At 45.4% G+C, this 72089-nt stretch overlaps 2 protein-coding genes across 2 annotated transcripts; both read left to right on the top strand.

The window, feature by feature from the left end:
• Positions 1–43158: 43158 nt before the first annotated feature.
• Positions 43159–45875, top strand: LOC123449408 (pentatricopeptide repeat-containing protein At2g16880-like). Its single transcript, XM_045126623.1, has one exon. It carries the CDS (start codon positions 43174–43176, stop codon positions 45541–45543), a length of 2370 nt encoding a protein of 789 aa, XP_044982558.1. The 5' UTR covers positions 43159–43173; the 3' UTR covers positions 45544–45875.
• A 2763-nt stretch (positions 45876–48638) lies between these two features.
• On the top strand, positions 48639–52416 carry LOC123446887 (endo-1,4-beta-xylanase 5-like). Its single transcript, XM_045123429.1, has 5 exons — positions 48639–49137; positions 49304–49397; positions 49581–49627; positions 50498–50890; positions 51015–52416. Exons 2-5 carry the CDS (start codon positions 49346–49348, stop codon positions 52236–52238), a joined length of 1716 nt encoding a protein of 571 aa, XP_044979364.1. The 5' UTR covers positions 48639–49137; positions 49304–49345; the 3' UTR covers positions 52239–52416.
• The last annotated feature ends 19673 nt before the right edge of the window (positions 52417–72089 follow it).

Genomic DNA, 72089 nt, shown 5'->3' with positions numbered 1-72089 from the left:
TGACAAATCACATTCTCGGTTCGTACCAACCCAACAGACTCTTTCAGAGATACCTGTAGTGCACCTTTATAATCACCCAGTTATGTTGTGACGTTTGATACACCCAAAGCATACTACGGTATCCGGGAGTTGCATAATCTCATGGTCTAAGGAAATGATACTTGACATTACAAAAGCTCTAGCACACGAACTACACGATCTTGTGCTATGCTTAGGATTGGGTCTCGTCCATCACATAATTCTCCTAATGATGTGATCCCGTTATCAATGACATCCAATGTCCTTGGTTAGGAAACCATGAACATCTATTGATCAACGAGCTTGTCAACTAGAGGCTCACTAGGGACATGTTGTGGTCTATGCATTCACACAGGTATTACGGTTTCGGTTAATACAATTACAACATGAATAATAGACAATTATCATGAACAAGGAAATATAATGATAACCATTTTATTATTGCCTCTAGGGCATATTTCCAACAGTCTTCCACTTGCACTAGAGTCAATAATCTAGTTACATTGTGATGAATCAAACACCCATAGAGTTATGGTGTTGATTATGTTTCGCTCATGGAAGAGGTTTAGTCAACGGATATGCGACATTTAGATCCGTATGTACTTTACAAATATCTATATCTCCATCCTAGATGTATCCATGAATGGAGTTGAAACGGCGCTTGATGTGCTTTGTCTTCTTGTGAAACCTGGGCTCCTTGGCAATGGCAATAACTCCAGTGTTGTCACAGAAGAGAGTCATCGGGCCCGACGCACTGGGAATCACTCATAGGTCGGTGATGAATGATACGTCTCCAACGTATCTATAATTTTTGAAGGTTTCATGCTATTATCTTGTCAAACTTTGGATGTTTTGCATGCCTTTTATATATTTTTTGGGACTAACTTATTGACTCATTGCCAAGTGTCGGTTCCTGTTTTTCCATGTTTTTGACCCCTTTCGGAGGAGATTTTGAAACGGAGTCCAAACGGAAGAAAATCCCCAAAAAGATTTTTTTTCGTAACGGAAGAAGATCGGGAAGCTTGGGAGCCAAGGCAGTGGAGACTCAGGGGCCCCACAAGCCCCCACCCCGCGGCCAGGGGGTAGGCCGCGGCCCATAGGCTTGTGGGCCCCCTGGGTGCCCTTTGCCCTAGGGGTTGCCCCTATATATTCCCTAAAAATCCCAAAAAATCAGGAGATCATCGAAATCACTTTTCCGCCGCCCGAAGCTTCTGTCTCCGCAAGATCCCATCCGGGGCACGTTCTGGTGCCCTGTCGGAGGGGGATTCGGACACGGAGGGCTTCTTCATCAACACCATGACCTCTCCGATGATGTGTGAGTAGTTCACCATAGACCTACGGGTCCATAGTTAGTATCTAGATGGCTTCTTCTCTCTCTTGGATCTTCAATACAAAGTTCTCCATGATCTTCATGGAGATCTATCCAATGTAATCTTCTTTTGCGGTGTGTCTGTCGAGATCCGATGAATTGTGGATTTATGATCAGATTATCTATGAATCTTATTTGAGTTTCTTCTGATCTCTCTTATGCATGATTTCATATCCTTGTAATTCTCTTCGAGTTGTGGGTTTTGTTTGGTCAACTAGATCTATGATTCTTGCAATGGGAGAAGTGCTTGGTTTTGGGTTCATACCGTACGGTGACCTCACCCATTGATAGAAGGGGTACCGAGGCACGCATCGTGTTGTTGCCATCAAGGGTAAAAAGATGGGGTTTTCATCATTGGTTTGAGATTATCCTTATACATCATGTCATCTTGCTTAAGGTGTTACTCTGTTCGTCATGAACTCAATACACTAGATGCATGATGGATAGCGGTTGATGTGTGGAGTAATAGTAGTAGATGCAGAAAGTATCGGTCTACTTGTCTCGGACGTGATGCCTATATGTATGATCATTGCCTTAGATATCGTCATGACTTTGCACGTTTCTATCAGTTGCTCGACAGTAATTTATTTACCCACCGTGATATTTGCAATTTTGAGAGAAGCCTCTAGTGAACACTATGGCCCCCGGGTCTACTCCACACCATATTATCAGCCTTACACTTTTTACTTCGTTGCACTTTCCGCCTTTAGATCTCACTTTGGAAACAATCTTGAAGGGATTGACAACCCCTTTGAAGCGTCGGGTGCAAGCTCTTTTGTGTTTGCGCAGGTACTCTGGACTTGAGGAGACCCTCCTTCTGGATCGATACCTTGGTTCTCAAACTAAGGGAAATACTTACTGCTCCTGTGCTGCATCACCCTTTCCTCTTCAAGGAAAAAACCAATGCAAGCCCAGTCTCCGTCAACGTGTCAATTTTTGACGCTGTTGTTTGAGAAGTAGCAATGAACTCCTTCATCCAGACTCCTTCATGCGTTGCTTCCGAAGCAGCTATGTACTCCTCTTCACATGTATATGCCGCCATGATGCTTTGCTTGCAACTGCATCAGCTGACTACCCCACCATTCAAAATATACACTTATCCGGTTTGTGAATTGAGTCATCCGGATCTGTGTCGAAGCTAGCATCAACGTAACCCTTTACGACGAGCTCTTTGGCACCTCCATAGATGAGAAACATATCTTTAGTCCTTTTCAGTTACTTAAGGATATTCTTGACTGTTGTCCAGTGATCCATTCCTGGATCACTTTGGTACCTCCCTACCAAACTTATGGCAAGGTTCACATCAAGTCTGGTACACAGCATGCCATACATAATAGAGCCTATGGCTGAAGAATAGGGGATGGTACTCATCTTTTCTCTATCTTCTGCCGTGGTCGGGCATTGAGCTGTGCTCAATCTCACACCTTGCAATACAGGCAAGAACCCCTTCTTGGACTTATCCATATTTAACTTCTTCAATATCTTGTCAAGGTATGTGCTTTGTGAAAGACCAATGAGGCATCTAGATCTATCTCTATAGATCTTGATGCCTAATATGTAAGCAGCTTCTCCAAGGTCCTTCATTGAAAAACACTTATTCAAATAGGCCTTTATGCTTTCCAAAAGTTCTATATCATTTCCCATCAACAATATATCATCCACATATAATATGAGAAATGTTACAGAGCTCCCACTCACTTTCTTTTAAATACAGGCTTCTCCATAAGTCTGTATAAACCCAAACGCTTTGATCACCTCATCAAAGCAAATGTTCCAACTCCGAGATGCTTGCACCAGCCCATAAATGGAGCGTTCGAGCTTGCATACCTTGTCAACATTTTTAGGATCAACAATACCTTCCGGCTGTATCATATACAATTCTTCCTTCAGAAAACCGTTAAGGAATGTTGTTTTGACGTCCATTTGCCAGATCTCATAATCATAAAATGCGACAACTGCTAACATGTTTCGGACGGACTTCAGCATCGCTACGAGTGAGAAAGTCTCATCGTAGTCAATTCCTTGAACTTGTCGATAACCCTTAGCGACAGGTCGAGCCTTATAGATGGTCACATTACCATCCGCGTCAATCTTATTCTTAAAGATCCATTTATTTTCTATGGCTCACCGATCATCGGGCATGTCCACCAAAGTCCATACTTTGTTCTCATACATGGATTCTATCTCGGATTTCATGGCTTCAAGCTATTTGTTGGAATCCGGGCCCGCCATCGCTTCTTCATAGTTCGAAGGTTCACTTTTATCTAACAACATGATTTCCATGACAGGGTTGCCGTACCACTCTGGTGCGAAACGTGTCGTTGTGGACCTACGAATTTCAGTAGCAACTTGATCCGAAGTTTCATGATCATCATCATTAACTTCCTCTCTAGCCAGTGCAGGCACTCGAGAAACATTTTCTTGTGTTGCGCTACTCTGCGGTTCGAGAGGGGGTACAATTACCTCATCAAGTTCTACTTTCCTCCCACTCACTTCTTTCAAGAGAAACTCTTTCTCTAGAAAGGATCCATTCTTGGCAATAATGATTTTGCCTTCGGATCTGAGATAGAAGGTATACCCAATAGTTTCCTTAGGGTATCCTATGAAGACGCACCTTTTCTATTCGGGTTCTAGCTTTTCAGGTTGAAGTTTCTTGACATAAGCATCGCATCCCCAAACTTTCAGAAACGACAACTTAGGTTTCTTGCCAAACCATAATTAATACGGTGTCGTCTCAACGGATTTAGACGGTGCCCTACTTAAAGTGAATGCGGTAGTCTCCAATGCATATCCCCAAAATGATTGCGGTAGATTAGTAAGAGACATCATAGATCGCACCATATCCAATAGAGTGCGATTACGATGTTCAGACACACCGTTACGCTGAGGTGTGCCAGGCGGTGTGATTTGTGAAACAATTCCACATTTCCTTAAGTGCATGCCAAACTCGTGACTCAAATATTCTCCTCCACGATCAGATCGTAAGAACTTTATTTTCTTGTCACGTTGATTCTCTACCTCACTCTGAAATTCCTTGAACCATTCAAAGGTTTCAGACTTGTGTTTCATTAAGTAGACATACCCATATCTGCTTAAGTCATCAGTGAGGGTGAGAACGTAACGATAGCCACCGCGAGCATCAACGTTCATTGGACCGCATACATCGGTATGTATTATTTCCAACAAGTTGGTCACTCGCTCCATTGTTCCGGAGAACGGAGTCTTAGTCATCTTTCCCATGAGGCATGGTTCGCACATGTCAAATGATTCAAAATCAAGAGACTCCAAAAGTCCATATGTATGGAGTTTCTTCATCAGTTTGACACCGATATGACCAAGGCTGCAGCGCCACAAGTATGTGGGATTATCATTATCAACCTTACATCTTTTGGTACTCACACTATGAATATGTGTAACATCACGTTCGAGATTCATTAAGAATAAACCATTGACCAAAGGGGCATGACCATAAAACATATCTCTCATATAATAGAACAACCATTATTCTCATATTTAAATGAGTAGCCATCTCGCATCAAACGAGATCCCGATACAATGTTCATGCTCAAAGCTGGCACTAAATAACAATTATTAAGGTTTAAAACTACTCCCGAAGGTAGATGTAGAGGTAGTGTGCCTACCACGATCACATCAACTTTGGAACCATTCCCGACGTGCATAGTCACCTCGTCCTTCGCCAATCTCCGCTTATTCCGCAGCTCATGTTTTGAGTTACAAATGTGAGAAAATGCGCCGGTATCAAATACCCACGAGCTACTACGAGCGCTGGTAAGGTACACATCAATAACATGTATATCATATATGTTGGAAATATGCCCTAGAGGCAATAATAAAATGGTTATTATCATATTTCCTTGTTCATGATAATCGTCTATTGTTCATGCTATAATTGTATTAACAGGAAACAGTAATACATGTGTGAATAAATAGATCATAATGTGTCCCTAGCAAGCCTCTAGTTGGCTAGCTTGTTGATCAATAGATGATCATGGTTTCCTGATCATGGACATTGGATGTCATTGATAACGGGATCACATCATTAGGAGAATGATGTGATGGACAAGACCCAATCCTAAGCATAGCACTAGATCGTGTTGTTCGTATGCTAAAGATCTTCTAATGTCAAGTATCTTTTCCTTCGACCGTGAGATTGTGCAACTCCCGGATACCGTAGGAGTGCTTTGGGTGTATCAAATCAAAAAGTGACTGGATGACTATAAAGGTGCACTACGGGTATCTCTGAAAGTATCTGTTGGTTTGGTACGAATCGAGATCGGGATTTGTCACTCCGTGTGACGTAGAGGTATCTTTGGGCCCACTCGGTAGAACATCATCATAATGAGCTCAATGTTACTAAGGAGTTAGTCATGGGATGATGTACTACGGAACGAGTAAAGAGACTTGCAGGTAACGAGATTGAACAAGGTATAGGGATACCGACGATCGAATCTCGGGCAAGTTCTATACCGATAGACAAAGGGAATTGTATATGGGATTGATTGAATCCTTGACATCGTGGTTCATCCGATGAGATCATCATGGAACATGTGGGAGCCACCATGGGTATCCAGACCCCGCTGATGGTTATTGTCCGGAGAGGTGTCTCGGTCATGTCTGCATGCATCCCGGACCCGTAGGGTCTACACACTTAAGGTTCGATGACGCTAGGATTATAGGGAATTGTTGTACGAGGTTACCGAAGGTTGTTCGGAATCCCAGATGAGATCCCGGGCGTCACGAGGAACTCCTGAATGATCCGAAGGTAAAGATTGATATATAGGATTGATGGGTTTGGACGCCGGAAATGTTTTGGGCACCACCGGCAACGTGCGAGGACCACCGGAAGGGTTCCGGAGGCCCACCGGGAGGAGCCACCAGCCCCGGTAGGCTACATGTGCCAAGTGTGAGAGGGAACCAGCCCCTGGGTAGGCTAGTGTGCCCCCCACACCCAGCCCAAGGCGCACCAGAGAGGGGAGGAGGGGGGGGAACCCTAGCGCTGGTGGGCCTAAGGCCCACCTAGGGGTGTGCCACCCCCCTCTCCTCCCCTGGCCACCGGCCGCCCCTCCCATCTAGGGCTGCCGCACCCTTTGGGGGTGGGAACCCTAAAGGGTGCGCCCCCTCCCCTTCCCCCTATATATAGTGGAGGTTTTGGCCATTGGAGACACGCAGTTCTCTCTCTCTCGGCGCAGCCCTGCTTCTCCTCTCCCTCCTCTCCCACGGTGCTTGGCGAAGCCCTGACGGGAGACCTCATAGCTCCATCGCCACCACGCCGTCGTGCTGCCGGAGCTCTTCCCCAACCTCTCCCTCCTCCTTGCTGGATCAAGGTGCGGGAGACATCACCGGGCTGCACGTGTGTTGAACACGGAGGTGCCGTGGTTCGGCACTAGATTGGAATCACACCGCGATCTGAATCGCAACGAGTATGACTCCATCAACCGCGTTCTTGCAACGCTTCCGATTAGCTATCTTCAAAGGTATGAAGATGCTCTCACCCCTCTCTCGTTGCTGGTTTCTCCATAGAAAGATCTATGTATGGCGTAGGAAAATTTTGAATTTCTGCTACGTTACCCAACAATATATACCTTTGACGTTGCTGGCCTTCTTACTCGCTAAGTACTTCGGGGCAGTTCCGCTTCCAGTAACCGTTTCCCTTGCAATAATAGCACTCACTCTCAGGCTTGGGTCCATTCTTTGACTTCTTCCCGGCAACTCGTTTACCGGGCGCGACAACTGCTTTGTCGTCCTTCTTGAAGTTCTTCTTACCCTTGCCTTTCTTGAATCTAGTGGTCTTATTTACCATCAACACTTGATGTTCCTTTTTGATTTCCACCTCTGATGATTTCATCATTGAATACAACTCGGGAATGGTCTTCTCCATCCCTTGCATGTTGTAGTTCATCACAAAGCTCTTGTAGCTAGGTGGAAGCGACTGGAGGATTCTGTCAATAACATAGTCATCCGGAAGGTTAACTCCCAGCTGAGACAAGCAGTTGTGCAACCTAGACATTCTGAGTATGTGCTCGCTAACAAATTAATTCTCCTCCTTCTTACAACTGAAGAACTTGTCGGGGACTTCATATCTCTCGACCCAGGCATGAGCTTGGAAAACCAGTTTCAGTTCTTGGAACATCTCATATGCTCCATGTTGCTCAAATCGCTTTTGGATCCCCGGTTCTAAACTATAAAGCATGCCGCACTGAACCAGGGAGTAATCATCACTACGCTACTGCCAGGCATTCATAATGTCTTGAGCCGCTGGGAAATCGGGTGCTTCACCTAGTGGTGCATCAAGGACATATATTTTCTTGGAAGCTATGATGATGAGCCTCAAGTTACGGACCCAGTCCCTATAGTTGCCTCCATCATCTTTCAGCTTGGTTTTCTCTAGGAACGCATTGAAGTTCAATGGGACATTTCCGTGGGCCACTGGATCTACAATATAGATTGCAAAGACAATTTTAGACTAAGTTCATGATAATTAAGTTCATGTAATCAAATTATTTAATGAACTCCCACTCAGATAGACATCCCTCTAGTCATCTAAGTGATACATGATCCATATCGACTAGGCCGTGTCCGACCATCACGTGAGACGGACTAGTCATCAATGGTGAACATCTCCATGTTGATCGTATCCACCATACGACTCATGTTCAACCTTTCGGTCTCTCGTGTTCCGAGGCCATGTTTGTACATGCTAGGCTCGTCAAGTCAACCTAAGTGTTTTGCGTGTGTAAATCTGGCTTACACCCGCTGTATGCGAACGTTAGAATCTATCACACCTGATCATCACGTGGTGCTTCAAAACAACGATCCTTTGCAACGGTGCACACTTAGGGGGAACACATTTCTTGAAATTTTAGTGAGGGATCATCTTATTTACTACTGTCATTCTAAGCAAATAAGATGTAGAAACATGATAAACATCACATGCAAATCATAAAGTGACATGATATGGACAATATCATCTTGCGCCTTTGATCTCCATCTTCGGGGCGCGGCATGATCACCATTGTCACCAACATGACACCATGATGTCCATCATCATTATCTCCATCACCGTGTCTTCATGAAGTCGTCCCGCCAACTATTACTTCTACTACTATGGATAACTGTTAGTACTAAAGTAAAGCAATCACTTAGCGTCATACAATAAATTAAGACAACTCCTATGGCTCCCGTCGGTTGTCATACTCATCGACATGCAAGCCGTGAATCCTATTATAAGAACATGATCAATCTCATACATCACATATATAACATCACATCCTTTTGGCCATACCACATCACATAGCATACCCTGCAAAAACAAGTTAGACATCCTCTAATTGTTGTTGCAAGTTTTACGTGGCTGCTATGGGTTTTTAGCAACAACGTTTCTTACCTATGTCACAGCCACAACACTGATATGCCAATTGCTCTTTACCCTTCATAAGGACCCTCTTCATCGAATCTGATCTGACTAAAGTGGGAGAGACAAACACCCGCTAGCCACCTTATGCAACTAGTGCATGTCAGGCGGTGGAACCAGTCTCACGTAAGAGTACGTGTAAAGTCGGTCCGGGCCGCTTCATCCCACGATGCCGCCGAATCAAGATAAGACTAGTAACGGTAAGCAAATTGACCAAATCATCGCTGATACGCCCCGAACGTATCTATAAATTCTGCTTGCTCCATGATCTTTTGGGTGGCATATTTATATGCTTTGCTACACTTTCACATCTTTTACACATATTTGGACTAACCTACTAACTCAGTGCACCCAGTGCCAGTTTCTGTGTGCTGATGTCTTTTTTGCAGGGGATTTTATCCAAATTTCTAGAACCCAAAATATCCCGAGAAATATATATAAAAATCAGCGTGACGGAAACTTCAAGATCACCAAAGATGGGCCAGAGGGGAGCCAGGGGCTGCCCAGGCGGCCACCCTGCGTGGCCTGGCCCCTAGCCACGCCCACAGACCGCTGATACGTCTCCAACGTATCTATAATTTTTTATGGTTCCATGCTATTATCTTGTCAAACTCTGGATGTTTTGCATGCCTTTTATATATTTTTTGGGACTAACTTATTAACTTAGTGCCAAGTGCCAGTTCCTGTTTTCCATGTTTTGACCCCTTTCAGAGGAGGATTTTGAACGGAGTCCAAATGGAATGAAACTGCCAAAAAGATTTTTTCCAGAACAGAAAAATATCGAGAAGCCGGAGAATCAGGGCAGGGGCCACCAGGGACCCCACAAGCCCTCATGGCGCAGCCAGGGGGGCCACGCTCCCCTGGCTTGTGGGCTCCCTGAGCCTCCTTTGCCCTAGGTTTTGCGCCTATATATTCTCTAAAATTCCATATAAATCAAGAGATCATCGAAAGTACTTTTCAGCCGCCGCAAACTTCTGTCTCCGCAAGATCCCATCTGGGGCACGTTCTGGTGCCCTGCCGGAGGGGGGATTCGGATACGGAGGGCTTATTCATCAACACCATGACCTCTCCGATGATGCGCGAGTAGTTCACCATAGACCTGCGGGTCCATAGCTAGTAACTAGATGGCTTCTTCTCTCTCTTGGATCTTCAATACAAAGTTCTCCATGATCTTCATGGAGATCTATCCGATGTAATCTTCTTTTACGGTGTGTTTGTCGAGATCCGATGAATTGTGGATTTATGATCAAATTATCTATGAATCTTATTTGAGGTTCTTCTGATCTCTCTTATGCATGATTTCATATCCTTGTAATTCTCTTCGAGTTGTGGGTTTTGTTTGGCCAACTAGATCTATGATTCTTGCAATGGGAGAAGTGCTTGGTTTTGGGTTCATAACATGCGGTGACCTCACCCAGTGACAGAAGGGGTAGTGAGGCATGCATCATGTTGTTGCCATCAAGGGTAAAAAGATGGGGTTTTCATCATTGGTTTGAGTTTATCCCTCTACATCATGTCATCTTGCTTAAGGCGTTACTCTGTTCGTCATGAACTTAATACACTAGATGCATGCTGGATAGCGGTCGATGTGTGGAGTAATAGTAGTAGATGCAGAAAGTATCGGTCTACTTGTCTCGGACGTGATGCCTATATGTATGATCATTGCCTTAGATATCGTCATGACTTTGCGCGGTTCTATCAATTGACCGACAGTAATTTGTTCACCCACCGTGATATTTGCTATTTTGAGAGAAGCCTCTAGTGAACACTACGGCCCCCGGGTGTACTCCACACCATATTTTCAGCCTTACACTTTTTCTTCGTTGCACTTTCCGCCTTCAGATCTCACTTTGCAATCAATCTTGAAGGGATGGACAACCCCTTTATAGCATTGGGTGCAAGCTCTTTTGTGTTTGCGCAGGTACTCTGGACTTGACGAGATTCTCCTACTGGATTGATACCTTGGTTCTCAAACTGAGGGAAATATTTACTGCTTATGTGTTGCATCACCCTTTCCTCTTCAAAAGAAAAACCGAAGCAAGCAAGAGAAGTAGCAAGAAGAATTCCTGGCGTTGCCGGGGAAGGACTTTCGTTGCCGTAGCAGCCGCCTAGGTGGGCCCCACCTCCTCTGACGCCCTCATTTGGCATATATTTACCCCTCCGATCGGAAACCCTTCGAGCATATCCAGAATCGCGAATTTCTCCATCGTTCCGCCCCTTCAGCGTGATACGTCTCAAACGTATCTATAATTTTTGATGGTTTCATGCTGTTATCTTGTCATCTTTGGATGTTTTATGTACCTTTTATATCTTTTTTGGGACTAACTTATTAATTCAGTGCCAAGTGCCAATTCCTGTTTTTCTGTGTTTGTGGCTCTTTTCAGATCCGATTTTGGAACGGAGTCCAAACGGAATAAAATCCCCGAATTAAATTTTTCCCGAACGGAAGAAGATCAGGGGGCTTGTGGGCCAACCCAGGAGGGCTATAGGGAGCCCACAAGTAGGGCTGCAGGGCGAGCGGGACTGCCCGCTAAGCCGCAACGCCGTCCCGCAAAAAAAGCCTAGCACGCATCACTCACCTGGCCGCATCAGTACAAGCGGGATTAGACGGCAATGACCGCTTCGTCCGCCAGGTGTCCCGTATATCCCGCATATGTCATCGTAGGAAGGATCAGAGCTATGCCAATCCCAGTCCAGGTCCCTAACTCCGGTCACTATTCACGTGGATTGGATACGGGATTAATTACCTCTATTCCCTCGCCGACGGAGTTGACGACGTCCTCCCCTCGCCGCCGGCGCTGGAGCCACTGCGGCAGCTGCAACTGCTGCTGGTGGTCATGGCCACCGAGCGGTCCGACCCAGAGCGGTGGGCCGCAGGGCTCACGCGCGCTGCGCACGCGCTCAGGCTCGTGGCCCCGCCCGTGTTGTGGCTGGTCGTGGAGCCGGCGGCAGAGGCCCTGCCTACCGCGCGGCTGCTGTGCAGTGCCGGGGTGGCGTACCGGCACCTGACATACGGGAAGAACTTCACCGATGGCGAGGCGCAGGCCGAGCGGCACCACCAGCGGAACCTGGCGCTGGAGCACGTGGAGGAGCACCGCCTCGCCGGCGTCGTCCTCTTCGCCGGCCCCAGCGACGTCTACGACCTCCGCTTCTTCGACTAGCTCAGGCAGATCAGGTGCGTACGCGTCGTGACTCCTAAACTTTTAACTACTTCGTTCTATCGATGGGATCTTCGATCATCTTAGCACTGCCGCCATTACAAACCGCATTTCAACATAGTGAGTTAGCAGCTGGATGCAGGATGTTGATTAGGGAACGTTGTTTGTTATGCTAGTTATGCTAGTGAGTCTTCGCCGGTGTCAGTGAAGTTTGAGGATGCATTAGTGGATGGTTGACAAGCAGTTAATATGCACCAGACTGAAAGAGTAGGCCATGGTGACCATGGCGACCGATGAGCAGGAATCGGCATGATGGATGTCACAACACAACACTCGGCAGCACCAGCAGTACAATGCTGTCGTGCGACTGCACCCATGCATGCATGTGGGGATCATGCTCTGCTATGCGCATGTGGGTCGATGGCCGGTTCATGCGGGCTGCCGCATTGTCCGCCAAAAGTGAAGCGGCATGACGCGAGCTGCCTGCGGTGGCCGCTAAAAACGCAGCCTCCCGCTTCGTTGTTCGGCGGGCAGCTACATCCCGCCCCGCCTACAACCTGGGCCCCTCATCCGCCAACAGGGGGCGGCGGTGGGCAGGCTTGTGGCATCCCTGGCGCCCCCCTGACCTAGATCCTTCGCCTATATATTCCCTAAAATACAGCAAAAAATCAGGGGATCCATGAAAATACTTTTCCGTCGCCGCAAGCTTCCGTTTCCGCGAGATCTCATCTGGAGACCCTTCCCGGTGCCCTGCCGGTGGGGACTTTGGAGATGGAGGGCTTCTACATCAACATCATCGCCCCTCCAATGACTCGTGAGTAGTTCACTTCAGACCTACGGGTCCGTAGTTAGTAGCTAGATGGCTTCTTCTCTCTCTTGGATCTTCAATACAAAGTTCTCCATGATCTTCATGGAGATCTATCCGATGTAATCCTCTTTGGCGGTGTGTTTGTCGAGATCCGATGAATTGTGGATTTGTGATCAGATTATCTATGATATATATTTGAGTCTTTTCTGATTTCTTATTTGCATGATTTGATATCCTTGTAAGTCTCCCTGAGTCTTGGGTTTTGTTTGGCCAACTAGATCTATGATTCTTGCAATGGGAGAAGTGCTTGGTTTTGGGTTCTTACCGTGTGGTGACCTTTCCCAGTGACAGTAGGGGCAACAAGGCACATATCATGTAGTTGCCATCAAGGGTAACAATGTGGGCTTTGTCGTAGATATGAGATTGTACATCTACATCATGTCATCTTGCTTAAGGCGTTACTCTGTTCTTTCGGACTTAATACACTAGATGCATGCTGGATAGCGGTCGACGTGTGGAGTAATAGTAGTAGATGCAGAAAGTATCGGTCTACTTGTTTTGGACGTGATGCCTATAGATATAATCATTGCCATAGATGATGTCACGACTTTGCGCGGTTCTATCAATTGCTTGACAGTAATTTGTTCACCCACCGTCTACTTGCTTTCATGAGAGAAGCCACTAGTAAACACTACGGCCCCCGGGTCTATTCACACCTATCGTTTCCACTTTCGCTTTTACTTTGCTTTGTTACTTTGTTGCTTTCAGTTCTCACTTGGCGACCAATCTATAAGGGATTGACAACCCCTTCATAGTGTTGGGAGCAAGCTTTTTGTGTTTGTGCAGGCACTTGTGATAGTCCTTCACTGGATCGATACCTTGGTTCTCAAACTGAGGGAAAAACTTACCACCGTTGCGCTACATCACCCTTTCCGCTTCGAGGGTACACCAACGCAAGGCTCTAAGGCCATGGGGAAAATCCTTTGCATATTTGCCTAGGAAGTCCCTTAAGGCATAGCCGTAGCAGAAGGATTCCTGGTGTCGTTGCTGAGGAGTATCAAGACAAGTCAACACTCCTATTTCTGGCACCGTTGGAAGGTCTTTTGTTGTAGTAGCAGAAGTATTTCTGGCGCCATTTCCGGGGAAGGAGAGATCTATCCAAGTAGGTCTCACAAACTCATCTCTTGCATTTACTTTTTTGCGAGTTGCCTCTCGTTTTCCTCTCCCCCACTTCACATTTGCCGTTTTCTTTTGCCTTTCTCCTTTGCCTTTTTCGTTTGCCTTTTTCGTTTGCCTTTTTCGTTCGCCCTTTTCTCTCGCTTGTCTTTCCTTTGCTTGAGTGCTATGTGCCTTCAATATGCTTCCATCTTCGCTTGCTGAAAATCTATTGATATGGATCCTCATCCACTAGCTAATCTCTTTAAGAGACCCACTTATGTGGAACGAATTGCTAGTGAGTTGAGTGCACTTTACTATCTTTATGGAGTTTTGCTTGAGGTGCGTGAATCTCAAAATTGTGAGGAAGAAATTTATGAAGTGATTCACGAGGTCTCCTTGGATGAAAAGCATGATTGCAATGGTTTCACTATAAATTCTATTAGTGATAATCATTCTAAAATTATGCAAAACCCTAAGCTTGGGGATGCTAGTTTTGCTATGTCCACTACTTGTTGCAATAATCATGATTGGGGTGATGATCTTTCTTATGATCTTGAAAATTTGTTCAAATCTCATGATGAATATGATATTTGCAACAATATTGAAAGTGGGATTGGAGAAGTCATGACTTTATTTGATGATAATCCCACTATTTTTTAAGAGCGTCAACTTTGCATGCATGTGGATCATGAAAAGAATATCCTATAGGATAGCTATATTGTTGAATTTGAATATGATCCCACATGTAATTGCTATGAGAGAGGAAAATATTGTGGTAGAAACCTTCATGTTACCATATCACCTCTCGTTATGTTGAGATTGCTATTGTCTCTTTCTTCTTCCTTGCATATGGTAACTATTGGTTGTCTTGCCAATTTGTTCTTCTATAAAATGCCTATGCATCGGAAGTATGTTAGACTTAGATGTGATTTCCACATGCTTTATGATGCTCTCGTTGTGCTTCAATTTTGTCTTTTGTGACAGCATCATTGAATGCCTAGCTAAGGGCGTTAAACAAAAGCGCTTGTTGGGAGGCAACCCAACGAATCTATCCTTTTTATTTATGTTTTGTATTTTCCACACTTTCATAATTCTGTTATCATTGTGTTTTTTGTGTTCTTTTTGCGTTTGTGCCAAGCAAAACCGTTATGATTAGTCTTGGGGATGATCGTTTGGTCATGCTGGAAAAGACAGAAACTTTCTGCTCACGAAAAGAATTTTCATTTTTTGTCTGTAAGAGATTTTGAGTTGATTCTTTTTTCTGCTAATTGCTACACAAATTCGTCAGATTGTCGTAATGTTTCAGAATTTTTGAAGTACCAGAAATATACGAAATATACAGATTGCCACAGACTAGTCTGCTGTTAACAGATTCTGTTTTTTGTTGTGTTGGTTGCTTATTTTGATGAAACTATGGATAGTATTGGGGGGTATTAGCAATGGAAGATTGAAGATACAGTAACCCAACATCAGCATAAGTAGAATTTAAGTTTGCTACAGTACCTAAGAAGGAGGTGGTTTGCTTTCTCATACTAATGTTATCACGAGTTTCTGTTTAAGTTTCGTGTTGTGAAGTTTTCAAGTTTTGGGTGAAGTTCTTATGGACAAAGAGATAAAGAGTGGCAATAGCTCAAGCTTGGGGATGCCCAAGGCACCCCAAGAGATTCAAGGATGTCGTAAAATCCTAAGCTTGGGATGCCTCGGGAAGGCATCCCCTCTCTCGTCTTCAATCCATCGGTAACGTTACTTGGGGCTATATTTTTATTCACCACATGTTATGTGTTTTTGCTTGGAGCGTCTTGTATCGTAGGAGTCTTTTATTTTTGTTGTGTCACAATCATCCTTGCTGCACACCTAGAGAGAGAGAGAGACATGCACTCACCGTGATTTTGTTGAGCTTCACTTATATCTTTTGGTAGACAATTTAGGTCACATGTGCTTCACTTATATCTTTTGAGCTAGATACTTTTGCTCTATGTGCTTCACTTATATATTTTAGAGCACAGCGGTGCGTGGCTTGATAGTTGATCTATGCTTTTAAAGTAGTCTCAAAAGGGGTAGTTATCCAAAGGGATACGAAAACTTCCACCTTCATGTGCATTGAATAGTTAGAGAAGTTTGATTCATCTCAATTAGTTTTGAGTTGTGGTCTTGGTAATATTGAAGTCATGCTAGTAAGGTGTTGTGGATCTAGAAATACTTGTGTTGAAGTTAGTGATTCCCGTAGCATGCACGTATGGTGAACCTCTATGTGATGAAATCTGAGCATGATTAGTCTATTGATTGTCATCTTTTGCGTGGCGGTCGGGATCGCGCGATGGTTTATACCTACCAACCATTCCCCTAGGAGTATGCGTTGAATGCTTTGTTTCGATTACTAATAAAACTTTTGCAACAAGTATATGAGTTCTTCACGACTAATGTAGAGTCCATGGTTTAGATGCACTTTCACCTTCCACCATCACTATCCTCTTAGTGTCGTGCAACTTTCGCCGGTGCACAAAACCCACCATTAGCCTCCCTCAAAACAACCACCATACCGACCTACTATTGCTTTTTCAAAGTCATTCCGAGATATATTGCCATGCAACTACCACCATGACATGTGCCACCACATCTACATTGCCATTGCATGATCGTAAGATAGCTAGCATGGTGTTTTCATTAATGTCTATGCCATGCTAGATCATTGTCACGGTACACTACCGAAGGCATTCCATATAGAGTCATTGTTGCTCTAAGTTTTAAGTTGAAAGTGTGACGATCATCACTGATGGAGCATTGTCCCATGTGAGGAAATAAAAGAAGCCAAATATGCCCACAAAAAAAAAGAGGCCAAAGAGCCCACAAAAAAATATGAGAGAAAAAGAGAGAAGGGACAATGCTACCACCTTTCCACACTTGTGCATATTAAGCACCATGATCTTCATGATTGAGAGTCTCTCGTTTTGTCACCACCATATAGCTAGTGGGAAATTCTCATTATATAACTTGGCTTGTATATTCCAATGATAGGCTTCCTCAAAATTGCCTTAGGTCTTCGTGAGCAAGCAAGTTGGATGCACACCCACTAGTTTTCTTTAAGAGCTTTCACATACTCTTAGCTCTAGTGCATCATTTGTATGGCAATCCCTACTCATTCACATTGATATCTATTGATGAGCATCTCCACAGCTCATTGATATGCCTAGTTAATGTGACCATCTTCTCCTTGTTTTTTTTGTCTTGCAACCTCCACCACACTCCACACCACTTATAGTGCTAAAACCATGGCTGACGCTCATGTATTGCGTGAGATTTGAAAAGGTTTGAGAAAGTAAAGGTGTGAAACAATTACTTGGCCAATACCGGGGTTGTGCATGATTTAAATTCGTTGTGCAATGATGATAGAGCATAGCGAGACTATATGCTTTTGTAGGGATAACTTTCTTTTGGCCTTGTTATTTTGAAGGTTCATGATTACCTTGCTAGTTTGCTTGAATTATTATTGTTTCCACATCAATAGCAAACTATTGTTTTGAATCTAATGGATCTGAACATTCACGTCACATAAGAGGAGTTACAAAGGACATCTATGCTAGGTAGCATGAAAGCATCAAAAATTCATTCTTTATCACTGCCCTATTCAAGGATGAGCAGGAGTTAAGCTTGGGGATGCTTGATACGTCTCAAATGTATCTATAATTTTTGATGGTTTGATGCTGTTATCTTGTCATCTTTGGATGTTTTATGTACCTTTTATATCTTTTTTGGGACTAACTTAATAGTTCAGTGCCAAGTGCGAGTTCCTGATTTTTCTGTGTTTTTGGCTCTTTTCAGATCTGATTTTGGAATGGAGTCCAAACGGAATAAAATCCACGAATTAAATTTTTCCCGAACGGAAGATTAGGGGGCTTGTGGGCCAAGCCAGGAGGGCTACACGGAGCCCACAAGCCCCCCATCCGCCACCAGGGGGTGGCGGTGGGCAGGCTTGTGGCCTCCCTGGCGCCGTTGTTGAGGAGTATCAAGACAAGTCAACACTCCTATTTCTGGCGCCGTTGGAAGGTCTTTTGTTGCACTAGCACAGCGCTTCCGAGATCGGGAGAGTTAGGAGACCTCTTCCTGGCACCCTGCCGGAGGGAGGATTGACCTCTGGGAGCTTCTCCACCGCCATGTACGCTCACCGGACGTGCCGTGAGTAGTCCTCCTTGGACCATGAGTCCATGAGCAGTAGATATGTGATGTCTTCTCTCCAATCTTGTGCTTCCATGATTAGCCCTTGTGAGCTGCCCTACATGATCAAGTCATCTATGTAATTTTCCTGCTATTGCTATGCTCGGTTTGCTGGGATCCGATGGATTATGAGATTATGTTCAGATTGTTATGAGTTATATATTTGATTATCCTTTTATAGTATGTTCTTTAGTGATTCATGCATGTTCTCCGTTGCTCTTTATTGCTTTGGCCGAGTAGTAGATGTAACTCCAAGAGGGAGCGTTGTGCATGATTGTGGGTTCATGGCCCTTGATATCTAGCTTGAGTGACAGAAACATGAGACTAGGGGGTGTGTTGTTGCCACCAGGGAGAAAACAACGATGCTTGTGACCACGTTTGCAAGGATTGTTGTAACGACTAAGATGTGGCCCTTTCCTATTTTGGGGGCGATGCCCAAAAAGGGAAAGAGGCGCATCTAAACGTTTTGCAAGTGAGATAATCATAACATTACATAACTGAAGAAGGACAAGTAGGGAATACACTTGCCATCTGACATAGTATAACATAAGGTTTACAGCCACACAATTATTCAGAGCAAAGTTTAGTCCCGCTACGGACAACATGAAACAAGTAAAAGAACTATGACATCCCGCATGCTGGCCCACGATCACGACCACGGCCTCAATCCTTCGGATAGTTCACGTACAGTCGGTCAGACTCCTCATCGTACTACCACTTCAACTGGGTGCCATCAGGATCTCCTGCGTCGGGCAAACCTGTACCTGTTGGGGTGTTGTAATAAACTGTGAGCCACGGGGACTCAACAATCGGATGACCTTGGTATCGAATCTAGTCAAGTTATTAGGTGAGGAAGGTTTACTGTATAGGTTTGCAGCAACCTAGGCATATATGGTGGCTAACTTACGAAGAGCAGAGTAATTAAAATGGTGGTCTACGCGAGCGGTCGAAGACTAGATGATCACTAAGTGATCATGAAGACCTACTTACGTCAAACATAACCACATAACCCCACCGTGTTCCCGGTCGAAGAGAGGTCTTCGAAGGAGACAGTCACGGTTACGCACGCAGTTGGCAGTTTTATTAGAGTTATTTTAAGTTGTCTAGAACCGGATGTTAACAAATTATCCATGTTTACCACATAACCGCGGCACGACTTTTCGAAAGAATTAACCCTGCAGGGGTGCTCCAACTATTCCATCACAAACTTCCACGAGCCGCAAAGTAATGCTCTATCACAAATCTCGTGATCTCGTCGGATTCCTTAGAGGAAAACCTCAACTTTGAGGAGACCCAAAGTTTCACCGGGATTCCTATACGCAAGATATATCGCTAAGGTAAGACAAATCTAGCAGGACCTCCCATCATGTCGACGACCCTGATAAGAGCCGCGTATCTCAGTCTCAGGACACGACGGATGAGCGATGGTTACCACGCAAAAACACTGAGTTGCCCCGGGGAGCGTAATAAGCTGCTCTGGGTTGGACCAACACTCATGAGGAGCACTGGCCCGGTTTGTTGATTAAATCCTCGGGGTAGCTATTCCCTATGCAAATTATTATGAGGTGATTAGCAAATTTAAACCAATGTTGGGTCCTGTCGGACAAGCCTTAACACTACGCGATTTATCAAGGGGGCCCCGATAACAACCCCGAACGTGTTAGGAGCGATCAATTATGGAATCAAACACCGGTAACCGAAACTAAGGCGGAAATAACGGAACAAATCACCCGGTAGAAGGCTAGGCCTTCTGTCATTTACCAAGTATATAGGTGCATTAATCAAATAACAGTTAAACATAATGATATCAAAATACTCATGTTTACACATGAGACAGCTGGCACCTGCAACTAGCAAAGCTATTCATTAGAAGCTGAGCAAGCCTACTTAGCCAAACAACTTTTGCTAGGAGAGGGAGGTGTTTGGGTTTCATGGCATTAACAAGAGGCATTATTTAAAGTGGTAGGTGCTACTGCAACAAAAGACCTTCCAACGGCGCTAGAAATAGGCACGTCGACGGGAGAATACTTGGCTTGATATTTCTGCTACGGCTACGCCTTAAGGGACTTCCTAGGCAAGTATGCAAAGGATTTCCCCCGCGGCCTTGGAGCCTTGCATTGGTGTTCCCTCGAAGCGGAAAGGGTGATGTAGCGTAGCGGTGGTAAGTATTTCCCTCAGTTTGAGAACCAAGGTATTAATCCAGTGGAGGAGTATCTCAAGATCCTCCACAAACACAAAAAACTTGCTCCCAACACTATGAAGGGGTTGTCAATCCCTTATAGATTGTTTGCCAAGTGAGAACTGAAAGCAACAAAGTAACAAAGCAAAGTAAAAGTGGAGATGTAAACGATGGATGTGAATAGACCCGGGGGCCGTAGTGTTTACTTGTGGCTTCTCTCATGAAAGCAAGTAGACGGTGGGTGAACAAATTACTGTCGAGCAATTGATAGAACCGCGCAAAGTCATGACGATATCTATGCAATGATTATTTCTATAGGCATCACGTCCAAAACAAGTAGACCGATACTGTCTGCATCTACTAGTATTACTCCACACGTCGACCGCTATACAACATGCATCTAATGTATTAAGTCCATAAGAACAGAGTAACGCCTTAAGCAAGATGACATGATGTAGAGGGATAATCTGAAACCAATGATAAAAACCCCATCTTTTTACCCATGATGGCAACTACTTGATGTGTGCCTTGCTGCCCCTATTGTCACTGGGAAAGGTCACCACATGGCAGAACCCAAAACCAAGCACTTCTCCCATTGCAAGAATCATAGATCTAGTTGGCCAAACAAAACCCAAGACTCGGAGAGACTTACAAGGATATCAAATCATGCATATAAGAAATCAGCAAAGACTCAAATATATATCATATATAATCTGATCACAAATCCACAATTCATCGGATCTCGACAAACACACCGCCAAAGAAGATTACATCGGATAGATCTCCATGAAGATCATGGAGAACTTTGTATTGAAGATCCAAGAGAGAGAAGAAGCCATCTAGCTACTAACTACGGACCCGTAGGTCTGAAGTGAACTACTCACGAGTCATTGGAGGGGCGATGATGATGATGAAGAAGCCCTCCAACTCCAAAGTCCCCTCCGGCAGGGTGCCGGGAAGGGTCTCTACATGAGATCTCGCGGAAATGGAAGCTTGCGGCGGCGGAAAAGTATTTTCGAGGCTCCCCTGGTTTTTTGTGGAATATTTGGGAATTTATAGGCCAAAGATCTAGGTGAGGGGCGGCTAGGGAGGCCACAAGCCTACCCACCACCGCCTCCCCCCTGGTGGTGGAGTGGGGGCTTGTGGGCTCCCTGGAGCCCACCTAGCTTGGCCCAAAGGCCCCCTGATCTTCTTCCATTCGGGAAAAAATCATTTCGGGTTTTTTCTTCCGTTTGGACTCCGTTCCAAAATCAGATCTGAAAAGAGTCAAAAACACGGAAAAAACAGGAACTGGCACTTGGCACTGAATTAATAAGTTAGTCCCAAAAAAGATATAAAAGGTACATAAAACAACCAAAGAAGACAAGATAACAGCGTGAAACCATCAAAAATTATAGATACGTTTGAGAGTATCAGTAGGCAGCAGGCATATATCGAAGGAAACGTGATTCTAAGCATAACAAAGCTAGATACGGTATCAAGGTCACGATCATCTTGCCTGTGATGTCTTCAGCTTGGAACTGCTCGTGATCTTCCTGCACGTACTCTCCAGAATCCACGTACTCGCTCTCTGATCCCGATGCTACCCAAGATAAAAATAACAGATAATGAACACGAACACAACTTGATGCAACAAACAATATGATGCATGAGTGAAGAAGGAAGCATGCATCACTATTCTAGTCACTTTCATATGCATGAGATGAGTCAATAGAGTTCTGGACAGAACCTCATCTTAAGTGATCATGACATGCATGAATATGGCATGAGCATGTGCAACACGAGAAAACGAAGCAAAAACATATAAAGAACGTAGAGAACGGAGCTACGGATCAACCGGAAACTACAAAACAAGATATGGAGTCCTACGGTTCAAATCAACCACAAGCACACTCCAATGGCACTCCTCTGGTGTTACCAGGTTGCCACATGATCAAACAATCAAATACAAGTGGGGTGGTGCATGGAAACACACCACACCATCAACAATGCCCACACAAGCTTCAAAACAACTAAAACATGCAATCTGTTTTTAACAGCATCATAGCAGTTTGTCTACAACATTCAAAGTACCTACACCCACCCAAAAGATCCACACAAGATATGAGACAAAATCCATTGAAAAGCTCTACAATCCTGAGCAAGAAGTTACTGCAAAGGCATCACACATGAGAAGATCTATGGACACAGACTTGGACAAAAATAACAGATTCTCGGACTTAGTGAAAATCTCAGATTTTCACCAGGTGCTTATGCTCTGAAGCATTTTGGCAGCCTCCAAAATGATATCTACAGGAAGTGAATAAGCATGAAATTTAACAGGGAGCTAAACAAACACAAAATCTCACAAACCTTAGTTTGTTGCATGGGTTGATTCCCAACACATGAGCTTTTGCAACCAAAACAATAAGGGAAGAAAATAACAACTCATTCTCAGACTTGGTGAAAATCACAGTTTTTCACAAAGATGTCAGTTTCAGCCAAGTGTCAACTTTGACAAGGCACAACAAGTGCATATAAATTCCTATGAACAAAACAAAGACCCCATGTTGTAGAGGGGTTCACCCACTACTGCCACATCAAGGATTCATCCCCATAGGGTCAAAGCACTACATGGTACTAAGCTCTAAATATGGCATCAAGACAGAAAAATGACAGTTTATGAAGTTGCTCTAAAGTGAAATATGATTGCATCAGTCGATTCCTGGGATGATTCTACCCCAAAAGCATATATAACACAAGGGTACTTGCATGTAACATGTAGGCACAAAGCTAGCTCAAAAAACAACATATAATCCTATAGATCATATAAGACATTATCACATGTGAACAAAGCATATGTAGCAACACGTACACCTACACATGCACACACACAAGCCCATCTACCACCACATCACACCATAGTGACAAGCATGAGGGGTTAGCCCTCATGCACAAGTGCATATGTGCACTCATGCCCACACACACACAAGCATGAACACCTACACACAAATATATGTGCTCACACACACACACTACAAGAGGTGCATCTAGAGGGGCTGCCCTCTTGCACATATGCATGTGCCACCACATGCACACACACACACTCACATGCACATGTGTGCACATCTCACTCATGTGCACACACACACACTCATGCACACTCCACCTACACACACTAGTGCATAACAAGCACTTGCACACACACACACACACATGGTCCTAGGCAGTAAATAAATACTCCTAATACTCTAGCTAAAAGGAAAACAACCATGCTTGCTGCCCAAGAAAGAAATAGGACAAAAAACTAACAAAGGAACAAAAATAAAAAGGGGGGTTGCTGGATTCGAACCCAAGACCCCCTGGTCTACAGCACCACATCACCACCACTATGCTAGCGCTCGACTACTGCTCTAGAAGGAGCAGCAGAACAGGTAAGCTATCACATGTCGATGCTCCACTGAAATAAAAGAAACAACAAAAGGGGGGTCGTCGGGGATTCGAACCCACAACCTATGGCACCAAGCCCACACACACACACCAGTCGGGCTATGAACAAAGGCTTGACAGGGAGGGGGAAGGTGCTCTTTTGAGCATCCCCCTTTGCACTCCCTACAGGCGAGCGCGCCCAGAACAGGGAATCTCATCGGCGACACTACGGCGACCAGACAACGGCTAAACTCTACGGGGGAGAAGAGGGAACCACGGGGGTTCCATCCCCGTCTCGATCTCACCAGGAGGTGCACCACGACGGCGGCGCGAAGACACCTACCTACTGCAACTGCTGCTGCTGTCGTGCTCTGCTTCTACTGCAGCCGAACAAGGCAACCACGACGGCGAGCACTACCCTACGCCGCAGCTAGAGGCAGGAAGAGAGGGGAAGAGGCGCTGCTCACCTAGAGGGAGGAGAGGAGAGGATCTCGTGCGCTGAAGACGAAGCAGAGCGACGAGCCGGTCCGAAGGAGCTCTCCGGAGAGGAGAGTAAGGAGCCGTTCATCGTGGACGTCGGCGAAGGAGCAATCGGCGCCGGTTCTTCGCGAAAATGGATCCCCACCGAGGTCCTCTTGCTCCTGGCAGGGTCGGGGAGGAGGTGAGGGCGACGATTCGCCGGCGACGACCTCAACACGGGACTTCCATGGCGGAGGGGAGCTCGGGAGCGCCTCCTGACGGCACCAGGGAGAGAGATGAAGGAGGAGATGAGTTAGGGCTGCGAGGGAGGAGCTCCTGGCTGCTTATAAGACCTCGGCAGGCGCGCTAGGAACCACAAGATCAAAGGGGGAGGAAGATCAGTGGTGGAGGTGGTGTCGTACACAGTGATGACAGCGAGGAGGAAGAAGAGGGTCGCTGGGTGGGCCTGGCTCGGGGGGGGGGGAAGGAGGCGGACGAGGGAGAGAAAAGGAAGCCCACTCCTATCTAGCGCATGACAGGAAAAGAAATAAAACAAGGGTTTTTCCTATTTTAATTAAACCAAACAGAAAGCAAAAGCTCAGTGCTCCACAGCGTTTGGAAAAATAAAACTAAGGCACATAGGGCATAAGGGAATTATGCCCTATTTGCTAAAAATAAAAACCAGATTTTTAGAGCAAATGATTTAAATGCAAAAACAGAAAACCTATGTTGTTTTTGTATTTAAACTCCCAATCATTTAAGTTTTAAAAACCCCAAAACAGTACCCCTCAAACACCAGATAAAACTACAATGAACAACATTTTTAAAATAGGTTTTGAGCAAGTTAAACATCATCTCAAATAAATAAAGAAGAAGGGGTTTGAAACCTAACTTAAAAACTATCAAAGTTTGAAACCCAAGCTTTGCAATCACCACATCATCACACACACATATCACATGCACTCATCATGGATCCAACAATAACAACAACACAAAGGAGAAGACATGAATGCAATGAATGGCATGATGCAAAGGTGACCACATGAAATGACAACTCCATAGCATTGACATCAAGGTTCCAAATAGGAAAGGTTTCCAAATATGGCAAGGGTTACATCTGGGGCATTACAATTGTTTACCTTACACATAGTTTGTTAATGCAGTTGTCTATTGCTTTGAGTTTACACTTTGGGTGGGGCTTGCAACTTAATACCAGTGAGATGTTCTGGATAGATATCTCAAGGTGGATAATTAGTAAGTAGATGCTGATGAATAAACGGTCTACTTGTCTTGGCGTACTGCCCATTACTATTGAGCCTCTAACTTTCAAGTAGCATAATTAGCATTGCAGTGCGTTTATAATTCTGTCAATTGCCCAGTTGTAATTTGTTTACCCAAGCATAGTTGTTTATCGTCTTTTGGGAGAGAGACATCACTAGTGAACATCATGTGACTCAGGCCCATATCACCACCATTGCTTACACCTCCACCGTTTACTACTTTCATTTACTTTTCCGTTGCAATCACTGTCACTATTCCCGCTTGTGTTTTGATACTCTGCAAACTACAAGGCCGGAGAGATTGACAACCTCTTTGTACTCGTTGGGAGCAAAGTTATTTGTTGTGTGCGCAGGTCCACGTCTTCTGCTAGCGCCAGAGCAGCGGACACCTACTAATTGATCCTCGGAGTCCTCCTGGTTCGATAAACCTTACAGTCTCCGTGTAAGGGAAACTTAATGCTCACTACATCTCCACCTTCCACTTGGGGTAACCAACTAGGGGCAAGAAGTATATCCATCAACTCGTCATCAAGCAAGTTTCTGGCGCCGTTGCCGGGGACTCCAGTCTTCAAGATGGGGGAGTTTCACGCTATCTTTTACCTTTGCTTTTTAGTCATGTTAGTTTGCTTTCTAGTTTTTGCCTTAGAGTCTTATACCAAAAACCACAAAAAAATTAGTTACTTTGCTGTTAGTTGTTCTTTCTGCTTAGCCCAACATGTTAGGGTTTGATGCATTGAGGGAATCTGAGGTCCTAGATATCCATCAAAGGAATGGAGAAAATATGAAGGAGGCTTGGTATAGAATTTCTGAAGCACATAAAAGAATTGTGCCTTGGATACCTATTAAAATTGTGCTTAGTAATTTTTATCATGGTCTTTTTATTTGGTGTAAACACACTCTTGATATTATAGTTGGAGGAGATTTTTTAGAGTGTGAAGAGGCTAGAGCTCTTGATATTATACACGGTCTATCTAAATACCTTGTTTATGGTCGTGGATATGACACTATTATAGATGGACTTTCTACCATTGAAAGTAAAATAGATGCTCTAGACTTAAGAGAAAGAGAGAAACCCATGGCATAAGAAAAAGGTTTTGAAGATAGATGATGACTGGGAGCCTTTTGTTAGAATTAGCATCTCTAACCAAGATTTCCTTGCTTATTGTGATATTGGATCCATGGTTTCTACCATGCCAAAAGTTGTTTATGATTCTCTAAGCTTTTTATACATGGAAATATTTTCATCTTATCATGAACATGCTAATGGGGATATTTCTGAAATCCAGGGAAAGGTAAAAGATGTCCAGGTTACATTCTTTAAAAGGAATGCAACGGTTTATTTCTTCATCATGAAGCCAAACCAAGGAAACATAGTGCTTGGAAGGGACTTCCTCTGAGCCATGAAAGGCTTCATTGATATAGGTAAAGGACACATATGCTTACGTGGGAAAGCGAAAGGTACGTACCCATTCCCTAGAAAAAATAAGGATGAACTTGTTGAGGATCTGTTTGAAGGTTTCGATGACACCAATGACTTTGGTGAATTTTGATCCTCATTTTTGCATCATGCCTAGCTCAAAGGCATAAAAGAAAGCGCTTGTTGGGAGGCAACCCAATTTGTTTTTACTTTCAGTTTTAGTGGTCTTGATGCTTTTTACTACTGTAGCAACATCATTGTACCTTTATTTTCAAGCTTTGTGCCAAGTTTTAGCCTCCGAATGCAAGAAAGTTAAAAGTTGTGACATGCTGTCCAGAAACAGATTTTGTCTGCTTGACGAAAAAAATCGCCAAAAATCACGAGATCATCTTTTTAATCTGAATTTTTTTTGACAGCATGCTCTATATAATTGTCTTTCTGGCATCTGTTCTGAGTTTTTTTAATTTGAGTTGCAGAAGTTCCCCGAAAGAATTATTTACCACGCGTTGTTCTGTTTTTCACATATTCTGCCACATTTTGCGTTTTCATCATTTTGCAAATCTTAAGCTTGCTTTTCCTTTGAAAAAACATTTTGGCAATCATGAGAAACAGTAGCTTTTCATGAAAATCTTTATTTCCAGTAGGTAATGAATTATTTTATCATGGGTACTAACCACTCTAATCAGGTTATGATGAGTTTCGTATGAAGGGAGTTTTCAAGTATGCGATGGAAGATGATGAAAGAAGATTCAGGAGTGTCAAGCGCTCAAGCTTGGGGATGCCCCCATGCACCCCAAGAAATATTCAAGGAGACTCAAGCGACTAAGCTTGGGGATGCCCCCGTGCATCCCCTTCTCTATCAACAATCATCAGTTCGTCTATCTCCATGCTATATTTTTATCACTTCATATGTTATGTGCTATACTTGGAGCGTCCCGCTCTTTACTTTTTATTTTGTTTTAGATTTGCTTGTTGTTCATAACAAGCCAGAACCTAGCCTACCTTGTTTGGGAGAGAAACACGCTCCATTCCACTCTAGAACACAACATAGGTTTTCATGCTTATCTTTTATGTGTGTTCTTTATCTTTTCATAGCTGTTGTCATGCTTAACTCTTAATTTTGCATGCTATATATTTTTAAGAGCTTTTATTTAGGTTGATTTTGGAACTCTCTTTAGTTATCATGCTTATCTTATTTAGAGAGTTGGCTTGTTGCACTAAGTTGTGTGTCTTGCATGAGTAGGTAAATGAGGTTGCTATTTAAGTATAGTAGTAACTTGCAATAGTTTTGAGGTATTGATTTGAGTAATGTTTGGACTATTGGTGCCAAGAGCTTGAGCCTATTAGTGATAGGTGCCGTATTTTGGGAAATCCGTGTGTTTTTCAAAAACTAAAAATTAGTTGAGAATTCTAGCTACTAGATTGATCGCTAACCTTTGGAGGGGTTGGAATATATAGAGTACCCTCACGTTACCATGGGTTGAGGATGCGCAAGGATAGCCAAACCCCCAAACAATCCTCCTTGGGGTACTTGTCTCTTTGTGAATTTCCTAACTAGATAGAGAGTTACCGATAATAAGTGTATGAATTTTGCGGACTAATCCGAGTATTCGATTGTTGGCACTTCCACCATCCATATTTTGCTAGCCTCTTCGGTACCGTGCATTCCCCTTTCTCATCTTGAGAGTTGGTGCAAACCTTGTCGGTGCATCCAAACCCTTGGCATGATACACTCTGTCATCATAAGCCTCATTATATCTTTCCTCAAAACAACCACCATACCTACCTATTAAGGCATTTCCATAGCCTTTTCGAGATACATTGCCATGCAACATCCACCATCTCATGACTTGATCTTCATGTCATACATGTTTTTGCTTGATCGACGAGCCGCATGCTAGTTGGGCCTTGCCCTTATTATTGCTACATGACGCGCTAGTTTCATTGCATATCCTGATACACTGGCAGAGGCATACATTTACATACATCATGATTGTTGGGGAACGTCGCATGGGAAACAAAAAATTTCCTACGCGCACGAAGACCTACCATGGTGATGTCCATCTACGAGAGGGGATGTGTGATCTACGTACCCTTGTAGACCGTACAGCAGAAGCATTAGTGAACACGGTTGATGTAGTGGACCGTCCTCACGTCCCTCGATCCGCCCCGCGAACAATCCCGCGAACCGTCCCGCGATCCGTCCCACGATCTAGTGCCGAACGGACGGCACCTCCGCGTTCAGCACATGTACAGCTCGACGATGATCTCGGCCTTCTTGATCCAGCAAGAGAGACGGAGAGGTAGAAGAGTTCTCCGGCAGCGTGACGGCGCTCCGGAGGTTGGTGATGATCTTGTCTCAGCAGGGCTCCGTCCGAGCTCCGCAGAAACACGATCTAGAGGAAAAACTATGGAGATATGTGGTCGGGCAGCCGTGAGAAAGTCGTCTCAAATCAGCCCTAAAACCTTCGTATATATAGGTGGGAGGGAGGGGAGGAGGCAGCCTCAAAACCTAAAGGTTTGGCCGAAATTGGAGGTGGAGGAGTCCTACTCCAATCCTACTTGGAGTAGGATTCCACCTTCCCACTTGGAAACTCTTTCCACCTTGTGTTTTTTCCTTCTCAAACCTTATGGGCCTTAGTGGGAACTTATTCCAGCCCACTAGGGGCTGGTTTATCTCTTCCCATAGCCCATGAGACCCCTTGGGGCGTGACACCCCTCCCGATGGTCCCCGGCACCCCTCCCGGCACTCCCGGTACACTACCGATGAGCCCGAAACTTTTTCGATAATGCACGAAAACCTTCCGGTAACCAAATGAGGTCATCCTATATATCAATCTTCGTTTCCGGACCATTCCGGAAACCCTCGTGACGTCCGTGATCTCATCCGGGACTCCGAACAACATTCGGTAACCAACCATATAACTCAAATACGCATAAAACAACGTCGAACCTTAAGTGTGCAGACCCTGCGGGTTCGAGAACTATGTAGACATGACCCGAGAGACTCCTCGGTCAATATCCAATAGCGGGACCTGGATGCCCATATTGGATCCTACATATTCTATGAAGATCTTCTCGTTTGAACCTCAGTGCCAAGGATTCATATAATCCCGTATGTCATTCCCTTTGTCCTTCGGTATGTTACTTGCCCGAGATTCGATCGTTAGTATCCGCATACCTATTTCAATCTCGTTTACCGGCAAGTCTCTTTACTCGTTCCATAATACAAGATCCCTCAACTTACATTAAGTTACATTGCTTGCAAGGCTTGTGTGTGATGTTGTATTACCGAGCGGGCCCCGAGATACCTCTCCCTCACACGGAGTGACAAATCCCAGTCTCGATCTATACTAACTCAACGAACACCTTCGGAGATACCTGTAGAGCATCTTTATAGTCACCCAGTTACGTTGCGACGTTTGATACACACAAAGCATTCCTCCGGTGTCCGTGAGTTATATGATCTCATGGTCATAGGAACAAATACTTGACACGCAGAAAACAGTAGCAACAAAATGACACGATCAACATGCTACGTCTATTAGTTTGGGTCTAGTCCATCACATGATTCTCCTAATGATGTGATCCCGTTATCAAGTGACAACACTTGCCTATGGCCAGGAAACCTTGACCATCTTTGATCAACGAGCTAGTCAACTAGAGGCTTACTAGGGACAGTGTTTTGTCTATGTATCCACACAAGTATTGTGTTTCCAATCAATACACTTATAGCATGGATAATAAACGATTATCATGAACTAAGAAATATAATAATAACTAATTTATTATTGCCTCTAGGGCATATTTCCAACAGTATCCCACTTGCACTAGAGTCAATAATCTAGTTCACATCACCATGTGATTCCAACGAATCCAACACCCATATAGTTATGGGGTCTGATCACGTCTTGCTCGTGAGAGAGGTTTTAGTCAACGGTTCTGAAACTTTCAGATTCGTGCGTTCTTTACAAATCTTTATGTCATCTTATAGATGCTGCTACTACGTGCTATTCGGAAATGCTCCAAATATCTACTCTACTATACGAATCCGTTTCACTACTCATAGTTATCCGGATTAGTGTCAAAGCTTGCATTGACGTAACCCTTTACGACAAACTCTTTAACCACCTCCATAATCGAGAAAAATTCCTTAGTCCATTAGTTACTAAGGATAAATTTCGACCGCTGCTAGTGATTCAATCATGGATCACTCTCTGTACCTCTCAACATACTTTGAGTCAAGGCCCACTTCAGGTGCGGTACACAACATGGCATACTTTAGTTTCTACGGCTAAGGCATAGAAGACGACCTTCGTCTATTCTCTTTATTCTGCCGTGGTCGGGTTTTGAGTCTTACTCAAATTCACACCTCACAACGCAACCAAGAACTCCTTCTTTGCTGGTCTATTTTGAACTCTTTCAAAAACTTGTCAAGGCATGCATCTTGTTGAAACTTCTATTAAGCGCTTTCGATCTATCTCCATAGATCTTTGATGCTCAACGTTCAAGTAGCGTAATCCAGGTACTCCTTTGAAAACTTCTTTCAAACAACCTTGTATGCTTTACAGAAATTCTACATTACTTCTGATCCACAATATGTCAACCACATATACCTATCAGAAATTCTATAGTGCTCCCACTCACTTCTTTGGAAATACAAGTTTCTCATAAACCTTGTACAAACCCAAAATCTTTGATCATCTCATCAAAGTGTATATTCCAACTCCGAGATGCTTGCACCAGTCCATTGAAGGATCACTGGAGCTTGCATACTTGCTAGTATCTTCAGGATCAACAAAACCTTCTGGTTGTATCACATACAATGTTTGCTCAAGGAAACCGTCGAGAAAACAATGTTTTGACATCCTACGTGCAATATTTCATAAATAATGCATCAACAACTAACATAATTCTAACAGACTCTTAGCATCGCTACGAGTGAGAAAGTCTCATCATAGTCAACTATTTGATCTTATCGAAAACATCTTTGCGACAAGTCGAGCTTTTCTTAATAGTGACTTATCACCATCATCGTCTGTCTTCTTTTAAAAATCCATTTTTACTCAATAGTCCTATGACCATCAAGTAGTTCTACCAAAGTCTACACTTTGTTTTCACACATGGATCCTCTCTCGTATTTCATGGCTTCCAGCCATTTGTCGGAATCTGGGCCCACCATCGCTTTCTCCATAACTCGTAGGATCACTGTTGCTCAACAACATGACCTCCAAGACAGGGTTACCGTACTACTCTGCAGGAGTACGCGACCTTGTCGACCTACGAGGTTTGTAGTAACTTGATTCGAAGCTCAATGATCATCATCATCAGCTTCCACTTCAATTGGTGTAGGCGCTACATGAACAACTTCCTGCGCCCTGCTACACACTAGTTGAAGTGATGGTTCAATAACCTCATCAAGTTCTACTACCCTCCCACTCAATTCTTTCGAGAGAAACCTTTTCTCGAGAAAGGATCCGTTTCTAGAAACAAACACTTTGCTTTCGGATCTGAGATAGGAGATGTACCCAACTGTTTTGGATATCCTATGAAGATGCATTTATCCGCTTTGGGTTCGAGCTTATCAGACTGAAACTTTTTCACATAAGTGTCGAAACCCCAAACTTTCAAGAAACGACAGTTTAGATTTCTCTAAACCTCAGTCTATACTGTGTCATCTCAACGGAAATACGCGGTGCCCTATTTAAAGTGAGTGCGGTTGTCTCTAATGCATAACCCATAAACGATAGTGGTAATTCGGTAAGAGACATCATAGTATGCACCATACCAAATAGTGCGTGGCTATGACGTTCAGACACATCATCACACTATGATGTTCCAGGTGGCATGAACTGCGAAACAATTTCCACATTGTCTTAACTGTGTACCAAAACTCGTAACTCAGATATTCATTTCCATGATCATATCGTAGACAGTTTATCCTCTTGTTACGACGAACTTCACTCTGAAACGGAATTGAACTTTTCAACATTTTAGACTTGTGATTCATTAAGTAAATACTCCTGTATCTACTCAAATCGTCAGTGAAGTAAGAACATAATGATATCCACTGCGTGCCTCGGCACCCATTGGACTGCATACATCAAAATGTATCACTTCCAACAAGTTACTATCTTATTTCATCTCAATGAAAACAAGGCCTTGCTCATGTGGTATGATTCGCATGTCACTAGTGATTCGAAATCAGGTGAGTACAAAGATCCATCAGCATGGAGCCTCTTCATGCAATTTATACTAACATGACTCAAGCGATAGTGCCACAAGTAAGTGGTACTATCATCATCAACTCGTATCTTTTGGCACCAATATCATGAACATGTGTAACACTACGATCGAGATTCAATAAACCATTGAAGGTGATTATTCAAGAAAATAGAGTAACCATTATTCTCTTTAAATGAATAATCGTATTGCAATAAACACGATCCAATCATGTTCATGCTTAACGCAAGCACCAAATAACAATTATTTAGGTTTAACACCAATCCCGATGGTAGAGGGAGCGTGCGACGTTTGATCATATCAATCTTGGAAATACTTCCAACACGTATCGTCACCTCGCCTTTAGCTAGTCTCCGTTTATGCCGTAGCTTTCATTTCGCGTCACTAATCACTTAGCAACCGAACCGGTATCCAATACCCTCGTGCTACTAGGAGTACTAGTAAAGTACACATCAACATCATGTATATCAAATACACTTCTTTCGACTTTTGCCAGCCTTCTTATCTACCAAGTATCTTGAGTTGCTCCGCCTCAGTGATTGTTCCCCTCATTACAGAAGCACTTAGTCTCGGGTTTGGGTTTAATCTTGGGTCTCTTCATTAGTGCAGCAACTGTTTTGCCGTTTCACGAAGTATCCCTTCTAGCCCTTGCCTTTCTTGAAACTTAGTGGTTTTACAAACCATCAACTATTGATGCTCCTTCTTGATTTCTACTTTCGCAGTGTCAAACATCGCGAATCGCTCAAGGATCATTGTATGTATCCTTGATATGTTATAGTTCATCACGAAGCTCTCATAGCTTGGTGGCAGTGACTTTGGAGAACTATCACTATCTCATCTGGAAGATTAACTCCCACTTGATTCAAGCGATTGTCGTACTCAGACAATCTGAGCACATGCTCAACGATTGAGCCTTTTCTCCTGTGCTTTGTGGACAAAGAATCTTGTCGGAGGTCTCGTACCTCTCAACAAGGGCACGAGCATGAAATCACAATTTCATCTCTTTAGAACATCACTTATGTTCCGTGACGTTTCAAAACGTCTTCGGTGCCTTGCTTCTAAGCCATTAAGTATTTTGCACTGAACTATCGTGTAGTCATCAGAAACGTGTATGTCGGATGTTCACAACATCCGCAGACGACGCTCGAGGTGCAGCACACCGAGTGGTGCATTAAGGACATAAGCCTTCTGCGCAGCAATGAGGACAATCCTCTTCAAAGTTTGCTACTATCAACTTTCAACTAAATTTTCTCTAGGAACATATAAAAACAGTAGAGCTATAGCGCAAGCTACATCGTAATTCGCAAAGACTATTAGACTATGTTCATGATAATTAGTTCAATTAATCATATTACTTAAGAACTCCCACTCAAAAAGTACATCTCTCTAGTCATTTGAGTGGTACATGATCCAAATCCACTATCTCAAGTACGATCATCACGTGAGTCGAGAATAGTTTCAGTGGTAAGCATCCCTATGCTAATCATATCAACTATATGATTCATGCTCGACCTTTCGGTCTCATGTGTTCCGAGGCCATGTCTGCACATGCTAGGCTCGTCAAGCTTAACCCGAGTGTTCCGCGTGCGCAATTGTTTTGCACCCGTTGTATGTGAACGTTGAGTCTATCACACCCGATCATCACGTGGTGTCTCGAAACGACGAACTGTAGCAACGGTGCACAGTCGGGGAGAACACAATTTCGTCTTGAAATTTTAGTGAGAGATCACCTCATAATGCTACCGTCGTTCTAAGCAAAATAAGGTGCATAAAAGGATTAACATCACATGCAATTCATAAGTGACATGATATGGCCATCATCACGTGCTTCTTGATCTCCATCACCAAAGCACCGGCACGATCTTCTTGTCACCGGCGTCACACCATGATCTTCATCATCATGATCTCCATCAACGTGTCGCCATCGGGGTTGTCGTGCTACTCATGCTATTACTACTAAAGCTACGTCCTAGCAAAATAGTAAACGCATCTGCAAGCACAAACGTTAGTTATAAAGACAACCCTATGGCTCCTGCCGGTTGCCATATCATCGACGTGCAAGTCGATATTATCTATTACAACATGATCATCTCATACATCCAATATATCACATCACATCGTTGGCCATGTCACATCACAAGCATACCCTGCAAAAACAAGTTAGACGTCCTCTAATTTTGTTGTTGCATGTTTTACGTGGTGACCATCGGTATCTAGTAGGATCGCATCTTACTTACGCAAACACCACAACGGAGATATATGAGTTGCTATTTAACCTCATCCAAGGACCTCCTCGGTCAAATCCGATTCAACTAAAGTTGGAGAAACCGACACTTGCCAGTCATCTTTGAGCAAAGGGGGTTACTCGTAACGATGAAACCAGTCTCTCGTAAGCGTACGAGTAATGTCGGTCCAAGCCGCTTCAATCCAACAATACCGCGGAATCAAGAAAAGACTAAGGAGGGCAGCAAAACGCACATCACCACCCACAAAAACTTTTGTGTTCTACTCGAGAAGACATCTACGGATGAACCTAGCTCATGATGCCACTGTTGGGGAACGTCGCATGGGAAACAAAAAATTTCCTACGCGCACGAAGACCTATCATGGTGATGTCCATCTACGAGAGGGGATGTGTGATCTACGTACCCTTGTAGACCGTACAGCAGAAGCGTTAGTGAACGCGGTTGATGTAGTGGAACGTCCTCACGTCCCTCGATCCGCCCCGCGAACAATCCCGCGAACCGTCCCGCGATCCGTCCCACGATCTAGTGCCGAACGGACGGCACCTCCGCGTTCAGCACACGTACAGCTCGACGATGATCTCGGCCTTCTCGATCCAGCAAGAGAGACGGAGAGGTAGAAGAGTTCTCCGGCAGCGTGACGGCGCTCCGGAGGTTGGTGATGATCTTGTCTCAGCAGGGCTCCGCCCGAGCTCCGCAGAAACACGATCTAGAGGAAAAACTATGGAGATATGTGATCGGGCAGCCGTGAGAAAGTCGTCTCAAATCAGCCCTAAAACCTTCGTATATATAGGTGGGAGGGAGGGGAGGAGGCAGCCTCAAAACCTAAAGGTTTGACCGAAATTGGAGGTGGAGGAGTCCTACTCCAATCCTACTTGGAGTAGGATTCCACCTTCCCACTTGGAAACTCTTTCCACCTTGTGTTTTTTCCTTCTCAAACCTTATGGGCCTTAGTGGAAACTTATTCCAGCCCACTAGGGGCTGGTTTATCTCTTCCCATAGCCCATGAGACCCCTTGGGGCGTGACACCCCTCCCGATGGTCCCCGGCACCCCTCCCGGCACTCCCGGTACACTACCGATGAGCCCGAAACTTTTCCGGTAATGCACGAAAACCTTTCGGTAACCAAATGAGGTCATCCTATATATCAATCTTCGTTTCCGGACCATTCCGGAAACCCTCGTGACATCCGTGATCTCATCCGGGACTCCGAACAACATTCGGTAACCAACCATATAACTCAAATACGCATAAAACAACGTCGAACCTTAAGTGTGCAGACCCTGCGGGTTCGAGAACTATGTAGACATGACCCGAGAGACTCCTCGGTCAATATCCAATAGCGGGACCTGGATGCCCATATTGGATCCTACATATTCTACGAATATCTTATCGTTTGAACCTCAGTGCCAAGGATTCATATAATCCCGTATGTCATTCCCTTTGTCCTTCGGTATGTTACTTGCCCGAGATTCGATCGTTGGTATCCGCATACCTATTTCAATCTCGTTTACCGGCAAGTCTCTTTACTCGTTCCGTAATACAAGATCCCTCAACTTACATTAAGTTACATTGCTTGCAAGGCTTGTGTGTGATGTTGTATTACCGAGTGGGCCCCGAGATACCTCTCCGTCACACGGAGTGACAAATCCGAGTCTCGATCTATACTAACTCAACGAACACCTTCGGAGATACCTGTAGAGCATCTTTATAGTCACCCAGTTACGTTGCGACGTTTGATACACACAAGGCATTCCTCCGGTGTCCGTGAGTTATATGATCTCATGGTCATGGGAACAAATACTTGACACGCAGAAAACAGTAGCAACAAAATGACACGATCAACATGCTACGTCTATTAGTTTGGGTCTAGTCCATCACATGATTCTCCTAATGATGTGATCCCGTTATCAAGTGACAACACTTGCCTATGGCCAGGAAACCTTGACCATCTTTGATCAACGAGCTAGTCAACTAGAGGCTTACTAGGGACAGTGTTTTGTCTATGTATCCACACAAGTATTGTGTTTCCAATCAATACAATTATAGCATGGATAATAAACGATTATCATGAACTAAGAAATATAATAATAACTAATTTATTATTGCCTCTAGGGCATATTTCCAACAATGATAGTTTTCATTTGTCTTTATGTTGAGTAATTCTTATAAAGTGTGACAATCTTCTTTTGATTCTTGTAAAACATATAGTGTTGCCCTTAAGTGAGGAAAAGATCCCAAAGAGGACACATGAAAAGATCCCAAAGAGGACAAATGAGAGATAAATAGAAAGAGACAAAGGGGCCACAAAAAAATAAAAAAAGACAAAAAAAGAAAGAAATAAAAAGAGAGAAGGGGCAACACTACTATTCCTTTTGAAATATCCACACTCGTACTCCATTGCTATATTTGTACTACATAGAGATTATCATTCATGCATAACTATGTGGGGACCCTTACACTATAGAACTTGACTTGTATATTCAAATGATGAGCCTCCTCAAATGAGCTCTAGGTCTTCATGAGCAATCGAGTTGGATGCACCCCCACTAGTTCCATTGGAGAGCTTACCTTAGCTCATATGTGCATCCGTTGCATGGCAATCCCTACTCCTCACATCATATCCATCATTTGGCTTTCTCTCGCCTATGGTTGTCCTCATTGATGTGAGCCTTTCACACCTTTTTGTCTTCCTTCCCCATCATTATTCTCTTTTCCATCCTAAGTGCCAACATATCTTGCTTGCTCTCATCCATTGCATGAGTGCTCAAAGTCGAAAGGGAGAGGATCATTTTGACTTGTGCCTGACTAGTGGTCTGGCGATGAGTCAAAATAAGATTCCAAAGGAGACCAAGTGTGAAGTTTAGTAGATTGAGTTCTCAATTAAAACTTATTTTATGATCTAAACCCATCTCCCATTTCTTGCACGCAAACACCATTTGGAGACATTCAAGTCACGGACAGCGAGAGCTCTTGCACCTTTATGTTCTTACCTTGCTATTTTCAATACTAAATATAGACTCTTGCTTGTTATTGTCTTGACTTGAATTGCATATATTACTTGCTTTACTTTGAAGTTCTTATATGTGTGTTAGCATGTCACCACATAAATTATTTGTGTTATCATTTACCTACTTGAGGACGAGCATGAATTAAGCTTGGGGAAGTTGATACGTCCCAAACGTGTCTATAATTTCTGCTTGCTCCATGATCTTTTGGGTGACATTGTTATATGCTTTGCTACACTTTTATATCTTTTTACACATATATATTTGGACTAACCTACTAACTCGGTGCACCCAGTGCCAGCTTCTGTCTGCTGATGTCTTTTTTGCACGGGCTTTTATCCAAATTTCGAGAGCCCCAAAAATCCTGAGAAAAATATATAAAAATCAGCGTGACGGAAGCTTCCAGATCACCGAAGATGGGCCAAAGGGGAGAGAGGGGCTGCCCAGGAGGCCACCCTGCGCGGCCTGGCCTATGGCCGCACCCACTGGCCGCCTGGGTGGGCCGTACCTCCTCTGACGCCCTCCTTTGGCCTACATTTACCCCTCCGATCAGAAACCCTTCGAGCATATCCAGAATCATGAATTTCTCCATTGTTCTGCTGCCGCAGCGCTTCCGAGATCGGGAGCGTCAGGAGACCTCTTCCCGGCACCCTGCCGGAGGGAGGATTGACCACCGGGAGCTTCTCCACCGCCATGGACGCTTCCCGGACGTGCCGTGAGTAGTCCTCTTTGGACCACGAGTCCATGACCAGTAGCTATGTGATGTCTTCTCTCCAATCTTGTGCTTCCATGATTAGCCCTTGTGAGCTTCCCTACATGATCAAGACATCTATGTAATTTTCCTGCTATTGATATGCTCAGTTTGCTGGGATCCGATGGATTATGAGATTATGTTCAGATTGTTATGAGTTATATATTTGATTATCCTTTTATATTATGTTCTTTAGTGATTCATGCATGTTCTCCGTTGCTCTTTATTGCTTTGGCCGGGTAGTAGATTGTAACTCCAAGAGGGAGCGTTATGCATGATTGTGGGTTCATGCCCCATGATGTCTAGCTTGAGTGGCAGAAACATGAAACTAGGGGATGTGCTGTTGCCACCAGGGAGAAAACAACGGTGCTTGTGACCACGGTTGCAAGGATTGTTTACCTTACGCATAGTTTGTTAATGCAGTTGCCCGTTGCTTTGAGTTTACACTTTGGGTGGGGCTCGCAACTTAATACCAGCGAGATGTTCTGAATAGATATCTCAAGGTGGATGATTAGTAAGTAGATGCCGATGAATAAACGATCTACTTGTCTTGGCATACTGCCTATTACTATTGAGCCTCTAACTTTCAAGTAGCATAATTAGCATTGCGATGCGTTTATAATTCTGTCAATTGCCCAGATGTAATTTGTTTACCCAAGCATAGTTGTTTATCGTCTTTTGGGAGAGAGACATCACTAGTGAACATCATGTGACTCAGGTCCATCTCACCACCATTGCTTACACCTCCACCATTTACTGTTTTCATTTACTTTTTCAATACAATCACTATCACTATTCCCGCTTGTGTTTTGATCCTTTGCAAACTACAAGGCCGGAGAGATTGACAACCTCTCTGTACTTGTTGGGACCAAAGTTATTTGTTGTGTGCGCAGGTCCACGTCTTCTGCTAGCGCCAGAGCAGCGGACACCTACTTGTTGATCCTCGGAGTCCTCCTGGTTCGATAAACCTTATAGTCTCCGTGTAAGGGAAACTTGCTTATGACTACATCTCCACCTTCCACTTGGGGTAACCAACGAGGGGCAAGAAGTATATCCATCAACTCGTCATCAATCGCCCACAACCACTTGTGTTCTACTCGTCCATAGAATCTACGCATAAACCTAGCTCATGATGCCACTTTTGGGGAACGTAGTAATAATTCAAAATTTTCCTACCTGTCACCAAGATCAAACTAGGAGAAACCAACAACGAGAGAGGGAGACCATCTTCATATCGTTGAAGGTCGCAAAGCGGAAGCATTACTACGAACGTGGTCGATGGAGTCGTACTCGTGGTGACCCGATCCAAGCACCGAACGAACGGTGCCTTCGCGTTCAACACACCTACAACCCGGGGATGTCTCCTCCTTCTTGATCCAGCAAGAGTGAAGAAGAAGTTGAGGGAGAGCTCCGGTAGCACGACGGCGTGGTGGCGGTGGAGCTTGTGGTTCTCAGCAGGGCTTCACCAAGCACCACGGAGGAGGAGAGGTGGAGAGGTAGGGTTGCGCCAAGGGGAGAGTTTCAAGGTGTGTGCAGCCCTCCCAAAACCCCCACTATTTATAGGAGGGAGGGAGAGGGGGCCGGCCACCCAAGGGAAACCCTAGGAGGGACGGCGACAACCCTAGGAGGAGGGGGCGGCGGCGCCCTAGGGGTGGCTTGCCTCCCAAGTCGGAGGGAGGCAGCCCCCACGCCCTAGGGTTTTGCCCTAGGCGCCTTGGGCCTCCTCTGTTGGCTCGCACCAGCACACCACGGGCTGGTTCCCTTCCACTTTCGACCCATGAGGCCCTCCAGGACAGGTGGACCCTCCCGGTGGACCCCCGGTACCCTTTCGGTGGTCCCGGTATAATACCAATAAACCCCGAAACCTTTCCGGTGACTGAGACTGGACTTCCCATATATAAATCTTCACCTCCGGACTATTCCGGAACTCCTCGTGACGTACGGGACCTTATCCGGGACTCCGAACAACCTTCGGTAACCACATATACAATTCCCATTACAACTCTAGCGTCACCGAACCTTAAGTGTGTAGACCCTACGAGTTCAGAAACCATGGAGACATGACCGAGACACCTCTCCGGCCAATAACCAACAACGGGATCTGGATACCCATGTTGGCTCCCACATCTTCCACGATGATCTCATCGGATGAACCACGATGTCAATGATTCACTCAATCATGTATACAATTCTCTTTGTCTACCGGTATGATACTTGCCCGAGATTCGATCGTGTGTATCCCTATACCTTGTTCAATCTCGTTACCGACAAGTCTCTTTACTCGTTTCGTAACACATGATCCCGTGGCTAACTCCTTAGTCACATTGAGCTCATTATGATGATGTATTACCGAGTGGGCCCAGAGATACCTCTCCGTCACACGGAGTGACAAATCCCAGTCTCGATTCGTACCAACCCAACAGACACTTTCAGAGATACCTGTAGTGCACCTTTATAATCACCTAGTTACGTTGTGACGTTTGATACACCCAAAGCATTCCTATGGTATCCGGGAGTTGCACAATCTCATGTCTAAGGAAATGATACTTGACATTATGAAAGCTCTAGCAGACGAACTACACGATCTTGTGCTATGCTTAGGATTGGGTCTCGTCCATCACATCATTCTCCTAATGATGTGATCCCGTTATCAATGACATCCAATGTCCTTGGTCAGGAAACCATGACCATCTATTGATCAACGAGCTAGTCAACTAGAGGCTCTCTAGGGACATGTTGTGGTTTATGTATTCACACATGTATTACGGTTTCCGGTTAATAAAATTATAGAATGAATAATAGACACTTATCATGAACAAGGAAATATAATAATAACCATTTTATTATTGCCTCTAGGACATATTTTCAACATGTTGGGCCTTGCCTGACGAGCTTTATCCCAAAACGAGAATCTAGGGGATCCCCATAACAACCCCAAGCATGTTAGGAGCGCTCATTTATGAAACATAACACCGGTAGCCGAAACTAAGGCGACAAAGGTGAAACTAAACACCAGGCTAGAAAGACTGAGCCTTCCACCTTTTACCAAGTATATATGTGCATTAAATTAAATAGCATTTAATAGGGTGATATAACAAGTGACCCATGCTAACACATGGAAGCAACTGCACCTGCAACTAGCAATTCTAACACATGGTTAAGCAAGCGACAACATAGCCAATCATTGGTTTGCTAGGTTGTAGAAAGGTTGAAGGTTTTCATGACAATGTTGGAAGGCTGATATTTAACAGATGGCAGGCAGCGAGACATAACGATAGAAACGAAACAACTAGCATGACAGTGATAGTAATGGTATCTGTGGAAATGATCATCTTGCATGTGATCTCGCTTTGAAGAAGAATGACTTTGTGAAGCAAACGAACCGACGTAGACGAATGGATCCTCACATTCCGACACGCCCACAACGATGACCACAACAGCGACCACAAACAGCGAACACAACGGCGACGCCCAGCCCCAAGCGCAGAAACCACGCCGACGACGAACAGCCTGACTACGCCGCCGACGAGCCCGACCAGTCCCGCGGCAGAGGAGCCGCATCACGCCGAACTATTGATGTGTTTGATCGACGAACTATGGCATGCTGATCATCGACTTCTGGCATGATGATCGCCGAACTCGTGCCTTTTTTTGACAACGAAAAAGAAAAAATTGAAAACGTTGACGTCTGAGAGCTGAAATCTGAAAGCACGGCTTGCCCCGATCAAAAATAGTGTCGACGCAACGCCAAAAAAAACTTTCACCAGGATATGATGGGGGCCAAACATGGAGATGCTCTTACTCGAATCGATATCAAAACATTACCAGAGAGATCAGCCGGCAAGCATGCATTTCCCGATATCAAAACACACACACACACACACACACACACTGCTCCGCAGCTGGGCCACAGCCCAGCCAGCCTGCAGGGCAGCCCACACCATGTCCCCTCTTCCCCACAGTTTCCCCGCTTCCCTCCTTTCCCCTCCCCCTCGCCGCGCCGTCACCGTCCGCCGCCCCTCCACCTCCCCATGGACACCCCGCCGTCCACCTCCGCCTCGGCCGCAACCGGGTCCGACCCGGACTCGGCGCTCGTCGCGGCCGTGGCGGACGCGCTCGTATCGGCGTCCCGCCTGCCGGCCCCGGTGCCCATGCCCACCCTCCTGGCCGCCTACCTCCCGCGCCTCACCGCCTCCCACCACCCGCGCGTGCTCTCCATCGCGGCCTCCAACCCGGCGCTGGCCTCGCCGGAGCCGCTCCTCGCCTACCGCAGCTTCCTCTCGCCGCCTTCCTGCCTCCCCTCCCTCATCCCGCTCCTCCCCGTCCTCCCCTACCGCCACCTCTTCCCGCTGCTCCTCTCCTTCGTCCCGCTCGACCCGCTCCGCCACCTCCACCGACACCTCCTCGGCCACCTCCCCTCGACACCCCTCGCCGACGCCGCGCTCTGCGCCTACTCCCGCCTCCGCCTCCCCCACCTCGCCGCCCAGCTACTCCACTCCCTCCGCCGCCGCATCCGCGTCCGCCCCTCCCTCCAGGCTGCGAACGCCGTCCTCTCCGCGCTCGCCCGTAGCCCCTCCACCTCCCCGCAGGCCTCCCTCGACGCATTCCGCTCTCTCATCGCACTCCGCCTCCACCCCAACCACTACACCTTCAACCTCCTCGTGCACACCCATTGCTCCAAGGGCACCCTCGCTGACGCCCTCGCCACGCTCTCCACCATGCAGGGGTTCGGCCTCTCCCCCGACGCCGTCACCTACAACACGCTCCTCCACGCGCACTGTCGGAAGGGCATGCTCGGCGAGGCGAGGACGCTGCTGGCGAGAATGAAGAAAGAGGGGATCACGCCCACGCGGCCGACGTACAATACCCTTGTGTCGGCTTACGCAAAGCTCGGGTGGATTAAGCAGGCGACCAAGGTCTTGGAGGCCATGACGGCCAACGGGCTGGAGCCTGACCTGTGGACGTACAATGTGCTCATTGCTGGGCTGTGCCAGGCAGAGAAGGTGGATGAGGCGTTTAGGCTGAAGGATGAGATGGAGCGGCTCGACACTTTGTTGCCTGATGTAGTGACCTACAATACGCTCGCTGATGCGTGCTTCAAGTGGAGGCGTTCGTCAGATGCACTGAGGCTGCTCGAGGAAATGCGTGAGAAGGGGTTGAAGCCGACATTGTTCACGCATAACATTATTATTAAGGGGCTTTGCAAGGATGGGGAATTGGAGGAGGCGTTGGGCTGTTTGAAGAAGATGTCAGATGAAGGTTTAGCACCAGATGTGATCACGTATAATACGTTGATTGATGCATACTGCAAGGCTGGCAATGTCGCCAAAGCATTTGCACTAATGGATGAGATGGTCGGTAGGGGACTCAAATTGGACACCTTCACGCTTAATACTGTGCTATATAATCTATGCAAGCAGAAGCGCTATGAAGAGGCGCAAGGGCTGCTACAGTCTCCATCGCAAAGGGGTTTTGTGCCCGATGAAGTCAGCTATGGTACAGTGATGGCAGCCTACTTCAAGGAGTATAATCCGGAGCCTGCTCTGCGTCTCTGGGATGAGATGATTCAGAGGAAGTTGACACCAAGTATTTCGACTTACAACACATTGATCAAGGGGCTTGGCAGAATGGGGAGGTTGAAAGAGGCCATTGATAAGTTGAATGAGCTCATGGAGAAGGGGTTGGTACCAGATGACACCACGTACAATATCATCATCCATGCCTACTGCAAGGAAGGGGACTTGGAGAATGCCTTCCAGTTCCACAACAAGATGGTCGAAAATTCCTTTAAGCCAGATGTTGTTACTTGCAACACTTTGATGAATGGACTGTGTCTGCAGGGGAAGCTGGACAAAGCAATGAAGCTCTTTGACTCATGGGTAGAGAAAGGGAAGAAGGTTGATGTTATCACATATAACACCCTAATACATGCTATGTGCAAAGATGGTGATGTTGATGCTGCTTTGCAATTTTTCGCTGATATGGAGGTCAGAGGATTGCAGCCTGACGCGTTTACGTACAATGTTGTATTGTCTGCATTATCTGAGGCAGGGAGACCAGAAGAAGCACAAAGTATGCTGCATAAGTTAACTGAGAGTGGAAAATTGTCCCAAAGCTTTTCTTCTCCCCTCTTGAAGCTTTCTTCTGTGGATGAAACAGAGTCAGCTAAGGATCACAAGGGTAATACTGAGGAAGAAACTGGTGGAAATCCACAAGATAGTGCTCTGGAGGCTGACACAAAACTCCTAAATGAGCTATGCACCGGTGGGCAATTCAAAGAAGCTAAGGCCATTTTGGATGAGATGATGCAAAAGGGAATGTCTGTTGACAGTTCAACGTATATAACTTTGATGGAAGGGCTTATCAAGAGACAGAAAAGGCAAACACATGCAGCTGGGTAGTACACACTGTTGATCTTTGCTGCACTTTGATGTGACCTCAGCCGGAGTTTAGTCATAAATCTGGTAAATTGAGTGCTTGTCTCGGAAGAGTGTGATGGACATAAAAGAAGTAGGTATGTGATCTGCTTCTTTTTGAAAAAATCACCACTAGAATCGTGTTAGTTTTTCAGTTGCAATACCAAGTAAATCCATTTCACTGTAAAATCTACCCCTCTTTTCCAAAATACTGGTCGTGGTTTTAGTTCAACTGAAACCACGACAAGTATTTTGGAACGGAGGAAGTACCAAATGTAAAAAGTATGTTGTTCCAGTTTAAGTACATGGTATCTAAACTTTTGTGCCTGATGAATTACCGCTAGGTTGTCAGCCAGTGCGCAATACAGCGCTCGCCGGCCACCTGCACTGTAGTTTTCCTTTTTTGGGGTTTCCTTTTCTTTACCAGCCAGAAATTGGAGGACCACCCCCCTCTTTTTTGCAAAAAAGAAAAAAAAAACATATTTTCAAAAACCTGTCCAAACAAAGAAAAACAGCTTAAACAGAAAAACTTTGTGTTATCTGCAAGCGCAAGCTCCATAGCATAATTGTTGTATGCTGAACAGCATGTTTGGTTGGCAACATACTTAGAGCATCTACAACCGGACTTGTTAAATCCATGCCCCCTATAAGTCTGCGGACACGCCTGGGCAGCCCTGCGGACGGTGCCGGACAGACCCTCATATGTCGTGCCCGACAGGCACTCATCAAATCCAAACTCTTGAATTCATGCAAATCCATGCCATCATACACATGAATGTCGCACATAAATAACATTTGTTGGTAGCGAAAATAGATAGTTCAAAGACAAAATTTATTTTAAGTGAACAGTTCAAAAAATAGTTTTTTTTTGAAACGGAAACATTAGCTCTTTTCTTTTCATTGTGGGTCCACATATGTTCCATAAGATCACTGAGGAGCTGCGCGTGCATCTGATGATCTTGAAATTCTGATGCATCTGCAGAAAATTCATAAACTGATCTGCATCCTATTGTTCTGGAATGTGGGCTTGTTCTCCAGGCATCTCAAAATCATTGGCCAGTAACCAGGCCGTCCGCCCAGGCGTACTTGGTCAGTAACCAGGCCGTCCGCCCAGGCGTACTGAAGAGCCCGGCTGTAGATGCTCTTACTTGGTACTTTATCAAAGGATAATGGGTGTCAAGTTACTGGTGTCAACTGTTGCATGTTCTAGGCTATAGTTGCAGCTATTTGTCTCAATGCTGTGAACCCTTAGGAAAAGGGGTAATTGTAGGTAGAAAAAGTCTTACTAGTTTAGATCCTTGGTGTAATGTTGTGCTACCACACGAATATTTGATGTCATGTGACATGTCCAGTAACCTAATTAATAGTCTATGACCTGCCCTGTAGACTGTAAGTCAGTAACTCAGTTTACTCATGTTACTTTTTCTTCGTGTACCAAATTCCAGCTTGCATTCGGATGTTCCGATGTTGGATCTTTCCTTGGAAGAAAATTGATCATAATTGTATTTGTCAGTTGTTAGTATGCGAGAATTCCCCTATGGAAAAGCCGGAGAATTACGGGGTGAATAAGATGGCTTGAATTTCATGATTACTTCCTTCGTTCCTAAATATACCTCTTTTTAGAGGTTTCCCTTGAAGACTACATACGGATGTATATGTAGGAACGGAGTACATAACTTTCAACCTGTCATGATCACACCTTAATAAGAATGAATGAATTGTCTGTTCCATAGAAAGATGGCTTAACCACTCCTTTTTCTGTTCCTCGTGAAGAAAGGAGCCAAGCATAAGACACTGCTGTCTCTTGCCCCCGCCGGCTTCGTTGCCTCTCGTCAGCTCATGTAATGTTTCGTTGGCCGGGCACCCTTGACGGCCGTTCCATGGCCAAGTTTACTGCCACATGGTCAGTATTTTAATCCGCCTGTTTGGTGCGGTGTATATATAATACTCCCTCTGTAAGCTAATATAAGAGCGTTTAGATTACTAAAATAGTGTTCTAAATGCTTTTATATTAGTTTACGGACTAAATGCTTTTATAAGAGCGTTTAGATTACTAAAATAGTGTTCCGTGACTGGGTTACGAGTATTTCTGCGTTCTTGTTGCCAATGCGAGAGCAACGGCCACTACTATACCGTGATGTGACTTGGAATTTGGAAGCTTCAATCAAGTTCTTATGGCTTATGGCTTGAGACGGCCGATATTTTATATCGGGGAACGGCTTGAGGTAAGCTTTGTCGTCTTTGCTGATCTTCTGCCTGTTCATAAGAAGAAAAAAAAGTGTTAATTTTGACTGTCACTTTGGAGAGAAGCGTTTAGGTTTGATACCTAGAACGGAAGATGAGAACTCGAGGTCAGGTGCTTCCTTCCCCGCTCTTGACCAACCACGGAGGGAAGAGATTCCAGGCGAAGAATGTTGGCATATCGTTGAAACCAAGTGGCTAATTACAAAAGGAATAATTGTAGGGAAATAAAATATTGACTTTCGCTTCCATTCTGAACGAACGCCACGCTAGGTATATGTGTTTATCCAAGTCACTGACGCCTAAAACTCCTTTGCCCTCGACGGAACGGAACGGTGACGATGGGCGGCGGCAGCAGCAGCAAGGACATTCATTTCCTGATCGGCGGCGTCTCGTTGCAGCGCTACGTTCACGTGTTGGATTTTGGCCTGTTGTGCGCGCGCTTTTCTGCTACACGGTAGTGTGTGCCCAGTGCACAGCATTCTGAGATACAAGTCACACGCCTGCGTCACGAGCCGGCCCTAGCTCGGGACGGACATTATTAGCAGCAGCAGCAGTGCGTAGGTTTAAAGCCGACCCCACGGATTCACATGACGACCGATCGGCTTGGAGTTGCGGCATAGGCGTCGTATGCACTGCCACTGACCGCGTGTCTGGGCCGGGCGCGCCAGCATCGAATCGCCTCTTCTGTTGCCGCCACATGTAACGCCAGTCGCTGCAAAAGTCCCTTGTTCCGGCTCCACGTGAACCCCTCGCCTCCGTAGACGCGCAGTTCACATGCATAGCAGCAGCCGCCCGTGCTGAACGCTCTGGAATCAGAATGCCACCACCAAGCCGCGCGCAGGCACACGCACACGTACAGTTCGCGTTCGTAGGCACCGGCTGTCTGAGCTAAAAGGAAAAAAAATGTGTTACAGTGGAGAAGGAAGAAAGGACAAGTGTCTTGCGCGGGCGGGCGACGGATCGGCATCGAGCATTCCTCCGGCCACGCTTGCTTGGCAAGCTCGGTCTCCCCCCGTGCGGGTGCGGCGTAGGTGAGCGCGGCCAGCAAGCAAAGCGCGCGCGACAACGATATCATAATCTTTTCCCCCCGTCGCCGTCGCGGGGGGTGTTGCCCGCCCGCCTATAAATTCGGGCGCGGGGCCACGCAAAGATCGCTGGTGCGGATGTTCAGCTCCAGCCGGAACAGAGCAGCGCGGCGCGAGTGTGAGCGTGGACCGGACCATCACCATCCTCTGCCTCTGCCTCTGCCTCTTCTTCTTCGTCTACCTACTGCCGCCGCTGGAGCTGGAGGTGGAGGTGGCAGCGGACTTGGGCAACTGCCTTGGTCTCTTCAGGGTAGGGCACTCAATCTCCACCCATCCATCTATCTATATATCTTGCGACTGCCCGAGCTCGGTTTCTCTGCAGATTACCACGTACTGCCCCTGCTGCATTCCTACCTTTCTCTCCGCGGTCTGTTGTCCTCATTGCCATTGGCTTGGTTGGTTGGTGCTTCCTGCAGAGCGCGAGCGCCAACTGCCGGCCGACGGTGACGGCTGCTACGATGAGGAAGCAGCTGGTGTTCTTCTTCTTGTGGGCCGCTGCTCTAATGGAAGGTACGTACGTACGCAATGCGCATGCTTCGTTCAGCCTGCTATGCTTTGCTTGCCTAGTGCTGGCTGGCTACTGCCATGCATCCTTAAACCAACGGACCGACTATCAACATGATAGTCGCGTTCCATGAGAAATCGTTGTGGTTTGTTAGTTACACGGCTGGCTAACCATTTGCTTTCCTTCAGGTTCCATGGTGATGTCCCTCCCGTACGATTCCTCGGCAAGCGTCGAGGCAAGTCCATCCATTCTCTCATATAGGAGAATCACTCTACTCTTACGTCTGCAATAGCAAGAGCAATAGCCAATAGCATAGATAACCCACGCACGAGGGAAGATGGTTTGTTTTTCAATCATCATGGGACTGGGTTAAGCAGGAGGAGATTACCATGCATGGGCCACGTCATTGTTCCTCACGCAATGGGTTAATTTCCCGCGCAAGTTAAACGGACCAGTGGGTTTCCCGCGCGAGTTAAAATGGAATGTCCTTAATTCTCTCTTACCTAGTACAGTACTACCTTAATATGCCTCTCACTGACATGCACGATAGCGGCCAGCCTAGTGCAGTGCGCAGGCGTGTTAGAGAAGTTGGCCACACCACAATACAACCCCCCCGTAAATCATGCATATATAGTCTGAAACTTGTCTGTCTTTATGCTGTTCCAGCCGTAGTGATGGTTATACTACTAGTATATTGGATACAGACAAAGCAAGCGGAAAGTATCTGAAATTAGTGGTTAGTGTTTGATTATCTGCTGATCCAGCTGCTTAGGCAAAGCAAAGCATCTGCATATTCCAAGATGAAAGCAACATGGACGCCAAGTAGATGAAACTTGTGTACGGCGGTCATGCCGCAACTGGCCGATAGAATAACGACCCAAACGCGGGTGCCAGGATCAATTTCCGGGCCTTTCTACCCGGCCTAAACCAGGAAATCTGTTTTACGTCGACGTCAAGCCAGGCGCCTTTCTTTTAGAGATGGTCTAATTTGGGCACTGGGCTCAAACCAGCTAAAAATATATACTAGTATGATTCTATGAACAAATTGTATTGTATTATTATTCTTATATACGTCGGTCGTCTAATTTGTGTGAGGTGGATGCAGTGCTTGGTTGAGCCGATGGAGCCGCACTACGGCGGCGGGGTCATCGTCAACCCGGACTTCAACGCCGGCCTCCGGGGCTGGTCGGCCTTCGGGTACGGCAGCGTCGCCGAGGGCGCGTCGGTGGCCACCGGGAACCGATACGCCGTGGCGGGGAACCGGACACGGCCGTATCATAGCGTTAGCCAGAAGGTGTACCTGCAGAACGACACGCACTACACACTGTCAGCGTGGCTGCAGGTGAGCCATGGTGTCGCCACCGACGCGTGGGCGGTTGTCAAGACCGCCGACGACTTCGTTCACGTCGGCGGCGCCGTGGCCAAGGCCGGGTGCTGGTCCATGCTCAAGGGCGGGTTCACCGCCGCCAACGCCGGACGCGCCGAGATCTACTTCGAGGTCCGAATACGCTCCATCAATTAGCGTTAGTTATACATATACGTGCAGTTTAGAGGAGCAAACCATGGAGCTGATCTGATTAATTAACGTCTTGGTGTGTGCGTGCGTGCATGCATGCATACAGAGCAACGCGACGGTGGACATATGGGTGGACAGCGTGTCGCTGAAGCCGTTCAGCAAGGAGGAGTGGGCGGCGCACCGGAGCGAGTCGACCCGCGCCGTGCGGAGGAAGATGGTGAGGCTCCAGGCCAAGGACTCCGGCGGTAACCCGCTGCAGGGCGCGGAGGTGTCGGTGGAGAGCGTCCGGACCAGCTTCCCTCTGGGCGCCGCCATGAGCCGCGAGATCCTGACCAACCCGGGGTACCAGCAGTGGTTCACGTCCCGGTTCACGGTGACCACCTTCGAGAACGAGATGAAGTGGTACAGCACGGAGCCGGCGCCGGGTCGGGAGGACTACACGGTGCCCGACGCGATGCTGGCTCTGGCGAAGCAGCACGGCATCGGGGTGCGCGGGCACAACGTGTTCTGGGACGACCCCAAGCAGCAGCCGCGGTGGGTGCAGTCGCTCCCGTACCCGGACCTCCTGGCGGCGGCGTCGCGCCGGATCCGGTCCTTCGTGTCGCGGTACGCCGGGCAGGTGATCGCGTGGGACGTGGTGAACGAGAACCTGCACTACTCCTTCTTCGAGCGGCAGTTCGGGTGGGACGCGTCCACGGCCTTCTACGCGGCGGCGCGGCTGCTGGACGCCGGGTCGGCGCTCATGTTCATGAACGAGTACAACACGCTGGAGCAGCCCGGGGACGCGGCGGCGGCGCCGGGGAGGTACGTGGACCGGCTGAGGCAGATCATCGCGTCCTACCCGGAGAACGGCGCCGGCATGGCCATCGGGCTGGAGGGGCACTTCACCACCCCCAACATCCCCTACATGCGCGCCGCGCTCGACTCGCTGTCCCAGATCGGGCTCCCCGTGTGGCTGACGGAGGTGGACGTCGCCGGCGGGCCGATGCAGGCGCAGCACCTGGAGGAGGTGCTGCGGGAGGCGTACGCGCACCCGGCCGTGCAGGGGGTCATCCTCTGGTCGGCGTGGCGGCCGCAGGGGTGCTACGTCATGTGCCTCACGGACAACAACTTCAAGAACCTGCCGCAGGGGGACGTGGTGGACCGGCTGCTCGCCGAGTGGAGGACGGCGGCGCAGACCGGCACCACCGACGAGCAGGGCTACTTCCAGGCGGAGGTCGCGCACGGCGACTACAAGGTCACCGTCAGCCACCCGTCGCTCAACACCTCCGTCTCGCAGAGCGTCACCGTCGACCTCGGCTCCGGGAACCACTTCTTCATCCAGGCCTAGTAGAATCAAAAATGCCTGCTTTGCTAGGGGTAATGCAGAAAGGTTGCAGGGCATCACAGATCTGTAGTAGCTATTCACAAATCACTACGTGGTAGAAGACCACACTAGCTTAGCCATTCCCATTCATGTACACAAAGTTTACACCGTACGTATAAAAAAAGGAGGCCGTACTACTTTACACGATTCCCGGATGAAAATGTTCCGTGCTTCGGCTTATCGGGCTAGCTTTGGCTTCAGGTCAAGATTAGCTGCGGCGGGCGGCGGGCGGCGGCGGCGGCTTTGTTGGTCTCTACTTCTCACGCGATGTTCCTTTCTGGCAAATCCAGTTACACGATGTCATCCCATGATCCCGGCTTATATTATCTTACTTATTATAGCCAGATGATGTCATCCGGATGCAAACAAATCGAAATCACGGGCGAGACGCAGACTTCTGCTGCTGTTTTCTTTCATGACTTCGGAGGGAGCTCCTATGCAGCGCTGCAGGCGCCCGATCCGGCGCCTGCAGCGCTCCTAGCATGGACCGGCTGCTGTCCAGTTTTTTTTTTTTTTTTTTTTTAAATATAAAAATATAAAATAAAAAATGGTTTACAGATTAAAAAAAAAGGTTCATTCGTTTGAAAAAATAAAGTTCACATCTTTAAAAAAGTTCATCAATTTTGAAATAGTCCATTGAAAATGAAAAACAAGTTCATCCAATTTAGGAAAAGTTCATAGAATTTTTAGAAATTTCAATAAATTCAAAAAAAAATCATAAAAATTCACAAAAAGTGCATGTACTTTTTTAAAAAGCTCACTGAACTGATTTTTTCCATAAATTAAAAAATTCATCCATTTTCAAAAAGATGTTCATCAAATTTCAAAAAAGTTCATCAATCTTAAAATATTTGTTGAAATAAAAAAAAGTATCCATATTCAAGTAAGTTTATAGAATTTAAAAGAAAAATGTCACAAGCGCCTAGATGGGTCGGCCTAGTTCGAACGCCACACGTGCGAGTTAACAAAAATGCATGTTAACTAGCGTCCGTGGCGCCAAATAGGAACCATGGAGTTCGGGCATGTGTGCTACACCGCAACAAAAGTTGCAAACCAAAATTACTTCAATCCAATCCAAGCAACACAAAAATCCATGCCACATTTCCAAACAATTGACATAGACTTTGCTGCTCTACTGTCTAAGATAACGCATCGCGGGATGAGAATATCTGTCCTGTGTTTTAGAGCATCTACAATCGGACTATTCAAACCTGTTATACGGTGAGGCTGAGCAGAAGCTTCATCCTTTTTTTCGAGAGGAGGAGATTAAATGGGCGTTCTACTGTCTAAGATAACGCATCGCGGGATGAGAATATTTGTCCTGTGTTTTAGAGCATCTACAATCGGACTATTCAAACCTGTTATACAGTGAGGCTGAGCAGAAGCTTCATCCTTTTTTTCGAGAGGAGGAGATTAAATGGGGGTTCTACTGTCTAAGATAACGCATCGCGGGATGAGAATATTTGTCCTGTGTTTTAGAGCATCTACAATCGGACTATTCAAACCTGTTATACGGTGAGGCTGAGCCTGTTATACGGTGAGGCTGAGCAGAAGCTTCATCCTTTTTTTCGAGAGGAGGAGATTAAATGGGCGTTCAGAGTTAAGGTGACTAAGGTCAGATGATGACAAAACCCTCTTTTTTCATGTGATAGCTAATGGAAAGCATAGAAAGACAAAAAATAATTCAACTAGAACAAGATGATGGTACAATTGTAGGGCATGAGAACCTGAAAGAAGTGGGTTCCGAGCTGAGTTTTACAAGAGGTGTTGCCATATTATCAAGGAAAATATTATGCCTATGTTCCATGGCTTATTCAACGGAAATTTACAGCTTTTCCACGTAAATTTTGGAACAATCACGTTGTTGCCAAAGAAGGAGGAGGTCGTATGCATTGAGCAGTTTAGACTAATATGTGTGCTTAATATGAGTTTTAAAATCTTTACTAAGGTTGCCACGAATAGGTTGACACAGATTGCCCATTCGATAGTTCAACCCACTCAAACGACGTTCATGCCACGTAAACACATCCTAGAAGGGGTTGTGGTCTTACACGAAACGCTTCACGAAATTCATTCAAAGAAACTTGATAGAGTCATCTTCAAGGTGGATTTCGGAAAAGCTTATGATAAGGTCAATTGGTCCTTCCTCCAAAAAATCTTCACGTATGAAGGGATTTAATGAAGCCTGGAGGAACTAGGTGGGAAAGGTAGTTGTTGGGGATATACCCCACGGGTTAACCCATCATGGGGATAACCCGTCTGGACTATACCTTGGGCAGGAGGCCCTAGATGCAAAGGCCCAAAGGGGCAACTCACCGAGAGGCCGACTCAAGCCCATTATATGGAGGCCGACTCATCAAGGGAAACATGGAGATTCCCCCCTCCCAAGTTAGTAAGAAGTAGAAAAGGACACGAGTTGCAATATGACCCGGACTCCATTGTAATCTCGAGGCCTCCACCCGCATATATCAAGGGGAGCCCATGAGGTAGAAAGGACAAGTAAAAAAGACTCGAGTGCTAGATTAGCGATTTCGCACCCTTGTAATCGATATCATCATCATCAATAGACACAAAAGCAGGACATAGGATTTTACCTCCATCGGAGGGGTCGATTGTGGGTAAACTCGTGTCTCTCGTCTCCCGACTAACCCCTTCAACTCGCCACCTAAGTGCGATGGATCCTAGACTTAGTCCTTTCACAAGGATATCTATCATGACAAAACCACAACAGTTGGCACCCACCATGGGGCCAGTGTATGGTGGAGTTGAGTTCTTGAAGGGAGCTCTTCCAGGGATCAAGGGATACGCGATCGGAGAGATGACCAAGAGTCATTGTTGCATGATCTACATCAATGACTCGGACTGGGGTCCCGGAGCCGGCTCAATCGAGTACGAGTACCAGGTCCCCTTTGGCAAGATCCACGTGTTCATCGACAAGATCGACACGTCAGGACCTGAGCCAGACATCTGCATTGACATTGTCAAGCCAGCTCGGCGCAAGCAATCTGGCCGCATTCCAGATGGCCGGAATCACGTCTTCGTTGGTTTTACTTAGTGGGTTGAACTTCCGAACAACTCTATGACCAGCGGAGATACCTTTGTCAATTCTAAAGACGACGAGTCATCGACAGGCAACACCGAATCGATCTGCCCACTTTTTGACGGACGCCTTGGGGGTGCACAGATGATTTGGAGTTTATCGAGCCACCATGCCAAGCGGCCGTCTACATGGCAGGGACCGCTGTGGCTAGTAATTACACCATCACATGAACAACCAACGACACAAGCGGGTCAACATAAGCATCGGGAGCCGTCGGAGCGGGCAAGGCGTTGGCTCAAGCTTTGGAAGATTTGATGGTGGAGATGTCAAATCTTGTGGCATCTCCAGTCACGCTCGAAAATCAGGAGGAGCGCAACACAGAGCTGACTAGACTATGAGCTGAGGTAACCCGGGTCCAAGGGAGATCGATGCTGAGAATGTTCACATGGCAGAGCTACACGATCACATCCGTAGTGAGACTGAGCGCTTAAAGGCAGAAACATGGCAGCTGGGACTCCGGCAAAATGCCTCGGAAGCTATTCACACGAGGAGACATGAGAGTCGTTGGTCTCTTAACATTGAGACGACTCAATGGTTTGATACTCCGCAACCCACACAGGGGAATGGGCAACCTCACGTGGAACAGACCCATCAGTTGGCTCAGCAACCCCCAACGGCTCAGACACCACCGGTCTAGCCATCACCACGTCATTTCCATACATCGGTGGACACTTCTCTAACCCAGTGAATAACATGTTGGCTGCAACTTGCCACCTTGAGGCTCTTCCGATTACTGGAAACACCCCAATTGAGGTTGAAGCTAGGAACGCCATCAATATGCTGAAAACAGAGTCACCCAATAGGCGCAATGCTCCTACAGTCGGGATCGAGTTCATTCAACACCTTATGCAAGTCACGGTAAGAGTCGCCGTGATTCACCAGCGGTGTCGAGTAGTGGTCGCACGCAACAACCTCTAAATTCCGCAAACCAAAATGTAGTTTCGGATGCCCAAGAAATAGTGGACGTTGCTCCAGCCCTACAAGAATCAGAAGCAGCAACAACGATGGAGAGTCAAGTGCCACCCTGTGTAACCCGATCTGATTCCTCAATTGAGGGTCTAAACAGTAGGACGATTGGAGTTCCATGCTTATCTCCAGCTCTAAGCAGCGAGCATATGCCAAAGGACTTCAAAGGCCCTCGCAAGGTTCGCAATTACATGGCTCACCTCGAGCCGGCGGCGTGGATTGAAAGTTAGGAGATAACTATGGACATGCTTGATGTTAGGATGATGTGTGCGCTAAGTACTTGACCATGATGTTGGAAGGACCGACTCGTACATGGTTAAAAACTTGCCCCCCAATTTCATTAATTCTTGGTCAGGGTTGAAGGAACGCTTCATCAAGAATTTCCAAGGTACGTGCAAGAGGCCGATGACAGCTGTTAACTTACAACACTGTGTGCAACGTACAGATGAGCCGGCTCACCATTGGACTCGTTAGGTCGCGGAGGTCATCCACTCATCTGACAATATCACATCTGCCCAAGCCGTTTTGATTTTGGAGAAAAATTGCCACTCCAACCTCTTGTCTAAAAGCTTGGGCGTCTCAAGCGGAAGGTCCAGGATACGGGAGACCTGATGGATGTCCTTACGAGGTATGCTGAATTCGATAGCACCAAAGATTCTGGTTCAGATGAGGATAAATCTGGCAAAGGGATGAAGCACGATAATGGCAAAGGTCATTAACAACACAATTGTGGGCATCAGGAAAATCATAATGACCAGGGCAATGGTGGAAAACACAGGAATCCATACATCGGGTCAGAATTTGTTGCTAATACCAACACTGGTTTCAAAAACCAGCGACGAAACAACAACTGTGTCACGGAATATACCGGGAAGCCACACAATTTTGAAGAAGCATTCAAGGCCCCTTGTTTGAAACACAGTTTCCCCGATAGACCTTCTACTCACTCATGGGAAAATTGCACTTTATGCGGGTGTACCATGATCAAGTTTTCCAGCACTTTCAAGGAGGCAATAGTGGAGGAAATACTGGTCATTCCGGCGGGGTTAGTGGCGGCTCGTGTTGGGGCTTTGCAGGTCCAAGCTCTCATGAGCCGGGCAACACAGGTGGATGTCATCAACACTCTAGCGACAACAACAACGATCAGTAGCACTCGGGACAGGGAAATCAGCAGCATGTTAATTAAGCCAGTTTTCAGAGTAATCCCAAGCAACTGAGAAACAGACAATATCATGTGTTTACCACTAGAACGTGTAGACGAGAAAGTAAGGTCAAACAGAGGGCCATCAATATGGTTGAGCCGGCAACCCCCAGGTATTTGAATTAGTCTGAATACCCAATTTCTGTTGGAAATATGCCCTAAAAGCAATAACAAAGTAGTTATTATTATATTTCCTTGTTCATGATAATTGTCTATTGTTCATGCAATAATTGTATTAACCGGAAACAGTAATACATGTGTGAATATATAGATCACAATATGTCCCTAGTAAGCCTCTAGTTGGCTAGCTCGTTGATCAACAGATGATCATGGTTTCCTGATCATGGACATTGGATATCGTTGATAACGGGATCACATCATTAGGAGAATGATGTGATGGACAAGACCCAATCCTAAGCGTAGCACTAGATCGCGTTGTTCGTTTGCTAAAGCTTTTCTAATGTCAAGTATCATTTTCTTGGACCGTGATATTGTGCAACTCCCGGATATCGTAGAAGTGCTTTGGGTGTATCAAATGTCACAACGTAACTGGGTGACTATAAAGATGCACTACGGGTATCTCTGAAAGTGTCTGTTGACTTGGTACGAATCAAGACCGGGATTTGTCACTCCGTGTGACGGAGAAGTATCTCTGGGCCCACTCGGTAGAACATCATCATAATGAGCTAAATGTGACTAAGGAGTTTGTCATGGGATAATGTGCTACCGAACGAGTAAAGAGACTTGCCGGTAACGAGATTGAACAAGGTATAGGGATACCGACGATCGAATCTCGGGCATGTATCATACCGATAGACAAAGGGAATTGCATACGGGATTGATTGAATTCTTGACATCGTGGTTCATCTGATGAGATCATCGTGGAACGTGTGGGAACCAACATGGATATCTAGATCCTACTGTTGGTTATTGGCCCGAGAGATGTCTCGGTCATGTCTGCACGTCTCCTGAACATGTAGGGTCTACACACTTAAGGTTCGATGACGCTAGGGTTATAGGGAAATAGTGTACGTGGTTACTGAAGGTTGTTCAGAGTCCCGGATGAGATCCCGGACGTCAGTAGGATCTCCGTAATGGTCCGTAGGTAAAGATTTATATATAGGAAGTGAGATATTGGACAGCAGAAATGTTTCGGGTGTCACCCGTAACGTACAGGGACCACCGGAAGGGTTCCGGGGGTCCACCGGGAGGGACCACCAGCCCCGGGAGGCTACATGGGCCAAGTATGGGAGAGAACCAGCCCCTTGGTGGGCTGGTGCGCCTCCCACCCAGCCCAAGGCGTGGCAAAGGGAGGAAGGGGAGGCAACCATAGCGCAAGAGGGGGCCGACGCCCACCTGGCGCACCACCCCTCCTCTCCCTGCCCTGGCCGCCACCTCCTGGCACCAGATGGGGCTGCCGCCACCCCTAGGGTGCAAACCCTAGAGGTGGCGCACCCTCCTCCCTCTCCTCCTATATACACCCATGAGTTGGGGCTGTTTTGAGAGGCACAAACCTCTCTCTCTCTCGGCTCAGCCCTACCTCTCTTCTTCCTCGTCCTTCGCGGTGCTTGGCAAAGCCTTGTCGGAGTCCCACGTAGCTCCACCGCCACCATGTCGTCGTGCTGCCGGAGCTATCCCTCAACCTCTCCTTCCTCCTTGCTGGTTCAAGGTGTTGGAGATGTCACCAGACTGCATGTGTGTTGAACGCGGAGGTGTCATGATTCGACACGTAGATCAGAATCACACCGCGATCTGAATCGATGCGAGTACGACTCCATCAACCGCGTTCTAGTAACGCTTCCGCTTAGTGATCTTCAAAGGTATGAAGATGTTCTTTCCTCTTGCTCGTTGCTGGTCTCTCCATAGATGGATCCTTGTATGGCGTAGGAAAATTTTGAATTCACTACGCTACCCAACAGTGGCATCTGAGCCAAGGTTCTATGCATAGATTCTATGCACGAGTAGAACACAAAAGTTGTGGGCGCTGATTTTGTCAATTGCTTGGCATTACTAGTCTTATCTTTTCCAGCGGTATTGTGGGATGAAGCAGCCTGGACCGACTTTACAAGTACGCTTACGTGAGACTGGTTCCACCGCCTGACATGCACATGGTGCATAAGGTGGCTAGCGGGTGTTTGTCTCTCCCACTCTAGTCAGTTTGGATTCGATGAAAAGGGTCCTTATGAAGGGTAAATAGCTTTGGGATATCAACGTTGTGGCTGTCACGTAGGTAAGAAGGTGTTCTTGCTAGAAACCCAAATCGGCCACGTAAAAATTGCAACAACAATTACAGGACGTCTAACTTGTTTTTTTGCAGGGTTTGCTATGTGATGTGATATGGCAAAAGGATGTGATGTTACATTTGTGATGTATGAGATTGATCATGTTCTTGTAATAGGATTCACGACTTGCATGTCGATGAGTACGACAACCGACAGGAGCCATAGGAGTTGTCTTAATTTATTGTATGAGATGCAACGCCATGTGTTTATTACTTTACTTCATTGCTAACGGTTAGCTATAGTAGTAGAAGTAATAGTTGGCGTGACAACTTAATGGAGACACAATGATGGAGATCATGGTGTCACGCCGGTGATGATGATGATCATGCGATGCCCCGAAGATGGAGATCAAAGGAGCAAAGATGATAATGGCCATATCAAGTCACTATATGATTGCATGTGATGTTTATCATGTTTTTCATCTTATTGCTTAGAACGAGGGTAGCGTAATAAGATGATCCATCATAAAATTTCGAGAAAGTATTTCCCTAAGTGTGCACCATTGCGAAGGATCGTTGTCTCGAAGCACCACGTGATGATCGGGTGTGATAGATTCAAACGTTCGCATACAACGGGTGTAAGCCACTTTACACACACAAAACACTTAGGTTGACTCGACGAGCCTAGCATGTACAGACATGGCCTCGAATACGGGAGACTGAAAGGTCGAACATGAGTCGTATGGTTGACATGATCAGCATGGAGATGCTCACCATTGATGACTAGTCGGTATCACGCGATGATTGGACATGGGCTAGTCGACGTGGATCGTGTAACACTTGGATGATTAGAGGGATGTCGATCTAAGTGGGAGTTCATCAGATGAACTTAATTATCATTAACATAGTCAAATAGGTCTTTGGAAATTATGCTTGCGCTATAGCTCCACGGGTTTTGATACGTTCCTAGAGAAAACTTAGTTGAAAGATAGTAGTAGCAATTGTGCGGACTAGGTCCGTTAACTGAGGTTTGTCCTCATTGCTAAGCAGAAGGCTTATGTCTTTAATGCACCGCTCGGTGTGCTGAACCCGAAGAGTGGTATGTAGATGTTGCGAACATCTCACATACACGTCTTTGATAACTACATGATAGTTCAATGCATATTGCTTAAATGGCTTAGAATTGAGGCGCTAAACACGTTTCAAACGTCATGGGACATATGAGATGTTCCAAGAGAAGGAATTGGGATTTCACACTCGTGTCCTTACTGAGAGGTATGAGACCTCCAACAAGATTCTTTGTCTACAAATTAAAGGAGAAAAGCTCAATCGTTGAACATGTGCTCAGATTGTCTGAGTACTACAATCGCTTGAGTCGTGTGAGAATTGATCTTCCAGATGAGATAGTGATAGTTCTCCAAAGTCACTGCCACCAAGCTACTAGAGCTTTGTTATGAACTATAACATATCAGGGATGGATATGATAATCCTTGAGCTGTTCGCGATGTTTGACACCGCGAAAGTAGAAATCGAAAAGGAGCATCAATTGTTGATAGTTTGTAAAACCTCTAGTTTCAAGAAAGGTAAGGGCATGAAGGGATGATTCATTAAATAGCAAACCAGTTGCTGCTCTATGAAGATATCATGGTTGAACCCAAACCCGATACTAAGTGCTTCTGTAATAAGGGGAACAGTCACTGAAGAGGAACTACCCTAGATACTTGATACGTCTCCATCGTATCTACTTTTCCAAACTCTTTTGCCCTTGTTTTGGACTCTAATTTGCATGATTTGAATGGAACTAACCTGGACTGGCGCTGTTTTCAGCAGAATTGCCTTGGTGTTGTTTTTGTGCAGAAATGAAAGTTCTCGGAACATCCTAAAAATTTACGGAGAATATTTCTGGAAAATATGAAAAATACTTGCGCAAAGATCCACCGGAGGGGATGGGCCAGTGGGCCACAAGCCGTGTAGCCGCCACCCCCCTGGTGGTGGCTAGCAAGCTTGTGGGGCCCACGTCGCTCTGCCGCCCCAAACTCAGCTCTATAAATTAACTTCCGTCCCAGAAAAAATCAAGAGAGAAGACTTCGTCGCGTTTGCGATACGAAGGCGCCGCCACATCATGTTCTTCATCTCGAGGCAGATCTGGAGTCCGTTTTAGGCTCCGGAGAGGGGAAATCGTCGCCATCGTCATCATCAACCTTCTTCCCTCTCCAATTCCATGAAGCTCTTCATCGTTCATGAGTAATCTATTCGTAGGCTCGCTGGGTGGTGATGAGTAGGATGAGATCTATCATGTAATCGAGTTAGTTTTGACGGGGATTGATCCCTAGTATCCACTATGTTCTGAGATTGATGTTGCTACTACTTTGCCATGCTTAATGCTTGTCACTAGGGCCCGAGTGCCATGATTTCAGATCTGAAATTATTATGTTGTCACCAATATATGTGTGTTTTAGATCCGATCTTCCAAGTTGTAGTTACCTACTATATGTTATGACCCGGCAACCCCGGAGTGACAATAACCGGAACCACTCCCGGTGATGACCATAGTTTGAGGAGTTCATGTGTTCACCAAGTGCTAATGCGTTGGTCCGGTTCTTTATTAAAAGGAGAACCTTAATATCCCATAGTTTCCTTTTGGACCCCGCTGCCACAGGAGGGATGGACAATAGATGTCATGCAAGTTCTTTTCCCTAAGCACGTATGACGACACACGGAATGCATGCCTACATCACATTGAAGAACGGGATCTAGCCACATATCTCTCCGTGTTATAACTGTTGCATGATGAATATCATCCAAACAAATCACAGACCCATTGCCTACGAGTTTGTCCCACTGCTGTTGTTGTTACTTGCTGTGCACTGCTGCAGTTACTACTGCTGCTGCTGTTATTACTTGCTCTGCTCTTACTTGCTACTGTTGCTACTTGATGCTGCTGCCACTACTGTTACTTTGTTGTTGATACTTTGCTTGGAGATACTAATCTTTCAGGTGTGGTTGAATCTGACACATTCAGCTGCTAATACTTGAGAGTATCCTCTCACTTCTTGACTCGCGAATCAACAAATTTGGGTCGAATACTCTACCCTCGAAAAGTGCCTCGATCCCACACGCTGGTGGGTCATTGCAAGACAATTTCTAATTGTTGAGAAATCGAGAATAGCATTTGTCTAGCCATTGCTAGAGATCTGCTAAACAACATTTTTCTAGCGTCGTTGCCGGGGAGGCGATTGCTATATTCTCTAAGTCACTTGGGATTTATATCTGCTGATTACTATGAAGAATCTGAAGGATCCAAAAACCAAAGTCTTGCCCTCAACTACGAGGGGAGGTAAGGAATTGCCATCTAGCTCTGCACTTGATTCACCTTCAGTTATGAGTAAGTTTGCGATATCACCTCCTGCTAGAAATCTTGATATTTTGCCTGTGCTTGATGATGCTTATGATGCTGCTATGCCTGATACTGCTTTGCCTGATACTGCTGGAGATTCTATGCCTCATGATGCTAGAGATGCTATGCCTGATACTGCTAGATATGCTATGCCTGATGATGCTAGAGATGCTATGCCTAATACTGCTTTGCCTGATACTGCTAGAGATGATATGCCTGATACTGCCTTGCCTGATGATTCTATGCTTGATATTGCTAGAGATACTACTTTTCCTGATGTTAGGGGTGTTCCTTGATGCTCCTATTGCTAGAGTTACTGCCAATGCTCGTGATGCTTCTGAAACTGCCGATACTATTGATATAGAACCTGCTTTTGCTCCTGCTAGATCTAGCTCTCCTAGATATGAATTGCCTGATATACCTGAGGGTTATGTTATGGAGGGAGAGATAGCTGAGGATTTTCTTGCGTGTAAGGATGCCTATGACGCTGAGAAATTACTTCTCAAGTGGAAGGAAAAATCTCTGAAAGCTAGGATGAAATACGACCCGAAGTTTGCCACTTCACCTATCTTTATCACCGATAAGGATTATGAATTCTCTGTCGACCCTGAGATAATCTCTCTAGTCGAATCTGATCCTTTCCACGGTTATGAGTCTGAGACGGTCGTAGCCCATCTTACCAAACTACGAGATATAGCCACCCTTTTCACTAGTGAGGAGAAGATCCGCCACTACTACATCCTTAAGCTGTTTCCTTTCTCTCTAAAGGATGACGCTAAAGCCTGGTTCACTTCTCTTGCTCCTGGATGTGTGAGTAGTCCTCAGGATATGGTCTATTACTTCTGTGAGAAATATTTCCCTGCCCATAAGAAGCAAGCTGCTTTGCAGGAAATATACAACTTTGCTCAACTCCAAGAAGAGAGTCTCCCACAAGCTTGGGGGAGGCTCATCCAGCTACAAAATGCTTTGCCTGATCACTCTCTTAAGAAGAACGAGATACTTGATATCTTCTATAACGGACTTACCGATGCTTCTAGAGACCACCTAGATAGTTGCGCCGGTTGTGTTTTTGGGGAACAAACTATCGAACAAGCTGAGATCCTCCTGAATAAAATCTTGATCAACGATAATGCTTGGACTATTCCCGAACTACCTCCTAAGCCAACTCCTAAGAAAAGAGGTATTCTATTCCTCAGTCCCGAAGATATGCAAGAAACCAAGAAATCTATGCAAGAGAAAGGCATTAGATCTGAAGATGTCAAAAATCTACCACCTATCGAAGAGATCCATGGTCTCGATAACCCGATACAAGTAGTAGAAGTGAATTCTCTGCGTAGGTTTGATGAGAGTGATATTCCTTTTGAAAAACCTGCTAGCCTATGCTTTGATGAATTTGACAACTTTGTTGCCAAACAACAGAGTTTCAATGATTATGTTAGCAGACATTTGGAACAAAGTACTCGTATGCTTAGCCATTTAAGTGCTTGTGTTGACAGAAATGTCAATGATCTGAAGCTTCTGAGTAAACATGCCTCTATGATTACTACTCAGGTAGAACAAGTACTTAAAGCTCAGAGTGACTTGCTCAATGAATTAAATGACAACTCTGTCAGAGTCATTACTAGAGGAGGCAAAATGACTCAGGAACCTTTGTATCCTGAAGGCCATCCTAAGAGAATTGATCAAGATTCTCAAGGAATTAATGCTAATACACCCAGTCATCCTAAGGAGAAGAAGAAGGATGATAGAAACCTACATGCCAGTTCGCCAAATACTATCACACCTGAAGAACCTAATGATATTTCTGCGTCTGATGCAGAAACACAATCTGGTGATGAACATGAACCTGGTGATAATATGGACAGCGATGTTCATAATAATGCTCAACCTAGCAATGATACGATAAGAATGACTTCACTGCTAGGAAGCATGGTAAAGAAAGGGACCCATGGGTTCAGAGACCTATGCCCTTTCCTCCTAAGCCATCCAAGAAAAAGGATGATGAGGATTTTGAGCGCTTCGTTGAGATGATAAGACCCGTCTTTCTGCAGATGCGGTTAACTGATATGCTCAAAATGTCTCCATATGCCAAGTACATGAAAGATATCGTGACTAATAAACGGAAGATACCAAATCTTGAGATCTCCACCATGCTTGCCAATTACAGTTTCAAAGGTGGAACTCCTAAGAAACTTGATGATCCCGGAGTGTCCACTATACCTTGCTCCATTAAAGGAAACTACGTAAGAACTACCTTATGTGACCTTGGAGCCGGTGTTAGTGTTATGCCGCTCTCTCTTTATCGTAGACTTGAATTGGATAAGTTGACACCCACTGAAATTTCTCTGCAAATGGCCGACAAATCAACTGCTTTCCCTATCGGCATTTGTGAGGATGTGCTTGTTGTGGTTGCTAACACCACTATCTTAACAGACTTTGTTATCTTGGATATTCCCGAGGACGATGCCATGGCTGTCATCCTCTGAAGACCATTTTTAAACACTGCAGGGGCTGTTATAGATTGCAACAAAGGCAATTTCACTTTCCATGTCAACGCTAATGAGCACACAGTGCACTTTCCGAAGAAACGATATCAAGTACATTGCATCAATGCTATCGAAAAGACTTCATCGATTCTTATTGGGAGCTTTGAATGCCCTATTCCTTGTGTCAAGACGAAGTATGATTTTCTTGTTGGGCAGATACATATCCCCATTGAGGTAGCTTAGTGGCTATTCGAAAATTCTCCGTTCTCTCTTGCATTTCGAGAAGGTTTTGTCATGAGGGTTTGATCAACCCCATTGACGGATTTCTTTCGATGACCATGCAATGGATGAATCAAAGAGTCACATACCCTTGTTTTAAGCTTTCACTTTCTGTTGCTTAGAAGAAAATTGATAGATTTAGTTTAGCTTTTCCTGTTTTCTGTTTTAGCATCGCGGAGAAAAATATCCCAAAAATAAAAGTTCTCCGATGGTCCTACAAATCTAGTATGATTTTTTCTGGAATATTTGAAAAATACTGGGCCTGAGAGCTGGCCTAGGGGCCAAACCAGTGGGCCACAAGCCCTGCAGCGGCCGCCCCCCCGGTGGCGGCTAGCAAGCTTGTGGGGCCCACAGGGACCCCCTCCACTCATTCCAGCTCCCATCCTCTTCTTCCACCTCTAGGAAAAATTGTTTCGCAGCTCAAACCCGTGTTCTCGCTCATTTGGCTGTGATTTTCGATCTCCTTGCTCAAAGCACCATTCTCCGAACCGTTTTGGGGAAATTACTCCTTGGTAAGTGACTCCTCCATTGGTCCAATTAGTTTTTGCTCTAGTGCTTTATCCTTCGCGTATTTTTTCTACCTTGGTGACCCTGTTCTTGAGCTAGAAATGTTGATTTTAGCTGGTCCCAAGTAGTTTTAGCAGGTGATACGGTCTCTAGGCACTAGTAGGAGTAATTGCTACAACGTGTGGTTGGTCTTCATTCACTTTTCTCTTGAACTTCAAAAATTTCAGCAAAGAGAAATTATGTTCAGCAGGAAGTTTCATGGTGGTTCCTCAAGTACGAAGGGTCCCCGTCTTTATTTTCGGGAGCCCGAACCTTATCAACTAAGGGACACACCGGTACAACCATGTGAATGGCCTTCCGATGAGTTCATGATCGAAGCAGGCTTCAAGGATGAATTTGATACACTTGTCCGTAATGCCGGGTTAGCAGAATTCCTCTCAGATAAATGTGAACAGTATGATATGCTCACTGCCTCTTTCGTGCGTAGATTTAAATTTTCAGTTGGCCGTGACTCATCCATACTGTTTGATCTGTATGATAAATCCTACACCATGGATTTGGAGGATTTCAATAGGATTTTCAAGATACCCGATGGGGGTAGTATTAATGATCCTCCTAAGTCTTCGGTCAGAGACTTTGTCTCTAGTATAACTGTTGGAGAAACTAGAGATATCACGCAAGCTACCATAGGAAGCATTCATTTCCCTTCCTTGCACTACTTTGCCCTCTTCATAGGTAGGTGCATTAACGGCAAGGGCGCACATTGTCACCTATGCGCATCCGACCTTAGTATCCTTAAGAGCGCAGTAACAGGTGACAGGAGCTTCAACATGGGAGCTATAATAGCAAGGAGGCTGAATAATAATGCCATTGAGGGGGATTTCTTTAGTGGAATTTATGCTACACGCTTAGCAAAATTTTTTGGAGTATCCATCCGTTCAGGAGACCCCCCTCTCCGTACAGCCTACCTTGATCGTGTCGCTATAACACGCTACCAGTTCCTTGAGAGGAATGATGGATCCCTCCTATACCTTCCATATTACCCTTCCTGCTCCTACTTTCTTTGACTTTCAGGTAAAACAAAGATACTACATAACCATAGGAGAGGCAGAGGGGTATGAGAGGGAGGCGACGGCTGCTCAACTTCGTGAGGCAGCTATTCAGGCAGTGGTTGTAGCACTCCCGTATAACACCCATTATGATTTTGGGTTTCGCTAGGACCATCCTTGGGAGTAGACCAAGCTAGGCCAAAAGCCTAAGCTTGGGGGAGTACATGTTCTCACCGACCCTACATTCATGCTAAGCTTTCACTTTGTTAGTCAGTGTTTACACTTTGCCACTGTATTATCCATGCTAGTTTATTTTTCATTTTCGTTTTCTTGCTTTGTGTCCTTTTGAGAAAACCCAAAAATATTTTTCTTTCTTCTTTTGCTTGTTGGGAGCTTTCCCGTGTAAATAGTTTTCTTTTTCTTTGGGTCAAGGTAGAGATATTGGTTACAATGTTTAGTGGTTCTTGCTTGCATACTTGTTTAGCTTTCAAAGAGCCATATTACTTTGTCTTCTCCTTTGTGTTTGCCTGCAGATTCAGCTTAGTCCATTGCACGATCACTCTTATTATTGTTCACATCGTTCGATCGTGCAAATGAAAGGCAATAATGATGATATATGATGAAGTGACTGAGGCTGGAAAAGCTGGTATGAACTCTATCTATTTTCTTTTTGTAAATATGACTAGCTTGTCATGCCTGATTCAGCTTTGCTGTGAGAGAACCATGTTTGCAATGACAACTTAGAGATCATAGTTTCTGATGCCATGCTTAAGTAGCTGAGAGCTTATAATGGTTTGTCTTGAATGCCAACATAGATTTTGAGATGACTATGATGTAGTATGATAGGATGGTATTCTCCTTTGATTGATTCAAGTGGCTTGACTTGGCACATGTTCATGCATGTAGTTGAAACAAAATCAACATAGCCTCTATGATGTTCGTGTTCATGGTGATTTATATCCTGTTCATGCTTGCATTCAATGTTAGTCAAACTCATTGCATCTTGATGACTGTTGTCGCTCTCTAGTTGGTCGCTTCACAGTCTTTTGCTAGCCTTCACTTGTACTAAGCGGAATACTGCTTGTGCATCCACTTCCATAAACCCAAAAGTTTTTCCATGAGAGTCCACCATACCTACCTATTTGCGGTATCTACCTGCCGTTCCAAGTAAATTTTCATGTGCCATTCTCTAAACCTTCAAGAAATAATCTGTTTTGCATGCCCGAACCGCTCATGTGGTGACAGGGGGCTATGGGTATCTTCCATGTTAGGCGTGTTATCCTCGACATGTGTTTATTCACTGTCATTCACAAGAAAGGGTCCGGTAATTGGAATACCCAGTTCCACGCTTAAATCGAAAACATAACTGTAAAACAAGACTCCCCCCGGATTGATGTTAGTATGGACGGTACTAGAGGATTCGGCTCCCCGTGGAGTGTGATTGATTGGTGGTGGGGGAGTTAAAAATTTACTTTTCTGTTTGGGAACCGCCTATAGCATGAGTAGCATGGAAGATATTGAGAACTCTTGGTCATTGCATTGACAATGAAAGCATGCCACCCAAAATTATTATCTCTGTTTTCAAAGCTTGAGCTCTGGCACCTTTGCAAATCTATGCTTCCCTCTACGAAGGGCCTATCTATTTATTTTCCTGTTGAGTCATCCTCCTCTTGTATAAGCACCAATTAGAGAGCACCTCTATCATTTTTATGCTTTTCTTTTGATTGATATTGAGTATGACTATGACTGGATCTTCGTTGCTATGAATTACAATGTTTAGCCAGCCCTTGATCTTTGAAAGTGCTCTGCATTTATGTTTTGCAGTCTCAAAAAGAGCTAGCGAGATACCACCTATTCATATTGCTTCATGCTTGTTTTGATTGAAGTGTTGGTATTTGAAACTCATTATTATTTGCTCGTTAGCTGATTATGCCATTGATATTAGTTTACCGTGAGACCTTTGTGTCACTTGCTTATGTGGTTAACTTGTGATCTTGCTGAAATTCTGGTTATGAGTTAGACATAGTTGCAACAACAAGATCAAACAGAGTTTGTCAAAGTTTTTCTTTCTCTTTCAGTTTGTCAACTGAGTTGCTTGAGGACAAGCAAGATTTTAAGCTTGGGGGAGTTGATACGTCTCCATCGTATCTACTTTTCCAAACTCTTTTGCCCTTGTTTTGGACTCTAATTTGCATGATTTGAATGGAACTAACCTGGACTAACGCTGTTTTCAGCAGAATTGCCTTGGTGTTGTTTTTGTGCAGAAATGAAAGTTCTCAGAACGTCCTGAAAATTTACGAAGAATATTTCTGGAAAATATGAAAAATACATGCGCAAAGATCCATCGGAGGGGATGGGCTAGTGGGCCACAAGCCGTGTAGCCGCCACCCCCTGGTGGTGGCTAGCAAGCTTGTGGGGCCCACGTGGCTCTGCCGCCCCCAAACTCAGCTCTATAAATTCACTTTCGTCCCAGAAAAAATCAAGAGAGAAGATTTCATCGCGTTTGTGATACGGAGGCGCCGCGACATCGTGTTCTTCATCTGGAGGGCAGATGTGGAGTCCGTTTTGGGCTCCGGAGAGGGGAAATCGTCGCCATCGTCATCATCAACCTACTACCCTCTCCAATTCCATGAAGCTCTTCATCGTTCGTGAGTAATCTATTCGTAGGCTCGCTGGGCGGTGATGAGTAGCATGAGATCTATCATGTAATCGAGTTAGTTTTGACGGGGATTGATCCCTAGTATCCACTATGTTCTGAGATTGATGTTGCTACTACTTTGCCATGCTTAATGCTTGTCACTAGGGCCCGAGTGCCATGATTTCAGATCTGAAATTATTATGTTGTCACCAATATATGTGTGTTTTAGATCCGATCTTGCAAGTTGTAGTTACCTACTATGTGTTATGACCCGGCAACCCCGGAGTGACAATAACCGCAACAACTCCCGGTGATGACCATAGTTTGAGGAGTTCATGTGTTCACCAAGTGCTAATGCGTTGGTCCGGTTCTTTATTAAAAGGAGAACCTTAATATCCTGTAGTTTCCTTTTGGACCCCGCTGCCACGGGAGGGATGGACAATAGATGGCATGCAAGTTCTTTTCCCTAAGCACGTATGACGACACACGGAATGCATGCCTACATCACATTGACGAACGGGAGCTAGCCACATATCTCTCCGTGTTATAACTGTTGCATGATGAATATCATCCAAACAAATCACCGACCCATTGCCTACGAGTTTGTCCCACTGCTGTTGTTGTTACTTGCTCTGCTCTGCTGCTGTTACTACTGGTGCTGCTGCTGTTACTTTCTCTGCTCTTACTTGCTACTATTGCTACTTGATGCTGCTACCACTACTGTTACTTTGCTGTTGATACTTTGCTTGCAGATACTAATCTTTCAGGTGTGGTTGAATCTGACACATTCAGCTGCTAATACTTGAGAGTATCCTCTCACTTCCTGACTGGCGAATCAACAAATTTGGGTCGAATACTCTACCCTTGAAAACTGGCTCGATCCCACGCGCTGGTGGGTCATTGCAAGACAATTTCTAATTGTTGAGCAATCCAGAATAGCATTTGTCTAGCCATTGCTAGAGATCTGCTAAACAATACTTGGTAGATAAGAAGGATGGCAAAGTCGACAGAAGAATATTGGATATACATGATATTGGTGTGTACTTTACTAGTACTCCTAGTAGCACCAGGGTATTAGATACCGGTTCGATTTCTAAGTGTTAGTAACTCGAAATGAAGGCTACGGAATAAACGGAGACTAGGTAAAGGCAAGGTGACGATAAGTGTTGGAAGTGTTTCCAAGGTTGATGTGATCAAACGTCTCACGCTCCCTCTACCATCGGGGTTAGAGTTAAACCTAAATTTTTTTATTTGGTGTTTGCATTGAGTATAGACATGATTGGATTATGTTTATTGCAACACGATTATTCATTTAAAAGAATAGTGGTTATTTCGTTTAGTTGAATAATACCTTCAATGTTCTTGCACCTAAAATGAACGGTTTATTGAATCTCGATCGTAGTGATACACATGTTCATAATATTGTTGCCAAAAGATACAAAGTAGTAATGATAGTATCACTTACTTGTCGCACTGTTGCTTGAGTCATATAGGTATAAAAGGCATGAAGAAGCTCCATGCTAATGGATTTTTGTACTCACTCATTTTTGAAACGTTTGAGACATGCAAACCATGCCTGTTGGTATAAATGCATGAAGAAACTCCATGTGGATGGGCCATTTGGACTCACTTGATTTTCGAATCACTTGGGACATGCAAATCATACCACATGGGCAAGATGACTGAAGACCTCGTTTTCCTGTGAGATGGAACAAGAAAGTAACTTGTTGGAAGTAATACATTTTGATGTATACAGTCCAATGAGTACCAAGGCACGCAGTGGATATCATTATGTTCTTACTTCACAGATGATTTGAGTAGATACTAGTGTATTTACTTGATGAAACACAAATCTGAATTATTGAAAGGTTCAAGTAATTTCGGAGTGAAGTTGAAGATCATCGTGACAAGAGGATAATATGTCTACGATGGAGGTAAACATATATATCTGAGTTACGAGTTTGGTAAACA

This window comes from Hordeum vulgare, chromosome 4H, assembly GCF_904849725.1.
Source record: "Hordeum vulgare subsp. vulgare chromosome 4H, MorexV3_pseudomolecules_assembly, whole genome shotgun sequence".
Classification (NCBI taxonomy): domain Eukaryota; kingdom Viridiplantae; phylum Streptophyta; class Magnoliopsida; order Poales; family Poaceae; genus Hordeum; species Hordeum vulgare.
Note: the sequence above shows the minus strand (reverse complement) of the source record. Positions and strands in the feature narration are given on the sequence as shown.

Excerpts from the sequence above, each read along its gene's own strand:
- LOC123449408 (XM_045126623.1), top strand. The coding sequence starts at position 43,174 with ATGGACACCCCGCCGTCCACCTCCGCCTCGGCCGCAACCGGGTCCGAC.
- LOC123446887 (XM_045123429.1), top strand. The coding sequence starts at position 49,346 with ATGAGGAAGCAGCTGGTGTTCTTCTTCTTGTGGGCCGCTGCTCTAATG. Across the intron at positions 49,398-49,580 it reads GGCCGCTGCTCTAATGGAAG|GTTCCATGGTGATGTCCCTC; the intron begins GTACGTACGTAC and ends GCTTTCCTTCAG. Across the intron at positions 49,628-50,497 it reads ATTCCTCGGCAAGCGTCGAG|TGCTTGGTTGAGCCGATGGA; the intron begins GCAAGTCCATCC and ends AGGTGGATGCAG.